We start from the raw sequence: 72,089 nt of genomic DNA on the forward strand, positions 1-72,089 counted from the left end.
AGTTCAGGAAAAAAAGCTTGATTTGTGATTTGTGATGATGCATTTTGCAGCTAATCCAAGAGGGTATTTAAAATAGTTTATTTAGCAAAAAAAAAAGTAATAGAATGTTCTCAGCCCATAAAGGAACACTTCATTCTTTAGTGTATTAAAAAAAATAATCATTTGTTTTCCCACTGGGCAGGAAAGGAATGAAACAATGTAATCCAAAATGAGACCAAAGCTGTCAGGTGAAGTAAAATGAACAATATTTTCCTCAGAAAAGTAGTGGAGTAGGAGTATAAAGCTGCATAAAAGAGATATACTCACTTTAGTACAAACTTGAGGTCTACTACTTTACTTAGGAATTCTTACATGCTGACAGAAGCAAGATCCAACACATCACTCGAGAATCTCCTATAGGTGACCAAATGTGTTGAATTCAGATTATTAACACCATGTTACAGATCATTATCATACTAATCATACCCTGCAATGACCCTCCATACCCAGAATGGAAGCATCTGTGTTGTTTGTTTCATATTTACCCCGATTCTTCCCATCAACCCTCTGTAGATAATCACTTAGGTCCTCCCGCAGTTCTTATTTGATTTTTTCTTTGTGTGTGTGCAATCAAAATAACATGTAATACAATCCCAGTGTATCTGATTTATATTCATCCCTGTTCTCTCCCTGTGTCTTTCTCAATCTCATAAAGCAGCCCGGCCTTGGTGACCAGGAGCCTCTCTGTCACGCAGCCGGCTTGTGGTCCATTATGTCGTCTAATGAGACACGTTGTTCATCTCTGATGAAATGAATGCACCCTCACTAGTCTGTGTGGAGGTCTGCGAGCCACTAAACCTCCTTACCTATAAGTGTTGCCAGTGAATGAAACCGTCCCTTCCCTTGACCATCCAGTAAATCTGTAAAACGGGCTTTAGCATGGGTTGCCTTGGTTACTTTTGTGTGCTTCTGACAGCATGGGTAAAAAAATGAATGCACATGTGAATGTAAACATGCTCATTAAAACAGCAGGTGGCAAAATAAAGTAATTTTCTAAGAAGATCAAAGCAATTTTCATGATTTTCTTTTATGGCTATTTTTTAACATGCACATATTCTTCCAGTGGTGTAAATGTGGAGATAAGCTTGGTACATGTTGAATGTGGATTTATTTGTGGATGCAGACTGTGGAAATGGTCCGTTTTGGATGACTGGATAGAGACTAACGCCTGTAGGTGGCAACCATACCTCATCAACAATTGAATCATACGTGCACGCGCATGCATGCACGCACACACTCAGAGACATCAGATCTGGGCTTTATGCGTTAATGCGATTGATCCCTGATAATTAACGACCGCTGGGTGATTTAAATGGGCAGATGGACACGCAGGCAAAGTGGTCAAAGTTAAAGTGGTCCCTGGGCAATACGGGAACACGCTCACGCCTACACACACGCGCGCGCACCTACCTTCACTGAGCCACACACACACACACACACGTGACTCGCATACACGCGCGCGCGGCAGATCTGTGCCTGGAGACCGTGATTTCAACGTGCTCGCTATTCAAGTCATGGACTGCAGCGAGCAGGGGAACCATTAGGAGCCGGTGGCACACACACACACACACACACACACACACACACAAAAACCCCGCTTTATTTGCAACACACGGATGATGCTGCTGTTGCTGCCACGCCACCCGGATCGGACACCCTCACAAGCGGAATTATTACTAATAGCTGCGCTTATGTAATCAATACACCGGATTGCTTTGGGGAAAGAAAACAGCATCCCGTGGATCCTTCCCTTTCTACTTGATAGAAAATACTGTATGCCATATGCTCTGCGATTTTTTTAGAGCAGCCTATGGCAACCCATTTGTCCTGATGCGACGCGTGTGATGGTTGCAGTGGGACGGATATCCTTAATTTTATCCAATAGGCGTTCTCAGGGTTTTTTGTAGGACGCTTCTGCACCCCTTTCTGTACTGACCTTAACAATGCTTTAAATAGGTAATGAATTGTCATGTCTGTCCACTGCTCTTTTTAATTTGTTTGGAGTAAATTATCCGCGTAAAAACAGCTTGGCTGCTACATCCATCAGACTAAATCTACTTTGGGGGTATTTTTTATGTTTTTGTTTTTTTGGATTTTTTGAAACCACCGGTGGGAGTGATTTTGGACTGGTTTTGGGGGGAAAAGAAGGGCCTATACAGACTTGATCCCCCCCATCAAAAACTCTGCAGGATTTTCTCCTCCTCAGTCCAGAGGAATATCTTCAAGTCTAGGGGTTACTGCTGCTCCTCTGAGGGCTTTCATCGGCGCTCATTACATCCGAGGGAATGGTGGCCGCACCGCAGATCCACGCAACTCTTTCTGAATGTTTGGCATTTTTCGCAGGCGAGCATCTTGACTTGTGATCGAGAGAGACGCGGACTGCAGCAGCCTCCGATCCCTTTCACATGGAGATTTGTGCCTCGCTCGTACTGCAAATCTTGAAAACGGGCACCGGGGCCCTGCTGGTTTTTCCTCCACTGCTCTCATCCTCGATTTCATTTATTCGAGAAAATGCGTAAGTATTTTATTGAATCCAGTCCAAATGAGCCTGTTCACTGTGCCGTGCTGCTTTATATTCACATGTAGAACGATTCGTCGCCATTTAACCGGCGATTTGCGGCTGGCTCACGGACTTTAATGTAAAGAAAGATACTTTTTTCATTTTTAATATGTCCTTTTTTCATCTCTATAGGTGGGTTGTGATAGCTGTCGCATCCTCGTGCGCGATTGTGTGCGTCTCTGAATGTGAGGTATATATAGAGGGATATAGATAGAGATGAAGATGGATAGGGACAGAAAGGGGGTTGAGGAGGTGTGGGGGGTAGCTGGTGCAACAAATTGTGTGTTTGAGCGCTTGGTAGAGACTGTATAGGTCTGTGGTAGTCCCTGTTGCCAGCAGGACATTACTGCTAGAAAAAGGCCTACGTCATATGGTAATTCAAATTCAGTTCAGGTATTCTCAGCATACACGTTTGCAGCAAAAAGAGCGCCGGATTGGCCAGGTGGGCAGGCTGGCCCTCAGGAAGGGGCTTTAAAGTGGGAATATGGCAAAGCGAAAGCTTCAGGTCAGGCTTTATTTTACAGAATCTGCTCATGAACACACCTCATGCACATTTCCCCTCTCTTTGTGGTTCTGCCTGATGACCCAGTATGTCTGCACAACCCCAAAGCAAAGCCACCCATGGGTGATGCTCAGAAATGAGGTTGTCATTTGTCCCTACCACAGTCTGAGCAGGTTAACCAGAAGTACAGGATGCATTTTAAAATGTAAACTGTCAGAGTTGTTGCTTCGGCTATAGAGCCTTTTTTTCTTTTTGTTGAAAATGTGAATAGGAGCTGTCCATCAGTGGGAGGTGCTGAAATGCCTTGATGCTGAAAATACTTGTGTGTTGGCTGAAATGGGTAGAGGGAGCTGCATTTGGAGCAGACATCTCATCTGAAACTGCTAGAGCTGCTGCAGCCAAAAGCATTCGACTTAAACCTGAACCGGTTTGTCCTCAAGTGCACACTTTCATCTGCACATCTGGCGGTTTAACAACCTGCCAGTAAAATGAAGGACAAAGTCAGAGCGTTTAAGAATGGAGCTGTCATTGAGGGGTTAGTTGTTGTTAGTTGTTAGTTACATCATGTGACCTATAACCTGCTTGGTTGGGGTGGGTGATGATTAAAGAGTGTATTGGATCACCTTGAATACTGCAGAGGCATTTCAGCAAAGTGTGCTGTTAATAGTAGGAAGATTAGTGCCTGTCACACGCAGGGGGCTCTTTAAATATCTGAAAACTCAAAGAAAAACTGGGACTTTTAGGTATAAAACTGCCTTAAATCAAGCTATTATTGGTGTTCTCACCATTATATGATATCCATTATCCAGAAAAAATGCTGTTCCTTAACTATTAACTACTATGTACAGTTTAAATTACACTTGGGATTATTTAAGTGCATTGTCATATGCTGGTAACTGCTTAAATTAAGGCCACACACACCAATAAGTGTCTCAATAGGGCATTGGGTCAACATGAGCCACCTGAGCTGCTACACTCAGCTTTAAGATTCTGACAAAACCTGAAGCTCAACTGGAGAAATGCAGGATTTTTTCCACAATAAGTTCCACCATTTGTATTCCAAAGGTTGTCAGGAAGATTGTTTGCACAATAAGGCTAGTGTTCTGCTTGGTTGAGAACAGGTGACCATTACTGCTCGGGTGGTAAACATGATTTCCATGCTTATCAAACAACTCAGCGAGCCGTCATGGCCTGTGGCTTTGTCACCTTGTAATATTCCTCAGAAACAGCAAAGCATAAAAAAATGCGATGACCCTGACAGGCGTTGCAGTTTTGGCGTTCACCTGCCTGCTCAGGGACCAAATAGATACAAACCATTCCAGGATCGCTCACTAGACCAGCTCTGATAGAAGCCTTCACTGTGGGAAATAAGCACTTGGGCGAAAAGATTCCTTTTCATGCGTGACACACATGTAGTCAACCACTGGTTCAGAACAGGGTGAACGGTGACTCATCTAACCATCCAAGATTTTTTTCCTCCTCAGTAAACCATTGCTTTTGTTGTTGCTCAACCTTCTGCCTAAAAGAGGTAATTTACGTATAATAAGGGCTTTACGCGATGCAGTTCCACCATAATATTACTCCTTAAATTTTGTGTGACAGGCTGCCTTCTTACACCTCAGACAGACATTTGTAGAGTGTTGATTCACAGCGCCTTCTCAGTTTTTTCCTTGCATCTGGAAATAATGCACAAACATCACAGTCGAGGACTATCTCTGCCTCTGCTTCCCAGGTGGTTATGTCGTTTCAACACATTTCCATGCCATCATCACCTTAGCTGCGTTTTCCAATTGTGAAACATCATTAAGTCAAACAATGTACATCACAGAAGCTCCAGCAAGAATATACTTCAACAATCAGCCCCTCTATAAAAGTCACATTTTTTTCTTCTTTGAGCCACAGGAGCCAAAATAATGAGCCACTGGGTCTGCTGTGGGATTTTACACACAACACTAAGCATGGTGGGATGTTAATCACTCAGTAATTTTAAGGGCCAATCACACACCTGCGTGGCATGAACCACATGTTTAACATGCCAAATGACCTGTCAGTCAAACAAGGATTCATAATTAATTTTCAAAACTCATTACAATTCATTACAATTACAATTAGTTGATAAATGATTAATGGACAAAAATAAAGCATAAGTCATTTATCAGGGAAATCTTATCTCGTTTCTCAGATGGGAGGATGAAAATATTTGTGTAGCTTCTCCCTTTTATTTAGTGACTGACAAACCAGCCTAAACTCCTCTTTGTATCATGAGGGCGTACGTTAATATATAATAGACCTTTCTTTGCTGAAACAATGAACGGGGGTAGATTAATGCCCTTATTTGAAAGCCTTGGGTTTCGATCTGTCAACAGCTAAAAAAAAAATGCTGATTCATTTTCAAATTACTATCTTCTCCGTTGCACTTATACTTTTGGCGATTGATGGGGGCAGTCAGGGTTTTTGAGGGATATGCTTTACTATACGGGGGCACTGTTTTGTTGTTTCATCAATTTATATTGTCGTCTTGGCCTTCTGCATACTTCTCTGTGTGATATGAGGATTGGTGTTGGGAGTGGCGATAAATTACGGCTGAGGTTCTGTCTGGATAAAGTGAAAAACAGCACAGTCCCTCTAGGCCTGTGCTTTTTTATAGTGGCTAATACAGAAGGATTGTGTGCATTTCTGTATGTATATATGTACAGTATGTCTCCGTGTGACATAAATAAACGAGTGGGATGCAGCTCGAGATTAGACCCACTTCCAGCCAGCTCCATTTTGATAGATAGCACTCTGTATCTTTCCAGTGGTTCCTCTACAAAACATGTGTTTGTGTCGAGTCGAGAGACAGGCTGATCTGAACGAGTTGAACTGCTCGGGTGTGAAAGAGTCCAATGCATGCCAGGCTGGAGAGACTTAGTATTCACTGTAGCAGCTTAAGTTATGCCTTTGTGCACCAGAAAGGGGATTATTCAGCGAATCCTGCTCTGTGTCATTCACGAGTCTGCATTTCTAAATCAACAAATATTAATGTGGTGATGTATGAAGAGGCTGTATCTGCTTGCCTGTGGAGCCACTACGGTTTATTACCACTAAGTCAACACTGTCACTCTTATGTAGAGTGACAGTGTTGATGCCTGCAAAAAATCACAACTTATGGCGCAAATGTCATTATGACACATTTACTGTTTTGAGTGCAGCCGTTGGTGCCTTATTTCACCATCTGTGTTGTGTACTATGTGTCTGTTGTGGCCTGCAGCAGCAACCAGCCATCAACTCCAGCGAGAGCCTCTGATAGAGAGAGTCTGCTCGGGCTACGGGTACCATGTTTCTGCCTCTTCAGCAACCAGCCACTTTTTGCAAATGCCATAATGCCCTTTATAGATCCCTCTACAGATTTCCAACAACCTACACATAGAGTTTAGCAATAATGCTCGAGTAAACATTATTTTCTGTGATTATAGGTATGGTGGTGCTGTGATGTGAGGCACAGCTGAGTACCGCCCACTGCTCTGAAGAATGCATAATCACAGTAAACAATGTCCTAAAGGCAATTATGGCTTTTATAGAACAGTTTCACAGCTTTTTTTTGTAACGTTTCAAAAAAGTTAGCTTGCAAGTGTAATAATATGAATAAGCTCATAATATAAAAGACATATCACAACGGTTGAGGCAGCTTAGAGGAAAGCACAGAAAGCTGTGCATCATGGGAATTATTGCTGGAAATGATAGCTATGTTTTGATCAGTGGTTTTATTTTGGATCTGATCCCAGGTTGATAAAACACCCTCAGTAGTCAAGTTCAGAGAAACACATTCAGGAAATGTAATAATCATTTCAGGTTATTATATAGCCAAATGGAGAAATATCCCAGTAAGCATGGTATTGATTTGCAGGTCAAAATGTAACTAGACATCCAGGTTAAAGGTAGGCTAAATCCGTCTCGACAATGGAAAAAAACAGTCTGAGTCACACACAGTTATTGTTTGGCCGTGTGTGACCCAGACATCTAAGAAAGCTCAACCAAATGTGGCCCAGTTTAATGTCTAGACATTTTTTGACCTGCAGAATACAGAAGCAACACTTACACTTACTTTGTAATTATTATAATGGGGTTTTATAGGATGTTAGTAAAGCTTTCTGACTGATAAAACTAAAAAAGGGTTAAAATTCTGAAATCTTTTCAATTCCAAGTTCAGGAATGTACAATTGACTGAGCCTGAGGTGACCATTTGCATGGCATGCAGTGGTCACAAAAAATGTTAATTAGGCTGACAAGTCTATTTTTGGCTCTTCTCAGGCCATTTACTAACTAATACAAACAAAAAATGGACAGAACATGTGCCTGAATCTAATCTATTTTTAATGAAATTGTAAACCTATGTTTTGAATGTAATGCTCTCCCAGTGTAGGTTTGAAGGTGGCTCTCTTGTTCGGTAATTGAGGATAGAAGCTCAGATTCACAGCTGTTACAATGCATTTAAATTACCAGAATCACAGAGAGGCGTAAAAAAGAGTAACAAACTGTCTATGGAAACTTCAAAACTCCTGCAGCACAAATTGTTTCTCCTCTATCCATCTGCATGGCCAGTATGTTCCAAACAGGCAATTTTATGGCAAAATATGAAGCTAGCGAGAGACTGGAACACACTGAGAATATGGATGGACAGTGAAAAGAAGAAAATTATGCCTCTGAATGGAAAGTTTATGAGTACGATTTGATACTTTGTTTTAAGCATCAACTGGGTTAGCTGTTGGGATCCATGTTGGGACGGCCACAAATCAAAGCTATCATTCTGTGCAAAGCTTCTTAAAAAGAAGCTTACTTTACCCTACAGGGAGAGAGTGTAGGGTAGTAAAAATATATTTTTTACTATTGGAGAAGTATTTCTTCACTTCCTTTGGCCTGCGGTGAACAAAAACTGGTTTTCACATAAGAGATACATACATTAAGATAAGATCATGGATATTTTGTCATTTTGTGCATTTAAAAACACGAGGAAGATTTAGGGTCTATGGCAGTATTTGCAGTTCTTTCAGGCTGTATTTGTGCTCAGTGGTAATCGCTAATATGTTCACCAGAAAATGCACATGCTCATGTTCAGCAGGCTTATCATGCTCTACATCTTAGTTTAGCATGCTAACTCATGTTTTTGTGGTTTGACATAGTGCTAGTTAGAGATGCACAATGGCTTGAGGGAACACAATGAGAGCTGTTCCATGCAGCAGCTTACATGTGCAGTTCGATTGATATGTTGCGTTTTTTTAGATGTGGTTGAAATGAGGAGGTGGTCGAAGAAGTGGAGTTCAATGCACCTGATTTAATGCACACAACGTCGGATTCGTCTCTCGTGCAGCAGAATGAACACAAGTGTTAGGACATTGAGGCAATTTATACATACATAGTGGCACTGAGCCAGAAATTTTGGGTACATTGAAAGTTGCTTCACATTGTGCATGGTAAAGCTGTCAACGTACATGGCAGATGGTCAGCTTATGTGTCATAGCTGACATCCCACTCCAATGGTCAGTGGCGACACAAGTCTTGTTCCTCAAATACATATTCATAAGTATCAAGTTTACGATGAGAGTATAAATACATGCTGAGCAGGAGCATAGAAACACAGAATAACAATGATGAATCTATATTGCAAACCACCCACCAACAAGTGAGACACCTCCTTGCTTGCTTATGCTCAAAACTGCACAGCAAGCAGCCGCAGAGTCCAAACCACCACCAAAGAGAGCCATATCTGCCATTTGATGTGTCAAGTTCAAACCTAGTGTAGGTGAAAGCAAGCCCTTGGAAGGGCTTTGCCTCAAAGCCCAGGCAAATCTCATTGTCTGCTTATCAGCCTCAAATTTACTCCGCCTTACTGAGATATTCCCTCAGAGAATTAGGGATAATAGCTCAAGTGATGACTGTCATGATGAGTCTCTATCTCGCTCATGTTCAATGCCCCCCTCCTCTTTCTGTCTGCCTCTCTCTAACTTTCCCCTATTTATCTAATTCCCTACATATTAATATACATTTTATCTGCTGCCAGTTCATTTAGCTCAGATGTCTTTGATGAGAATATCTTACTTAAAGGCATGCATGCATGGACTTTCATGTCGTAATGTACGAGGAGCAGAGCCGGATTCATGATACAATGACGGAGGTTACCAAATCAGTGTAAGAGTAAAATGAATATCTAGTTCATTAATGCTCTGGCAAACAGCACAGATTGTAGTTGCTGGAATACATTAGATTGGCTTAATTGGCAAAGATGAAACCACAGCAACTGGCGCCAAGTCAAACATTACTAAACCGAGAAGGGAATCTTGTAAGTCTTTAGTGTGTGGCTCAGAGTCGCCTCGGCTACATTTTTCCCCTTTTATGACAACACTTTCATTCAGCCACAGTGTTTTCTAGGCTTGTACAAGGCTGTTCGAACATCTTGTTCCCTTGTTGTCATGTACTAATACATTATTGGTGAACCTCATTGTTTGCCACGAGAGTATTTTGTACTTCAAATTCAAAGGGAAAGAAAGAGAAAAGCTCTTACGATGTTAGTCTTTGTGCGTTGTATCCAACACAAAGTCCCTTTCATTTTTTGTGAAACCTAAGCCTCAGCTACTATCCAGTGCAGCTGGAGTACTTCAAGGACAGTTGCAGACAGTTGCAACACGATTTCAGCTTTTACTAATTTCCTGCATCTTATAACTGGTTTACATCAGCAAAGTTGGGCGTGTTACAATCATATTATTTACAGAGTCCACCAAGAGAGTCTGAGTTCTTACTAGGTTTTCTAATCACATTTACTGAACCTTTAAAAAAACGTCAGGATTATAAAAGACCCAGACACAATCATGTAATTCAATATATTTTACAGTAGAACATTTTTTTCTAACAAATGATGTCTCAATACTGACAAAAGAAATAGAAATGTGACACATTTGTAGGTTATCCAGACTAAGTGAAAAATGTTTCTGGAAAGACATTCAGCCACTCAGGGGGTTTTACCAATATGAATATATATTTCTAAGGCTTCTATAAAAGGAAAGTACAAAGGAAAATTCCATTAATTTCAATTTAACTGGCTGGATGCAGACATTTCAGACAAAGAGATCTCCAAACTTCAGCACATAATGTATTTCTAAAATGAAATGCATGGCTTTAAAACGCCTGGGTTAGTTCTAAACTTCCAAAAAATGTCTATATTAATATAAATATGTTTCTAGGTTTACCATTTTCACGATTTTCTGTCATTAGGCAGAAATATAAGTGAATTAACTAAGATATCAATGATCAGACAAACTATTAATAATAATATTAATTGATAGTTATTCAGCTCTTTAATGAACAAAAGTGTTAAAAGCACTTCGCTTGATTATTTGTCACACCTGAAGCTCAGTAATGTGTCATGTGTTTCCCTGTAATGTCTTTAACAACACACAGCTGAAGCTATATTTTGCAAGCTTGTCTAACTAGCACCTGCTGCTTGGACTTTAATTATCCAGGCAGGGAATACGGACACAAACTGAGGGGGAGTCCCGAGTCTTTATCTCATTCACACCTTGGTAATGAAAATCACTAACGATAAGGGCCGGTTAATAATATTAGAGACAATTGCACTGCTTGACTAACCTACCTACCACTTGTGGTGCGGTGTTTATAATTAGTAGGTCCTGTCATCTGATTGGATAAGGACACATCAGTGTTCTGAATACACACATTGTTTCTGAGTCCAGTCAGGCTACAGAATCACTCTTTATTCACTTTTCTTCCCTCGCTGACAGAGAATGAACAAGAGTGCTCTGCGGGTCAGACAAAGCATGGTGCCATTATACCTGATACTAAGAATAAAATCTGACCTTGCTTTTCGGTGAAAACTTTGTATCTCTTAAATGTCAAACTTTCCAGGCGCTGAAAAGAAAATAGCCTTGTTTTAAGCTTGACAGCCATGTATTGTTGTTTTAATATAATGGGTTGAAAGAGTTTATCCCAAGCCAAGGAGCCTCCACACATATAGTGTAGTCATTTCGAGCACTTAAACACTAACAAGACAAGAGTCTGTAGCCATGCTAGCAGCTCTGTGAAGCTGGACTTACAGGCACAGAGGTGCTTTGTGCTAAATTCAAGTGTCAGCGTTCTACCATGCACATAATGACAATGCAAATGCTGATGTTTAGCAGGCACAATGCTTAGTACGCTCAACATTTTAGCTTAGGGTTTAACATTTGCTAATTAGCACTCACAAAGTAGCCCAGGCTGATTGGTCCTAAACTACAGTATGTGATGGAATCTTAAAAATGATATCTGTGTTTAACGGCAATGGATCGAATTGTTTTCAAGACACTTCATTTAAAATCACAAAGTGTCAATCTCATGATGGCACAAAAAGGAAAAGTCAGAAGATCTCCCACGCTACTAGCCTGGCTCAAAGTTGTACACCTCCTTTCAGCTTTTTGCAGTTTGACTCATAGTGATAATTAGACAGCACCACAGAGGAAACAGAAGCACATCACTGCAAAGTCCTCAGGCAGCGTCTATATTCAACATGATGAATCTGTACTGTAAGCCACCCACCAACAAGTTGCAACGCTCCTGCTTATATTGCTTCAGAACACACTGCCAGTCCAACCTACACTAAAGATCCATACGAGTATTCTGCCATTTGATGAGTCAAGTTCAAGCCCAGTGTAGGTGCGAGCAAGCCCTTGAAGGGGCTTTGCGTCAAACTTTTTAGGCACTGAAAGGGAAACAGCTTTATTTTCAGCTTGACGTCAATGTATTGTTGCGGCAGTACAATGGGGTGGAAATTGCTTTTGTATTGGTAATAATGTTAACTTAAAAAGGAGCATCTCCAATGAATGAAAACATGGAAACCATCAATGTTTAAGTTGATGATGTTTTTATTATCCATTCACAATAGATAATATTACAGATTCATTGTTTGGTCTGATTTCCTAAAACCCAAAGTGACGTCTTCATATTACTTTTTTGGGAAACTAACAGTGCAAAAGACCCAAAAATATTCAGTTTACTATCAAATGAGCCAAAGAAAACAATAAAATGTGATCAAAAATTTCCTAGTAATGTTTTTAGCTGAAATCAAAACAATTATGTAAAAGGAGAAAGAAAATGCACAACTATTAATAAACTAAATACGATTTTAACTTGTGTTTCCAGCCAAAAAGAAAAAAAAAAATATAAATATATATATATATATATATATATATATATATATATATATATATTCTCTGGCTTCAACTTGATGTTAAATTTCAGTTTTTTAATAATATTATATATTTTTTATTATGTTATATATTATATTTCTAATTGAACTTTGGGCCAGAATTTTCTAATATTTTTTTAACAACAACTGATCAATTCAGCAATAATGCAGCCTGAAATTATAGTTTTTTATTTTTTTTAAATTACCATCTCATTTCTCTTCAACTGTGCCATGAGCCAGTCAAGAATTCATAAATATATCCACTTGTTCACCAGTGTCCTCCAGTCGTGTTTTGTCATTCCTGGGTAGCGATGATATGCAGACTCTGTATCATGAGTCATTTAATATAGCGTAGAGCAGCTAGGCTAAGGGGCATATGGCCACGCTGGAGCACAGCCATGCGGCTTAAGGCGGGGTAAACGGATGGGCAGAGACTGTTGGTGTATTAGCTGTTCGGCTCTGCATCATGTTTCAGTGTTGTTTCTACAGTCAGCGCACTGTTTATCCAACAGCAGTAAATAAAACATTACAATCATATTCTGCTCCATGTTAGAGAAAGTTGGTGTTCTGGGGAATTAGGGCTGTCAGACTGTAAATACTGTTTGTCTGCACATGGAGATGAGAGCGGGTGAAAAAAAGAGACAGAAGGAGAGGGAGAACGCTTGTGATGCACTAAAATATCCTTGGCGACTAAAGACGGTGTATTCACGCATTATTCACGGACAGTTTGTACCAACACTAACATTCTGCTAAGGCTATGATCGGCTGTGATTGGCTAAATGCACTAGAGGAAATGCTGCTGCAGAGCTAGAGAGCTGACGACGGACTCTGTGTGTCGACTGTTGATTATGGGGAGAGCCTGTGGTTCCATCTATTTCATATTCATGAGCCAAATGGTTCATGTTGTATTATTCATGAACAAATTAGACGTTCAAAACACCAGTGTGAGCAAGGCTGTATGCAGAATGCATGGAGACTCATAAACTTTCACTTGAAATTCTTCCACCTTTTCCTGCCCTGATGAACAAATTTAAATGTTGTTTCTTCCCATCACTGATCCTGATGCTGGTGTTTCTTGTTCAAATGAGCTGCTGCTGAGGCTTAATAAACCGACCTTTATTTTTGGTACACAATTCTGGGCTGCTGTCCTCGCAGCAGTTTCCACCATCTACAAGCAGCGGAAGACAGCAGTTTTTAAAAAAATATATCCTGTTTACTGTACGAGAGGTTGGGAGCCAACCGGCTTGTAGGAGACCCGCTTTGTTCTGCTTCTCTGATCAGCTGGCTTGCTAGCAGTCGGGACAGAGCAACAGAAGTGTGTCCAATCAAGCTGAGCCCTGTTTTAAAAGGCCCTGCAGTCCTTGGGCAGAGGCCGTGTTTATGACCCAAAATCGAGGAGACGAGCCTGGCCCTCATCCAAGCCCTCAAGCTCGTATATTCTGTTTGAGCATATCCAGAGGAAAGTGCAGCACTGCAAGAAGGCCCCATGAGACACCTGTACATGTGTAACTGACTGTGTGTGTGTGTGTGTGAGTGTGTGCATGTGTGAGAGAGAGAGTGTGTGTGTGTAAACAGTGAGTAGGATGAAAGAAAACCTTGTTAACCTTCAAACCTTCTGTTTTTTTTTTTTAAGTGTAGACATGGGTGGAAAAATAGCAATAACAATGAACTCATAAGATGCATAGTGTGAATAGTATCACAGCTAAAGAAATATTCTTTGAGGTCACAGATAGAAAAAGAAAATCTTAAAATGACCAACAGATTAGTGTCACTGTCAGCGATAATAAATACAGTCTGCTAGTAATTATTCAGTTAATTTACATCAGCCAAATGGGAAAGTACAGTATTTTTTCGTGATTACAATGTGGTTGGTCAATTATGTTAATGGCATGGATTTATAGCACATTAGGTGATCAGAGTGTTTTACACCACAGTGGGTCTTATCTATTCCAGAGCTGATCCTTAAAGTGAAGGTCACAATCACAATTTAATGACTTTGTGAGGCTGGAATCCATTTGAACAGAGCCTTTGTCTAAAATTGACTGCAAATTAAATAGATTAGGTATGGTTACTGATCAAAATATGAAATATCTGGTGAGTGTCATAATTTATTATTTGGTAATGGCCTGTAGAAATGATATTGTGAAGTATAATGTACTTCAGAAAGGCTTCTGCCTCACAAAATCCATTAAAGTTTCTTCTTTCTTTTTTTAACATGATACAATGCTTGCAGGAAGTCACCCTGATCTCCTGAAACTCATTTTCCCTGCAACTAAACTGAGCTGTCAATTTCATTTTTTGGTGAGGAAATGTATTTTCTCTTGTCTGCGGGTGTGCGAGACAGAGGGGGGTTGAGGCAGATGGACGGGTCAGACACAGGACTTTCACCCTGGAGGCTGTTTTTTGCATCTTGTGTGATACCAAATGTCTGAGTTACTTCCATAACTTAAACATATATTTTTTAACCCAAACTGAGACTGTTCTCCCCCCAAATAATGAACAAAAAATTAATTTCTCATTGGTCATTGTTGTAGGCCTAAAGTGATTCTTACATTCTCTAATTGTAAAAATGATGTAACCTATAGATAGAAAGAAATCATGGAATTGCATCTGGCCCTTCGCCCTGTTTTTGCCAAACCTAACTATGGCTATAGGTTTCAAATAAAAACTTTTTTTTTGTTTGTTGAGGAAAATAGACAAATTTGTTTTCCTTCTTCACCAGTGCTTCTGGCTTAGCGGTATGCTTGATCTGCAACTAGAAAGTGCAAATTGCTAACATTGTAAGGCTCAAAAATGAGAAAAAAAAGGCTCTTTTAATGGAAGAGGTTGCTGGGCCTTGGGTTAACCAAAACGATGACTCTCACCCAGGGGACCTCACTTCCACTTTACATCCATTTTTTTCAAGTTTTCATTTTTGCTACATTTTACCAATAACTTTTTTATCCTAACTTTCAGGGAGCAATTTTGTTTCCTAAACCTAATGAATCTGTGACCGTTTCAGAACATTAACAACGTGCTTAAAGCAGGGACCATTACATTTGGGTATGAGGACGTGTTAATTTCCTGCCACAGGTGAGGGCAATAACCAAAAACCTCCTGAGGGTCATATTTCAGGGTCGACCTAAACATATCTATGTGCTCCTATAGTCTGGAGGACTTGTTGTACGAACCATGATCTTTTACTCAACATAACAAAATAGTTTTTGCTGCCTGAACCTCATTATACTGACAGTTTCCCAACCTAAACCACATGTTTGATCTGTAGTTTTGTTTCAATCACAACATGCACCAAAAATTTTAAACTGCAACTGTAATTCAGGAGAAAAACATGTTCCCCTAATTAAGAAAGCTGTTTCACTGTATGGGAACATAACTTTTAGGAAAGAAATTGCGTCAGTGTTGCAACAGGAATAACAGCTGGATGCAGACTTGGAGTCAGCCACCTCAACTTTTCTGTGTGTGTATGTGTGTTGAACCGTAATGGTTTGTTTTCCTCAGAGTGGATCCATGCCAGCATGCCCACAATTTTGCCTCGCTCATGGTGATCAATAGGCATTAGCTTGAGACAAGTGTTTTGTCAAGTAGGCTGTTCAGTGAATGATTGGCATCTCTCTGCTTCACTCAGACATGAACATGAAACCTTCCTACACCTGACTGAGCGAACGCACTTCTCAACATGAATGAATGAACACGCCACTCACCGGGCGCTCGTTGCTGCTTCGTGCTTATCGTTTTCAAAATAGAAATATTTGCAGCTGTTGTGAAGTTCTGAAAATATCCATCAGAATCTGTTTCTGGGTACGTCTGAGTCCCTGCTGTCACCTCACAGCAACAACATCCTGGGATTAAGTCTTGGTCCTGACTGTTTATAGTTTGCATGATGTCATAGTGATGTCAGTTTTTCCTCCCAAACCAAACGTTTTATTAAGAACACTCCTGCCTTTGCCCTTCGCTAAGGCTCTAAATCTGAGCTGCAAGTTTCCTCAAAGCACTGGCTCTTAAATAGTTAAATCCAAGGATGCTGAGATTTGTGAAGTTTAACTTTACTTTATATACTTTAAAATAGAGTTTGGGACTTTCAAAGTAAGGGGTTGGGCTTCAATCAATTTTTATTGAATCTGATTTCACAACCTGTTCCTACAACCTGAAAATGAGATAGGAGCAGCAGGAGACAAGAAATGTTGATTAATTATGTATTTGACATGTTGATTTAACAAGTGTAGCCCACTTAAGTACAGCTTATTTTCCACTTTATCACACAAGTTGTGATTCATAATTAATAGTTGGTAAACTTAACATGCCAATGTAACATTCTGAAAAGTGTAAATTGGAAAATGACATGCCAGATTATTTCTATAGACAGAAAAAAAGAGTCACAATGTGTTGTTCTTGAACTCCAAAAACACTAAATCCACTTGTGTCCATACAGTGGTGCCACAAAGCGATTTTTCCCCTCTGAAACGCTCATTGCCTTTGTCTGATAGAAAGACGTCTATAACTGTGTGCTCCAGTCTTCTCTCTCCTCTGTCTGTTTTGTATCTGATTCAGTCTCAGGAGCTGTTTTTCCAATTTTCTATAGCTAGATCCAAACACTGCCTCTATTGTATTCAATAACAAGGGAGTATTTTTGTATTTCATATACATTGCAAATGCTACTGTTGCTAAATTGATTTTTGCTTCATACCTCTACTGCAGTTATTTCACCATTCACAGTGGCATTTGTGGTGAAGAAAAAGTTTTATCTCAATTATTTAACAAGCAAGACTTGGTAAAATATCTATAAACTGTTGGTACCGCAGCACCGCACACACATTTCCTCAGGCTCGAAGTATATACAGAGCTTAACAAATGTATAAGACCACCAGTTTATGTCACAGCTGTCCTAAATTAATTAGTAATTACCAAAATATTTTTTTATGTTCCTATAATGATTAATACACTAGTATGTAGAAGCTCTTTAACCCAAATGATATTTTTAATGCTAATGTTATCCATGAATTTTCAAAATAAAACAAAAATAGTAAAGCACATTATTATTTTTTCAAGTAAGGTGTCAAATTATAGTTATTTATAGCATTTCCGAACAAAAAACATAGTTTTAGTGGTTGAATGTTGCTGCTTGATTCAATTCTGACTTCAACTTAAATTTGGGTATAAAAGGTGAATTGAGTTTTTTTTTATTTGCCAAATAAATAACAATAACATATTTAGTTTAAAACAAGCTTTTGAAAGATTTTCTAAAATATTTACATTTTTTTCGTTTTCATGACAGGTGGTAAAATAAATGTGTTACACTGTCTTTATTTGTTTTATATTTGAATTATTTTATATATTTATATATTTTCAACTGTTAAAGTAATGTTCTACACCATTTACTCTGCCACCTGCTGGTGTGTAAAACACAAGTGTGATTCTGAATATAAGGAATCTAATGCTAAAGTATGTTATTTCTGGAAAAAATAATAGGTGTCACAGTGTCTATCTTTCTTTGCAACATCAAAACCAAAGTGCACTTGATTTTACATGTCATGTTACACTGATGTGATCATAGAAACATTATCTGTGCAGTTGTCTTCGCCTACGTGGCAGAACAAAAGATAGCACCTCGCTTAGCATGTCTAATGTGTTAAATTATAGAGCAGTTACATACTTGTGTGGCTGTCTGTAGAGTAACTGTCTGAGTGGCGAGGTAAGGTTCAGTGAATAGGAATTTGCACAACAAAGACCTGATCTATCAGTGACTGGGGAGGCAGGGAATGTGGCCTTGGACTTCAAGATGTGCAACAGGAGGGATAATTTAATTATTGAGAATCTTGCGGGCTCCTTCCTTCACCTTCCCCCACGGCATGCAAGGTTAATTGTCATAGGTTCAGGCCAATCTACCACCAACGCACGAGGGAGGGGACCGGAGGAGAGACACCAAACCAAAATTCAATTTTATTAAGATGATTGTGCATTCAAGCAATATTTTCCATTACGCATTGATTCTTCAGTGGAGACTACCGTCAGGCAGCTTCAAAGAGTTGCTCCAATTTTCTACATAAGTTGCTGCTTGTCCCCTCTCTTCACCGACACCACAGAAACCAATGTGAGACATTAACGGGAGAACTAAGTGTAAGTAAAAGGTAATGTGAAATGTCTTCTGAACCGTATCCTAAACTGAGGCTCTTGGCTGCGAGATTAACAAAGGTGTTTGGCTTTGCAAAAGGCGCTGGAGATAGAGACAGGCCATTCCAGACAGCAGCATGTTAGCGTGTCTCAGCCGTTTAGAGGATTGCTTGTGTAATGCCATCTGTATTCAGGGGATGAACACCCACTTTTACACCAGGGCAGAGAGAGAGGAGCAACAGCGACTTCAGCCAACATCTGTCGCTTTCCCTCTATCTTCCATTCACTCATCCGCCAGTCGCTTTCATCCACTTAAAATCGTGACACAAGACCGGATATGTTAATTGAAGAAACAATTCACTGTGAATAAAATGAATATGAAGGATAAAAGCGTGCGTGAATATGTAACATGAGCTGCGACAAAACAAAACGATGATCGGCTTTTGATATAAAACGCTCAGTAAATAATTTGTTCCTCCTCGTTTATGGAGTGAGCTCTGTCGCATGCAGCAAGAAATCCAGCATACACAATCTGTAAAGGAAAGGTTTCATATATAAATAGAGGTCTATAATTATTTACTATAAAGCTGGAACCATTTATTCAGAGGCTCCAATAGAAGTGACAAACTAGAGCTGAGATGATAAATCTACAGAAAAACAATATGCAATATGCTGTTGGATAATTAGCTATATACAGAGCTTGATAAATCATAAGACCTCTTGTCATAAAAACGAGAAATTAATATTTTAGAAATCTTTCAAAAACTTGTTTAAAACGTAAAATGTTATTGTTATTTATTTAGCAAATAACAAACTCAATTCACCTTTTTATACCCAAATTTGAAATGAATCAAGCATAACATTTAACTACTAAAACACATTTTTCCGTACTATAATTTGATATCTTAATCAAGAAATAATAATGTGCTTTACTCATTTTTACAGTTTTAAAACTGTTAAAAAGTAAATTTGAGAATTCATAGATAACAATAACAATAATAATTATATTTTAAAATAAAAAATATCACTTTGGTTTAAGAGCTTCTACATACTGGTGTATTAACCATTACAGAAACAAAAAAAATGATTTTGGTAATTACTAATGCTGTTAATTTAGGACAGCTGTGACATAAACCAGTGGTCTAATATATTTCTTAAGCCCTGTATGCTGCTCAAATGTGAGAAATGTTTTTTTATTGTCTTGTAATCTTGCGAAACGGAAGATTTTTTAAGTTAGTCAGACAACAAAAGAACAATTGTGTCATTTTTTTTTACATTAAAAAAAAAAAGTAATAACCTGCAGATTAACTGACAATTAAAAAAAGGTTAGTTGTAAGACCCCCCAATGGCTACCACTTTCAAAACCACACAGGATTCTGTCCACTTGTTAACATCCAGTTCCATACATGACACAAAATAAAAGGGTTAAAATTAAAATTAAGCAACATCCTTCTGAGCAGCAGTGACTCAAGCATGTCAGCTTTCCAGCAATTTCCATAAATGTGTGCATTTTATTAAACTATAGGTCTATAGCCACCCACACAAGCATATGTAGGTCCAAATGTGCTTGTAAAGAAGGCAGCGGATTCACCATGTCCTCTAACAAAGGGCATAGATCGGTTCCAAAAATCACACGAAAGGCTGATAAACGGAAACAAGTCTGTGGATATGCATTATTTCTTTGCATTAAATAATCTGTTTGAAGGTGCCAAAGTGGTTGTTGCCATGCTCACATATACAATCATGGAAAAAAATATTAGACCATTGTTTTTTCATTTTCTTGTTCATTTTAATGCCTGGTACAACTAAATTGTTTGTACAAATATAATGCTAACATCAAAAATAGCTCATAAGAGTTTAATTTAAGAGCTGATATCTATCATTCTCTATGGTTTTCTAGATAATAACCAAAATCCTTATACCGAAAACCATGGAAAACAGCTAGATATCAGCTCTTAAATTAAACTCTTACTTTTTTTAATCATTATATTTGTCCAAACAAATGTACCTTTAGTTGTACTAGGCGTTAAAATTAACAAGATAATGAAGAAAACAAGGGTGGTCTAATAATTTTTTCCATGACTGTATATATAGATAAGGATAATATATATTTATGTTGTCAGCAGGGATGGCTATTATATTACCACATAACATGCAGATTTTTTTTCTTATCCAAGAGATTTAAACAAGGATAACATGTAAAGCAACAGAAGAGAGTTTTTACTGACTGCTCATTGGAAATGCTCTATCATGTGACTTCAAGGCTCTGATCATTAGATTTGCCACAACCTCGCCAACAGAGATCCACTCTGGTTTGATTTTGTCTTGACCTTCTCTATTATCACGTCCTCAGACAAGAGATAAAGATGCTCTGTCTGACAGTCAGATCTTCACTCCACAACTATTTGTAAAGAACACAATTGCCCATTTTGGTGCGCACACACCCAGACCTCCAGAACAAGCAAATAAAACTGTTTCTCTGCTGGTCTTCGGGTCGATAAATTGTCGCGATAAGGTCGGAAACCGTTCAGGGGTTGGGAAAGATGTGTTACTTGACATCAGCGTGATAGTAAAAATGCAGATCTGCACGATGCTGCCATACACACCTGCTGGTGCTTGTTCTAATATGAAGGAACTGATTGTTGGATTTGTTTGTTGTCAGTGCTAAATGTACAGAAGAGGCAGACAATGCTGTGAAATACAGCTTTCTGTTGACACAGCAGTCACTCGCTGCTGTTTAGGAGACATCTTCTGTGTCTAAATGTGATGAGATTTTTTCTTCCATTTTATTTTGGCGGCAGCTTTCCTGATAAATTATTATTGCTTTGTCCAAAAAAGGGGCACGTCTGTTTTGTTCATCATTATCCCCTTTATCCTTAAGTGCTTTTCATCTTTGGAAAGCAGTACCAATCTTCATTCTACTTTTGGCTTGTGGAAAGTTATTTCAATTTGTGCGTCCTTTTCTTACCTCTTGTGTACTTTGTTTCTCAGTAGGTGGCATCATTTTATTCATTTTTTTCGTATATTCAGTCACATGTTTGTTGCTGCTCATGCTAACTGTCCAGGTCTACCTCTGTTTATTCCAAAGAAGCTGCTGTTGCTGCGCCAAAAAAAGCAGAAGCATCATTTTCTGTGCTGAGTTTTCGTTCCTACAAGACCTACGAGACACTGAGTGCTTGCACTGCAAATGTTAAAGTTTTCATGACCTGGATATATGTTGAAGCGCTCCTCTATGGTATGAATCGTCAATAGGGAGAAATAGACGTTTATAATTATAGGTGTTTTGATGTGTTCTAAATTGTTAATGAGAGGCTGTAATTGACTTTATTGCAGATTGCTTTTGTGTTAAAATGCAATTAATTTATAGATTAACATACATGTGCAGATGCTTCAAAAGGATTTTAGTATCTTTATTGGGCTTGTTGCAAATCTGTATTCTGGTAGGATTCTGGATTGATTCTCATAGGCCATTAGTCTTGTTTCATAAATGAGAAGCCGAAGTAATATCTGCCACACACACACACACACACACACACACACACACACACACACACACACCCAGAGGAAGAGTTTTGACTGTAGTCAACAGATAATAATTAAAAAAGAAGCTGGAGGTTATATCCATTGATCTGAACCACCTGCCAGAGAGACAATTAGTCCGTCGGTTGGAGTAAACAGGCACATCACACACACTCACATACTGTAGGATTATTTCCACTCCAACCTTAACCACTGCTGTCAGAACAAGGCCAAAACAAGCAACTTTGTTGTTCAAATATAGCTCAAACAAGCTTCTCTTTATTCTCCCCACAGACCGAACAGAGGGATGATCAGCACGCCCTATTTTAGTTTGCTATTAATTGACATGACATTATTTTGGTCTCGGAGTGTTTTCAGGACTATTAGATTTTTTTTAATGGGGCGTGACGTATACTGTACTTTCTGAATTTATAAATCAAATGCAACAAAACAAATATCTTCAAAAATATGTAAATAGGCAATAGCTTTGATTATTAAATGTGCATCTTGACATTTTTATTTCTAAGTTGCAGGTTAGCAGGTTTCTCTTCACATATACTGTAAGATAAAAGGTCTGTTTGTTATTTATAGGTCAGGCTGCACATTTGCATATTTCTATTTTGGATTTATTCCTGTGTCAGAAAAATGTCACCTTATGTACTTAGTGCACCAGAAGTGTCCTGACAGCAAGTTGCACCCTTTAAACAGGTAAACATGATTTATAAAAACCCTGGAGCACAAGTACTGAATAATAGCCCTCTTAAATATTGTACATAGAAAAGCAGTCTATCATAGCTCTTTCCATTTTGGAGCAGGCCCTGATTTTAATTACTATACATGGTGAATTAGCTAATGAATAATGAATGGATTCCTCACACTAAGTGCTCTGACTGCTAATGCACTTGCAATTCTCTCACTCTACTACCCCCTCACACACTGCCAATGTTGCTTTTCTGATTCTGTCTTTTTTTAGCCCCCCTCTCCAAGCCTGATTCACACACACAATTTCTTCCCACCTCTGCTTTTCTGACTCTCACTCAGATTTGATTAGATTTTCCTCTGTAAGGAATTATTTAGTGATGAGAGTAGAGAATGAGACGGCGTTAGAGAAAGGCTCCGGGATAGAGGGAGACAGATAGTGGTTCTCAGGGGAGAGAGGGAGAAGGAGATAGGTGCTTCGAGGAAAAGAGAGTGAAAAAGCTGGAGGATTAAGGTGCAGTGGAGCTGCAGACATGCAGAGAGGGAGAGAGAGAGAGAGACAATGTACTCTATGTGCTCAGTCAGTGTGCACAACTTTAAATTCCATAGAGCTGAGACAAATCCACAAATATACATCTAGAAATATGTGTGATGCATGCAGAGGCTTTTGTGTTTCATCCCGGGGGAAAACATATAAACTCCAGGCACATAGGTACTGTGTGATATTTTTACATATTGTCCTTCTGTGTCTGCATCAATTTGTGCTCCAGTTTCCTCCCACAGTCCAAAGACAGGCAGGTTAGGTGAAGTGGAGCCTCTAAGTGCCTGTAGGTGTGAATGTGTTTGTCTGTCTATATGTGTTAGCACTGTGATAGACTGGCGACCTGTCCAGCGTGGTTCTCACCCATTGCATGATGGGATAGGCTCCAACTCCCTAAGGCACTTAAGGCAACAAGTGCTCTATACAGTGGGTAGACGGGTTCAGCAGCAGTATATATAACTATAAATAATACATTTCCAAGTCATTTTAATGAATTAAAGCTGCTATGATGTTTATTTGCATATTAAAATGACTCTACAGTTCATCTCAGCTCTACAGGGCATTTGTTTCCGCATCTTTCAGCTATTTTCCACTTTTCCAGCCCACAACTTTACAGTCTTAGTTAATTTGAACTATTTTATTTAATGTTGGTTTTGACTACAGGATGATTTCAGAAAAAACAGCTCCAAAAACCCACAGCACACCACCGGCCCAGCACCAAAAAAAAACAGCAGACTGTTAGCAACTAGCTGGTGAACAACAACAGTGGAACATTTAACAGCTAAAGAGCCAGATATTTTTCTCAGGTGTTATAAAAAAAAGCTCAAGGAAGAGTGGATATTGGACAGAAACAGACAAATGAATGCTAACATTGCTCCATATCCGCTGGAGGCATAAATAACATAATCACCACATAATAAACAGCAAGCTTATTTCTGCTGAATTATGTTTTAGGTATTTATCACAAAAACAAAATGTGGTGATCTCCAGATGAATTGAAAGATTACACATCCCTTTACATAGCATGCTATCAGTTTGAAATGGCATAATCATTCATAAAACAAACAGGGAATTTACATAATGTCTCATACATCATCATATATATCCACTTCATCATCAATGCTGACTGACAGGAAATAAATGTATACTTTTGTAAAATATTAAATAGCTGACGGAAATTGCACCTTTGTGGACAAATGTAAGTTGCATGCTTGACCCAACCCGACATGAAAGGGGAGAAAAACAAGCTCCCTCAGCGGCCCTGAACAATAATTAGCACCACAGAGGCTGGACAGCTTTGCCTCGGGCTAACCAGGATTAAATATAAACAGTGTCAAATGTGTAAAGATAACCCAAGGTATTGTTAAGTCGGGATTAAAGCCCATGTTAACAGGTCAAAAGACTTATGTAGTGCAACATTTTGTCTCTGGATTTGTGCTGATGAACAACTGCAGCCTGCGGAGGGAATTAAAGAGTTAATCAAAATACGATACTATCACGATACATTCCCCATGATAACGATGGTATCACGATGAAGTGATTCTGTCATATTTGATACAGTGCAAGACAATAATCTATGGAGACTGGTCTCTAACCTGTTTTAGAGCTCTCGTGTTTGGCACCAGTGTATCAAAAATACATCATAAGAAGAAAATATTCTCATATCAACATTTTGTCTCACCCCTAATTAACAGAGGCAAAGTTACGGTCAAAGACTCTTTAGTTCATAAATGACAATCATCATTATCTACATCACCACACTGAGCACTTACAGTGATGTATGTTAACTTCATAGTATGCTTGCCTTTTAGAGACTCTCAAAGGGTTGGAGCAGGGAATTGTGGTAAATGTTGTATCCCCCAAAATGGCAGTATATTGTGCAATAATTACATCAGCATTTTGTGGATTAAAACCATATGAATCTTTTCAAATTGAATAAATAAAAAGGGTTTTTTCAATAATGAACAGAGATCATACTATTTTGTGATTCACTGTGGTATACAACACATTATAATGTGCTTGTGAAATGTAAAAAAAAACAAAACAGAAACAATACACAGAATAGAAACAACAAACACCAAGGACAAACAAGGACAACCCAACTGGGAAACACATTTTTTGGGGGGATACACATTTTGGCACAACACCAATCCTTAACAGCTTATTAGCATGCCAGCTGAGTTCTCACCACGAACAAATAATGGAGGAGAAAACAAGATGGACTACCTACTGTATGCTGTCAACACTGGCTACACACAATCAATCAGCCATCAGCGGTGAGAAAACTAACACAGTCCCTTGCCTAGCACAATCACAGCTAGTCTGTTCAGCAGCTGCTTTGCTAGATAATAAAACATAATAATGCGGGGGTAATGATGATCATCATCAGTGTACAATCCAAAGTTAAAAAGGCACATAATGTTTGTGTTGCAACAATACAACAAATCCCAGGCCTACAAAATGACCTTGCACAAGCAGAACAATAACGTGACTCGTGGTGATGATTTGTGATTCTCTTGGTATATATCTGAGCCTTTCTGAGAGACTGTTTGCACAGTGTACATCCATCTTTTACAAAAATTGTTGACTGCCACTTGAATAATTGCATTCTCCCTGCTTTGATATCTGACTGACTTTAAGACTGTCTCCCACCGAGCGTCATGCATTTGCAGCCGAATTATCAAAGCAGATTAACAGAGAGAAAAGAAAAGAGGAGGGGGGGGGGGGGGGGGGGGGTTAAATCAAAATCACACCACTGAGAAAATGTCTGCTCTACAGCTTTCATTTATTGAGTCCAAATATATTTGATGGTGGTTATTTTTAAACAGACCTTAATCCTCTGCTCACCCTTCACCGTGAGGTAGATAATTATAGTAATCTGGTCGAAGGGAATTTAATTTCCAAGCTGTGAATCGTTGCAGGGGGATGGACTAGTTGCTTTATAAAAAGGAATTTGTAGTGTCCTACAATTCTGATGACAACCCATATGGAGCATTGCACAGGATCAACATGTGCAACTTTGTGATACATAATTAGCACCAGAGGCAGCTACATAACGCAGCATGGCACAGGGCAGGGATACACATTAAGAAGAATAGCTGAGAAGCGCCCATTGTTCTTTTTGTTCCATATAGAGGACTAGGTGGATAGATTGCCTTCGAAGTAGGACAACCTAATGGGTGCTCTCCTAATATTCACTTCAAAAAAAAAATCTATCCCCTACTTCTAGAAGCTTTGTGTCTTATGCTGGGAATTTCCTTTGAAGATATTCTAAGTAGGAGAGATTTAAGGATCCTCCCATTGTCGCCAACACAGGAAAGAGGTTGTAATGCACCCGCCATTCTTGTCCTGCCCTTGAGCAAGTCAGTGATTCCCCGCTGACTTGCTGCCAGCTCCAGGGGCGCTCTATGTGAAGATGACCCAACACCCTGACCTCCCTTGAGGGAGCGAAGTGAAAAGAGTGTTTCACTGCGGGGATCAATAGAAGTATCACACCCTTATCGCTTTATTCAGGCAATTTGGGAGAGAAGGGTTTAGCTTGCATTAAATCCTTGACCAAGATATGTGGGGTTTTACTGCACTGTATATATGTGTAAGTCTTACTGTGTTTTTGTAGCTTTTAGAGAGAAAAGTGCAGCAATTATTAAATTTTATGTTAAATTTTTGTTGTAATGCTGCACAGTAAAGAGCAATTTGTGCTTTTGGAGATGCAGAGTATTAACGAATCCACCTCCTTAAGCTTTATGACAAAGCATAATGGCATATTAATTTTTTCTCGCTGCATTTTAGTTTTTCAGAGCGATATTTAATGTTTTTTGTTGATGTTTGCATAAAGGTAATTATGCGTAAACAGCCTACTTACTGTTTATTCTCACAGGTGCACACTGTCTTCTCTTTATGGAGGCTGGATGATTAGATGCTTTGTGCTTTTATATAGGCCAATTCATATGTTAAAGATCATTACCCTATACAAAAGCTATGTTTTTTCCACAGCTTTTATCTTCTCCAAACTCCAAACATAATTATGGGAGTCTAGCTTCAGAGTGGATACAGATCTGAACCCAACTAGACATCTCAGCCCCAGTAACCCATCACTGTTGCATCAGAACAGTAACTTCCACTTTTAAATTGAAAAAAAGCTTTCACTCACCATAACATATTAATGTGTACAGTCAGTCTCAGCTAAAGTCAGGAGGAACATTTTCTTTTTCTGTGATTTCTACAATTTTCTCTCCAACATGAAGATATAATTACTTGATCCTGCTTTCTGTGGCATTTGGTCAAGTCAAGTAACACCGCAGCCAAGCCAACAGACAAAGCAAAGCAAGTTGTGTCTCCCAACTAGAGCCGAGTTTCTAAAAAAAGGCACAGGGCAAGCATGGCTTAAAATTGGCATTTGCAGCTTTCACAAGTCATTTTTTTCATTTTGGATCCGGACAAAAGCAGGCTCAATATACTTTATGGCCTCAACCTTCATCTTTTTGGTTTTGCTATGCCTGTTTGGATGTATTGATTTGATGTCTGTGGGTGTTTGAGTCTATACCTCTGTTTTTATTTTATCGACCTTCAAGACTGAAATAAAATCTTCTTTTTTAGTCTGGGTGACTGGTAACACTCCATGGTAAAGGTGCTTGAGTTATTATGGAGTCATGCACCACTAAATAAGGGGAACTAAAGTATCTCAATAATCATGATTTCTGAGTTATAAATGATGTCTGCAGTTAAAGGGACAGACCAAAAATTGACCATTTACATCAGTGCACGTACATATTTTTTTGAATTCCAAATACTGTAATCATGACTAAGTATTACATTTTCATGACTTCATCATGTTTGACTATCACCTGGTTTAGCTTTAACACTGATGAATAACATGGTTATTGGTGGTGTATTAACTTATAATTGTTTCTTGTTAATCAATACTCTTTGTCACCCATCTAATAAATGATACAACAATATAAACATGGTATTATTAACTATTCCACGGGACATGAATTTGTAAAAATTGACCTTGCTGGTTATGAATTATCAATAAACGTTGGTTAATAAAATGAATTAGTTATTTTAAAAGGGTTCTGAGCTTCAGGCTATGTGATGCATCAAAGATTTATTTTCCTAACTAGTATTGTTAATTGAAATGCAGTACAAAATATTATGATCTGCTTTGCATTTATAATGTTTCCAAATGCACGCTTGAATACACTGAAGGGCTGACTTTACTTGAGGGGGGTCACAAAGATGACTGATTCATAAGGAGCAACAACTTCATCCACCACTATTCATTTGTTTATTTATCAGTGTTAAAGACATACCAGGTCAATACTTCATATAAAGGGCCACGAACATTAAGTCATGAAAAACTAATACTTGTTCATCTTGACGAGGACAAAGAATACATGTGCACTGATTTGCCTGCTCAGTTGTTTGGCCTGTCCCTTTAACTGCAGACTTACCCATGATGAAGACATAAACATTATTATTAACACAGACATTGTAATGATTTAGTTACCTTAGTTGTTGCATTTATTAACAGGTTGTTCTTACAGAAACTCAGTCCTGAGGCACTATGAATCCTTGTACATTCATACTTCATACATGCATTAATTCACACTTATTCATGCATTAAGTCATGCATGAATTCATAATAATTCATGCACCCTTACATTACAATAAAGTGTTACAAAGACTGCAGTAATTCTATTTCAGTACCTTAATGCTACAGTACAAATACACTAAAACAGTTTTAACAGCCTCTACCTTTTTACAAGCCACAGAATATATGTTACTATAATTATTCATTTTACAAATATTAATCAGATCACACATCTAATCTGTGATTCAGAAATTGTGTGAGACACCAATCTACATTCCGACGGTGTGTCAGCACGGGGATATGCGACTGGATGCATAGTCTCAGCATTGCACTTATTAGAGACGTGTGAATGACTTCTCACATAATGATAGCTATAGGGCAGAATCCAGTGAAAGGATTTCCAATGAGAGACCGCGGCACATTGGTGGGCAGCAATCTTCAACAAAAGAACAAAAGACTGCACCACGTATGGTGCCATCTGTTGTCAGTATCCTGTCACCCCAATGTGAACACAAAAGCTCCAGAGAGAACTGCCTCCAACTTCTTCTATTCAGTCAATTTGCAAACTAGAATGGCCGGAATTCATTGGCAAATAGCTGTGACTGAACAGGGGACACTCCAGTGAACTAATCCCTTCGAGCACTCTGCATTTTGCAGGGAGCGGCAACCTGCCAAGATGGCCATTGAAGCTACATTGCTATTGTGTCATTTTTAATGCAACACTGTCGTCTTTCTCAGCACTAACAATGACTGACAGTATTTTGGCCTTTTGGAGGTATTTCCACTGCAGCAGTGATAGGCCACAGGAAGGGAGGAATCTAAACGGTTCCAACAAATTGTGAACTAAAATGGTCTTTTTTTATCGTTGGCCATGAAAATGTGCAATATACGTGTTATATCATAAAATCACAACACCTTGGCCCACATTCTACAGCTTCTGAACCTGAGAGAAATCGCATTCAATATGTTATTAACACATTTGAAGGAGCTAAGTTCCACTTATGAGGCATAAAATGTAACAAGGGCATCACTGTGATGTGGAACCTTCTAATTAAATATTTAATAATTCATCTTTCAAGCACAAGTTCATTGAGAATTCTTTTGCTGGCGGTACAGAGTTGGTCCTCTGCTGCATGTTCACCTACTTTGCCAATCACACAAACCCTGCTAAAGCAGTGATTTGTTTAACTACTGTAAGAAGGCAGCTTATGGGGTCTGTGCAGCTCATTATTCTGCCACCGATGCTGGCTGTGTGTACTCACCTACCTAAACCCAGCCTGCCACCTGCCTTTCCGCACTGCATGTGTTTCCACAGTTCTCTGATCATCCAAGCCAAAATGTTTTGCAGTGGGAGCATTAGTTTATATCTGTGTAACCAATTACAGAGATTGTCCCCACTGCCATGAGTCATGCAAACATACTTTACTGTGCCATGTTTTCATTTAGTCCAATCAGCCTTGACTCTGCCACGACGCCCTTCCACTTACCATTGGCCGATCTTGCAGATCTCTTTTTAGGAACGCAGTCATGGGAGCAGATTGGTGGGCTAGACAAGTGACACGAATACTAAGAGCGCCCTCGCATTCAGTCAGTCTGCCACCCAGGGCATCCTGTCTTAATCCCTTTGCAGGGACCAGACAGAGCCTTGGCAGAGTGCATTTGAACATGGAGGTCCCTGCAGATTATTTAGCCCATGCAATTATCATAATGGAGGCAGCATACGGTAATACGTGAATAGGAATTGAATTATCACTTGAAAGGTGTCTCTTTACCCTCCCGCTATCCCTCTCTCCTGTATTGGAACAAGATAGCAACCTTCCTCTACTTACCTGAAATTAAAGCACATGAAAAAACATACAGGAACTCAGACAATTTTATAATGTAATTCTGTTAACACATTAACACAAGAGGTAATACAAGTGCAATTCCCTTAAAAACAGCTGCACCTAGGTATGCGGGTTTAACTCTTGTTGTACCGACCCAAACATGGTTTAATAAAACTCCAATGTCTAGTATTTTAACCTGTTGTATTAAAATGGCATATTATGCTTATTTTCAGTACTTATTTTTGGTTTCTACTAGAACACTTTTTTCTCTGACCCTTTGTCTAAAACATTCCATTTTAGCAGCTGTCTCTTCAAGAATAAAACTGGTCTACTCTCATTGGCTTGCAAGAAAAAAATGTGCAAAGGTAGTTCTCAAGCTCTGGATGGAGACACTCAAATGGAGGGCGTTATATTCGAAAGAACCTGTATGTGACATAGGAAGAAGGCCAAATCTGAATGGCTTGTTGAATTTATGATGTCCTGCATAAAACTAACTGGGTGTCTTTACAGTTTGTGGGTTGGTTATTAGCCATTTTCTAATTTTGTCAGTCGGGTTCCATGTACAAGCAAACTAGTGTACTGTTATGCAAACTGGCATTTGTCAGTGACGTCACAGTGCTAAATCCACATGACTTTACTTGGGCGAGGTGCCCAGGTATATTAACAGCCAAAGTATATCTATCAACCCATTTTTAGCCTTTTTCATTTTCTACCCTCGCTCTATTGCACATGATGTTCAGCCAAACAGAGAGAGAGAGAGAGAGAGATGTTCTCTTATATAACGTTAGAGGACGCAGACAAAGTGCAATATGCTCCATTTTCTGCTGGCAACATGATGGAGATCAGTATAGAGGGGGGATGATGCACACAGCGCTTTGTGTTTGTTTACTAAAAAGTTCAGGTGCTTTTTGAGGTGCCATGGTGAGAGCAGGCGGCAACCTCCGGGTCTGAGCAGGGAGGCAAACCAGGAAGTGCCTTAAGCTGCATTCTACCAAAAATTCCAGCAGGGGGTGCTAAGTTTGGCTGCAAAAACATTTCTGGCCATCCATTTCAATGCAAAATGAGAAATCTTCTCACTTGACTTATTACCTCAGAATTTTTTTTTAGGACAACACTGTAGTCTCAATCGCTAGCAAAAAATCTTCTTGAAGATAATTGGATGTTAATAGTTCAAATAATGGCATTTAGAAGAAAATAGGAGATAAAGAATCTTATTATTTTACGGTGTGGCTACCTTTGATTGACAAGTGGCTAAGAAGGCGTCATCAGGAGAGAAGCAGAACAATGCGTATCCACGGCAACATGTCAATAAAGGTTATATACATATAATGGTCTCATAACATGAGAGTTTATTTGAACGTTTTGTTGTTGTTTTTTGCTAGCCAAAATTAACATAATGCTCCAGTTAATGCTAACATGAATTAGCAGCTACTTCTCTCAGTCAGGTTGAGGTGTAGAGAGACGTGTAGTCAGTGTCGTCAGATGCCTCTCGCTCCTCTACAGTTCAAATATGGTCTGCTCCCCGTATCAGGAACAAGATGGCGACACAACATGGCGACGACAATGCTTCCAACGGGCAGTCCACGAACCAATGGGTGACGTCACAGTCACTATATCCATTATTTATGTACAGTCTATGGGTGAGAGTTAGTCTCAAAGAAAACTAAAAGTGTTACATTATAGCAATATTTTGAATTTAAAGCTGACGAATGAGGTGAGCCTCCCTCTCTGCTTCTCAGCTTAGATGTGCATTACTGCCACCCAGTGGGTTGGAGTTGCTAAGCTCTCATTCATGGGCTTTATCAGTCTCACTTTGTACCACTCGAGGCGGTTGGTAAGTGATGGGCGACACCTGGGGGGAAAATTCAATATACTTGTGTGGTTGTTGGTGTTTGGCTTGACATCAAAGTGGTTTAAAAATGTTCACACCAGCTGGAATAGTTGGTCATCTTCTGATCGGAAGGTTGGTGGTTCGATCCCCGACTGATGCTGTGTTCATCGGTGTGTGAATGAATTCCCAATGGTGGCAGGTGGCACCAGTGTGCCCTGGTAGCCTCGGCCACCAGTATGAATGTGTGTGTGAATGGGTGAATGAGCGCAGTGTGTAGTGTAAAACGCTAAATAAGTGCAGTCCATTTACCAACTTTACTCCTGACACCCAAATGCAGAAGTACAAGTACTGAAAACGTGATATGTTTCATATGTTTTAATAAAAGCAAATGGATTGCATTGTTTTTAAGTTAGTGATCTCTTCCATTCATATCCTTTAACTTTATACTTTGTAGGCTTCTCTTACATTAGACCAGAACTTGTTTAATAATTCTCTAAAATTGCTGCTGAGTAGTGTGGTCACTACATGGCTTTTATCACTCTTCTCCAAGGTTTGGGGTATGTGTCACGACTGCCTCAAAGCAATCTAATAAACAAAAGCAAACAAAAATCAGAATTCAATAGCCAAGGCTGAAATCAGAAGTCTATGGGGCAGAGTGGCTGAATGACCAATAATAACATTCACATCAAAAACAAGAGATTGGTTAAAACTAATGTACTTTGCAGCATTTTCAGACGTAATACCATAGCTTATTGCCTGATAGCAGATGAAAACGTGTCTATAGGTTTTTGTGCTCACAGCGATTGTCTGTCTGACTATAATTCCAGATGGCAGTTTGATTGCACTCAATTCTGCCTTTCTTTTAATTTAATCTCGTTCCATCACAGACGGGAGAAAACGAGCCTGGTCATCTAAAATTGTGATGATTTTCAATAATACGATCATGCCATCTGGAAGCGCTGCTGCCCCGAGGGGTCGGTGGAGGTTAAGCTGAGGTCAGAGGGTCAGCTGCACTGACTTTCTCCTCATAGTTCATGATGAAAAGACACAGATTACAGGCTGCTCGCCCTTGCTGGTCAGAAAAAATCCATGCTTTTCTGGCTAGTTAGAGACCCTTCCTACGTCACATTCAGCTGAACAACAAGAACAATGTTGGTTATAAACTATTAGGAATATTTTTGCAGGATGGATGAGTAGGCATTACAAATTGATGGATGGATTCGTTTTCTATACACACTATATTTATTATCCATATAACTTTATTGAGCATAAACCATTATGCTTAATCAATATATATATATATATATATATATATATATATATATATATATATATATATATATATATATTAGGGCCGGGACTTGATTAAAAAAATGAAACTAATTAATTAGAGGCTTTGTAATTAATTAATCGAAATTAATCACATTTTAATTGCATATAAATATTTGACCTGAGAACAGTGAGAAGTATTTTTTTTTAGTATACCACTGAATAATGACTGAATACATAAGCTTAAGCAACAAAAATATTGTTTATTTTTGTTCAACTCCAACAGACCAGTGCAATTTTTGCCATTAAGTGTAGCAATAGCATATTTAGAAATGTAGTACATTTCAGTAATTCAGGTAGCCTATAGGTAGGTAGACCTTCTGTAAACTAGAATACTTTGGTTTTTTAAGTAAAACTCAATCCACGCTAGCTGCCACACTAGCCGCTAGCTGCTATATGTTTTGCATTGAGGTGATACTTGAGGCTCGATGTGCTGCGGTGATATGCGAATTCCTTGTTGCATAACTTGCACACAACCATGCTCTTATCGACGCTTCCGTCCGTTCGTTTTTGTAACAAAATGTCCCATCATCCACGGGGCCAACCAAAGCGGTCTCATCAGCTCCTTCCTTCATGTTCACTGTGGTTTGTTGTTGTCTGAACTCATGAACGCTAATCGGTGCTCCAGTATTATCGGTCCGCCTGAAACTCATCCAGTGAGAAACGTTCCGCGGTGTAAAAATAAGTGCGATTAAAATGCCTAAATTTTTTTAACGCGTTCATTTTTGTGTAATTAATTAATCTAAATTAACGTGTTAAAGTCCCGGCCCTAATATATATATATATATATATGTTTTTGAAAGTAACTTACATTTTTTTACGTAATTTGGTCTAAGGTCAGTGGTTTTACAACAGTCTTTTTTACAACTATGGATCGTACGTGTGCCGTGAAAAACCAACCGCGATACACGCTGTAATTTGTGGTACTGACACACGACCTCTTCTGCCGTTCATGTTGGAGAACTTCATCTTTTGTTCTCCCTAGTGTAAAAAAATCAACTAATACGGTTTTGAAATAAAAGGAGCCAATGGAGCTTTTATGTGAAAAATTTCAGAAAATCCTTGTGTTTTTTGTCTATTACAATGTTCTATTGAACTGTCCAGAATGACTAACTGACCAACTGAGTTAACACCTTTGGTTTGGTCAGCTTTTTTCTTTCTTTTTTAAACCTACAGTCTCTGCAGTCATTATAGCAAACTGCACCCTATAGCTATAGTGTGGCATTTAACCTTTTACTGACTCCCTTTGGCAGCCATCCATTCATGAAGCACTTTATCTCCACACAGATGAGAAAAACACTTCAGCATAACCTACATGTATGACCTTGCTTATGTTTTCTTTTTTTCCACATCATGTCTGCAGCAGTTTTTCAACAGGACGTTATAGAATCCATCTTCCCATGTAATCAGGATGATGTTATCCTGAATCCAGGGAAGATGAAATACTGTGTCTCCAGACAGTTGTTCTTCAGTAATTCTGCCAGGATGCCCATGTTACTTTCATTACCTTGAAAATGAAATACTGTGGCTGCCGTCAGTTGTACTTTGAATGATCAGATTGAAGGCACAGAAATTGTTTAAATTTGGTTCCATTCAGCGACAGAAAAATGATTTTCCATTCCTCTTTCTTCCGGCTCACTAAGTAAAGTCATATTGTACAGAGGATGTAGCTAAAAAAAAACAAACATGGTTTCCATCATTCATTTCTGTGAGTTTGACTACAGTGCACTGGAAAAGTGGCCTGTAATTATTTCCACAAAGGAGACCAGAATAAATAGAGGCTGTACTTCCAACACACTCCTTATGTGACCTGTGTCTGAAAATATTTACTTTCAAAGCATCACTTCTACAACAACTGGGCCAACCAAATCAGATTAAAAAAGACAAGGCAAATAAAAAGTTGCTTTAAAAGGCCAGAGAAAAGACAGATATGATGATATTATGACATTAAACCGAACATTATGGTGTAGCTGCAGTAAGGCCTGTAGTCTCTAGCCTAGTTACAGTCACCGTTTAAATTTGGCTGCAGCAAGCGAGCCAGTGACAATTTAAAAAAAATATATAAAAATATTTGTTGGATAACACCATCCCGAGAGAATGAAAAATGTTTGTGAAAATACACTATGTTTGCTGTTCTGAGACTCGTCCAGTCAACGAAAGGGCCATCATTTCTGTTCCTGTTAAAAGAATAGAGTTTGGCTGATAAGTCAGCAGCACCCAACAGCCTGCTAGATTTATTTCCCCAACACCAGCACTCTGTGTACTGAGGCCAAGATGGGGGAGGGGAACTGGCTTTTTTTTTTCAGGTGGAGCAGAGTCGGAGAGCAAAGCACTCTTAGTCTGCATGTCAGAATGAGACAGCAGCAGTGGTGGCCGCTCGTGTCGACGAGCCCCAGTGCCACAATTTAAAACCTCCACCACCACCACCACCCCCCCACCCCTCCTCCAATGTTCAGAGAAAAAGCTGCACACAGACAGCACACATTGTATTATAAGCTCATAGCAATGCTGCTGTTGTGTTTAATCAAACTGATTATTACTGGATTTAGCTTAATCTTAATAATTATACTGTTTGAAATCTGTCATGGCAAGAAAAACATGGAAGTCCAGCCATTATACTGAGCCAGACTGAGCGATTCTCTAAATGTAAGACAGTTGTTCTCTTCAATGAAAATTAAACAAAATTTACTTGTTAGTTTAATCTTTTGCATTTTATCTGCACAAAAACGTTTTTGTATTAACAGCAACACTTGGGAAAGCAACTATGCTAACATTGTTTTTCATTAATGTTGCCTTTAGAAATGTTGCTCTCTCTCAGAAACAAGTTCTTTGTTTGTTTGTTTTTTTCTTCTTCAACTTTAGTTGAAGTCGAGTTTAGTTTTGGATTACTTGTATCATTTTATTAAGTTCATGCATATTTTTTAAAGATAACTTTGTGGTCTTTTTTGCCCTTATTTGATAGTAGAGCTGAAGTAGCCAAGGGCAACTCAGCCTCAGTTAACCATCACATGTGACAATAGAAAGAAAAACTATTTTGCTTGAAAAATTACTCAACTGGAAAATAGAAACGGAAAATGTTTTCTATTTATCAGCTAATTAATTTCATGATTAATTGTTTATTAATTTCCTCCAAACCATTTTAGATGATAATACCTGCACTATTCTATATTTTTGTTTAAGATAATCCCCTGAAAAGACCAAACAATGCATTGATCCTACTAACAAGTATTTTCTGTGTTGCCATTATGTGATATATTAAGCTTCTGTGCCATAGAAAGTACAGAAAACACAAGTGAGTCAGTGTTGCACAGTGTGACGTATTCCTTCAATACAGCAATCATGAATAGTTTACCTTGAGTCATTCGTACATACCACCTATATAGTGCACCTAATGTGTATTAATCTGCAACTGGAAATAGTCCCGAACAATGCACCATTTACTCCTTGTTGAGGAAACTACAGCTCCCAGCTGTTTTATGATTGCACTGAGCCTTTAGGTAATGGAACTATATATTTGTGACTTGTACTTAAAGATTTACGTGTACTATAGGCTGAGTGCCACAGACACAGTAGGAAAGTCAGAGAGTATTGACAAACCCAGCGTAGGTCTTGGTTTCTACCTAGGTTACTGAATAAGAAAATAGTAGAATAACATCAGCCTTATCCTTTAACAACCCCCCTTGTGTTGTGTTTTTGGGTAGCTAAAATACTCAGTCATAAAAAGGACTGTGTATGCTAATATATCCAGCACTCAGGGTGTCCATAATTTAAAACTGACATAACAAACCTGTTTTTCCTCTGTACCTCCTATAGGCACATTGTCTAAGCACAGGTCTTGTAAAAACCCAGATGGCCTTTGAGGTTACAACATCAGCATCAATGAGGTTAAAACAAGACATGCAACAAACTTATGCAAATGCAATGAATGATTAATGCGTGGAATAAATTAGCAGGATGACATTCAGTTCAACAGACAGCCCTTTAAGTGGCCACGGGCTTCTTTTCTCCATCATGATGAGATACTTGCCTCATTTCATATCCTTTTGTATTTTACCCCACTCTCTCAATTTCAATCTGGATTCACTGCCAATGTCATTTAAATTGTTTATATATTATTCAGTATTATGTAATATAAATGAATATGGAGGAATATATTAAAAAAGGTGAGAAGGATTTGTGATTCTTGATGGAATCAATCCTGCCAGGGTATTAAACACAATTCTGCCTGGATGCAAGCTGTCAATGGCACTAACTGTGATAATATCAGTATTAGAATCTTGTGCAACACATGCGATTACCGAAATGTGACTTTTTCTGTCAGCTAGTAAAAGTGCAAATTGAAACGGAGTAATTGCATTGTACATAAAACAGTCCAAATCCCCTCTCACAACTCTAAGGGGAAATGTTTAATATGCCAACAAGCTAAGACAAACATCAAAATCAAAATGTGACTGCAAGCAAGTTGTTCAATAATGCAACATTTCTTGTTCTGTTTCATCCTCATAGACGTATTATCTCCCTCGATTTGACTCGTGTGGAGAAGTGTTAACATATTTCTTGAAATTGAACAGTAAGGCCTTTTTTCGGAGGTGTTACCTTATTTCTTAAGTGGTAGACCCGTGGATATTTGACTGCCAAGCTCGCTCCCCTGGTGTGTGGGAATGTCCGAGCTAACTCACTTGGCTAGTTAAAGTGGAATGTCGTTGCTTGCGGTGCACAACACTGACAGTACTCTAATCATCTTACATCGCAGTGTAAGTGCTCTGGAATGCTCTGCCTTATATTACGGTCTCCCTGCCATGCAAACCCTGATTGAGGCATATGTTAACCTAGCACTTATCCAACAAACTCATTAGAACAAACAAATCTGGCAAATGACAGTAGTGTCAGACATAATGCCAGTGGCTGCTGGTGCAGCAGCAGAAAAGTAAGGGTGGGTGTCTTTTTATGTTGCTGGCAGGATTTTAGATGTAAGCAGCTACTGCTTTCAGTGGCTATGAATACATGTTGAGTGTGCCTAGATGGAATTAATCCATGCAGTGTTGCACCAACAAAGCGAGGAAGTATGTTTGAAGCAAATTTTTTCTTCGACTGCAATCCCTTTATTTAATGAGACATTATGTTCTGATCAAATGTATTGAGATAAAATGTTTTTATGAAGAAGGCATGTGGCCAAAGCTATTATTACCCCATTAGTGGTAGATGCTCATTGCTGTTTTTTTTCTCCAGTGGAAATGAAACCGGAGACGTCTTATTGACAGCTAATATTCTCCATCAGTGTTTGCCATGTCTGACATTTTCTTCTCTGAGGTGGTTGTTTTAAGTCCGGCCAGACAAAATGAGCTCCTGCCAGTGGGAGGCCTCATTCGATCTGATTCCCCGGCAGAGGCTCGGCTCTTTGCAGCCTCGCTACACCGAGGCTGGCTCGGCAGCCCGGCGGCCCGGCTGGTGTGAAACCAAGCCACATGTAGGCTCATTTCTACTGATTAGGCCAGGCAGTCATCCTCACCGGAGAACATTTCCACCTCAGTTAACAATTTTTACACTTTAGAAAACACCTGTCACAATATACTGGTTTCTTCTTGTTCATGGGTTGATGGAAAGAAATGATTAACAGATAGCTTGAGTTGGAGAGAGACAAGGAGAACACCTCAGGACCCAGTAGGCAAGGTTAATGTTTCTTGCATGAAGCAAGAGTGCTGTGCTCTTGACAAAGGCATTAACTACACTGGAGAATGGTGTGTGCATCACTTAATAGCTCAGCTTGACACAATGCCTTGTCACATTTCTATAATTTCACAGCATATGTTTTGAAAAACAGTAGGTATTGATTTATCTGTAGGTTACCATGTTGTGGGCAGGAGATAATGAGAGGTGATAGCGCTACATCAACACTCAAAGTGGGAGGTACAAGCTGTATGTGCATGAATGTCTCGGCCTATTTTTATCTTGAGCACACTCGGTCATATTCGTAGACACTTTGGCTGAATGAACTAATCTAATCTCGTGTAATCTAATCTGAGATCAGACAGTAACGAGTTTCTTGTTAGTCATTTGATTTGGGAGATAATAAATTCTGCTATAGTTATACGAGGGCAATATCAAGCCGCTTCACACTTTTGAATCACGCCATTTGTGAGGGATTTCAGTGTGACAATTGGATCGTAATGAAAAGTAAACAATGCTGCAATACAAAAACAAAACAAAAAAAAAACTATAATAAAAAAATTATTCATGAATCAATGGAAATTGCAGTTTTTGAAACCACCGGTAATGAATCACAGATTAAATTAATTCAAAAGGCAATAAATGCTCTAGAATAGAATGGTAAAAAGTCGAGATAGAAAAATAATAATCCTTGTCGATTTTTTTCGCCGGTTAACATTTTTCTATGATTTTATTTAAGGCCCTATATATGACATTCAGAGCATTATTATAGTAGTAAAATACTGTAGTGCCGTACATTCATGGTGTCCTGATTAGAGAATGAAGTCACACTCCCTCTGTGTGGACTGTAATCTAAACTTCCACTGATCTCTGCTTATATACTTTCTTTATGGTCATGGCCCACTGGATGGCTAATTGCTGCCATTATGCATATGGTGCGCCATCCCAACCCATGTTGGAAGCATGGTCAGCACCGTTTCGGCTCACCCACATTCATGTTTGCCTGAGTTGAGAGCTGTGTGCAGGCAATCCTGGCCCAGACTTAATATATTGTGTTTTACATCAAGATATAAGCCATGACCAGTGGTGAAATGTAACTAAGAAAATTAGTCAAGTACAGTACAATTTTGAGGTGCTTGTACTTTACTAGAGTATCTCCATTTTATGCAACTTTATACTTCGACTACACTACATTTTGAAGGAAATTCTTTTTGGTGATGCATTTAGCTGCCAGCTTTAGTTACTTTTCAGATCGAGGTTTAACACAAAAAAAAAAAATTTAAAGTGATTTTTGTTATAATTAAACCTCATAACAGTGTATTAAGTAGTTACAATAAGCCTTATCTTGACAACATTTAAATGCTGCTCACAAAGACACATTAAAAATAATAATCCAATAATATTTGGAATATATAAAACAGTCTGTGTGGCCATTCTGCATAAGGAGTACTTTTACTTTTGATACTTTAATGCAGGACTTTTACTTGTAGTGGATTAATTAGGGCCTCGGGGCAATCGCACCGAGCACTGGTCCCATACAGCAATAGCTGTAGGGACCAGTGCTCAGGGCAAATCCACAGTATACTGTGGATTTCTTCTTATTCCTCTTCCGGACGCTTTTTGTCCCGCTACTAGTCCTACAACTTGAATAGTTGCAGGACAAATTATATATCAAAACGTGCGGTTTGATCGGGATCGGTGTGCTATTACTTTTCTCTATAGAATACGTTTTTTTCACGACGTAAGTCGCGAAAAACTGCCCAAAATTTTGCATTGAAATGAATGGTGAAATGAGTGAAAAAGAACAATAATTGGAGATTTTTAAACGTCTACTTCTCTGGCATAATTTCACCTAGAGACTCCATTTAAACTTTAAACAGTAGACACAAGTCTTGTGTATCGGTGTATTAATCCACGTTTCGATAGGTCATATAGTTTTTTATCAATCCCTGTTCAATGACCATGATAATTTTGGGAGAAATTCTGAGATTATAATGGGTGTGTATTGCACGGAATGTAGAGTGTAGAGGGAGAGGTAAAACTGTCAAAAAATAAATTTGAAAACTGCACTCCAGGCCGCAAATTCCAATCTACAGAAATAATTTATACATAGAAACGGAAAATTTGTCTTCTCACTCACAATCCTCTGGTAAAGCTGTCAGAGTTATAGTTTGGGCGTACGACGCAGAGATGATCCACCAACACGCACCAACAGCCTCATTGGCTCCCATATTAAAAACGCAGGGAGATTTGGAAAAAAGGAAGATGGAACAGGTTTTTAGATCGCTCTAACAAAGCTATTTTTTTTATTTTTCTTAAAAAAAATCATATGTAGACGTTCAGGAAGAACTCGGGACGCTCAAAGTGAAGTCGGATCAATGATAGGTATTATGGTTTTGCCAAAAATGCTTTCTGTTCGAGGCCAGAAATTCGAGTCTGTCCACCTCTGGCTGCTGTCACTCTTTCGGAACATTAACAGCTGCAGTTAATTCTGTTGATTGCTTTGATCTGATTGCCTTTGATCTTTGATGTGATTACAGTTACAGATACACACACACACACGCACTAAAGTGCGCACACTCCTCACACATGCATAAACATGCTTCATACACGCACACACAGGTAACTTTATGTGATTTTAATTACACCTACACACACACACACACACACACACACACACACACACACACACACACATACACACACACACACACACACACACACACATAGTCTCATCATAGTGTACACACACCGGCAGTAGCCCCCGTGGCCCTTTCAAAATTTCCCCAGAGGAAATTTTCTAGTTTTACACTGTCGTATTAGTACTTTTACTGAAGTAAGGGATCTGAATACTTTTTCCACCACTGGTCATAACACAATTTCGGGCATGAACAGCTGGACTTCCTGTTTGTGTGCATTGCATTTCACAGTCTGCTTGGCTTTTTGCTTTGTCCTTATCATGGACACATATTCAGTAATCATGTCTTATTCACACTAAGACAGTATTTGCTTATGACAGTGTAATGCTAAAACTGAAATGTTAAAAATGTTCACAACTGAGGCTTTGTGTATCAAATAATTCCAGGCTTAGGATTCCAATGAGTAAGGGGCTTACAAGAAATTGATCAGATGCTAAGTTCTAATTTTTCATTTTCAGTCTCCAGTGTGGCTGCATCAGCCTCTGTGAAGTCTGGAAATCTGGGACAATCCAGGGTTAGAGCGCGAACAAAAAGCTTCTTATATTCCATGTATGTGTACTATATGACAATAATTGAAGCTGTTAATTCATGTTGCTCTTCTTCTTTCAAAATTCTATGCACATTGTGCTGTGTAAGTAGATTAGGCCTGCAAGTAAGATTATTTCCATTATCACTTAATCTGTTGTTTTTGAAGAATTGTTTTGGAATAATAATAAGTAAAGAAAATAACAGTTTTTCCAGAGCTCCAAGATGCATTTTCAAAATAGTGTCTTATCCAGCAAACTGTGTCAATCCCAAAGATATTTGGGGGTTTTTTGTCAGTTAATTTTCTGGTGACCAACTAAACAATTCAGCACTAAAACGATTTGATTATTGAGGCATTGATAGCTACAGAAATGTCACTACTTCATGTGGTAACTAAATATTATTCTCTCTTTTTCTTCTTGTTGCAGAGAACAAAAACAGCAGATGAACTATGAATGCTGAACACAATGATCTCCTCCCTCCAGCGCCAGACAATGAGAGGTCGTAGGCTGAAGGGGGCGCTGTCCAACCCCCTCTTTGTGGTGCTTTTGGCCCTCCAGATCCTGGTGGTGGCTGGGCTGGTTCGTGCTCAGACATGTCCCTCTGTCTGCTCATGCAGCAACCAGTTCAGCAAAGTCATATGCACCCGCCGCAGTCTACGGGACGTCCCAGATGGCATTTCCACCAACACTCGCTACCTGAACCTCCAGGACAACCTCATCCAGGTGATCAAGGTGGACAGTTTCAAACATCTGCGCCATCTGGAGATCCTGCAGCTGAGCAAGAATCACATCCGCAGCATTGAGATTGGCGCCTTCAATGGACTGGCCAGTCTCAACACCTTGGAGCTCTTTGATAATCGGCTCACGACAATCCCCAATGGAGCATTCGAGTACTTGTCCAAGCTTAAGGAATTGTGGCTACGTAACAACCCCATCGAAAGTATACCATCTTATGCCTTCAACCGGGTCCCCTCGCTTCGAAGGCTGGATCTAGGTGAGCTCAAACGTCTCTCCTACATTTCTGACGGAGCCTTCAAGGACTTGAGCAACCTGCGCTACCTGAACCTGGGAATGTGCAACCTCAAGGAGATCCCCAACATCTTACCGTTGGTCAGGCTTGAAGAGCTAGAAATGTCAGGAAACCAGCTCTCTATTGTGAAGCCCAGCTCGTTTTTAGGATTGGTGAACCTCCAGAAGCTGTGGATGATGCATGCCCAGATCCAAACCATTGAAAGGAATTCCTTTGATGACCTTCAGTCGTTGGTGGAGCTCAACCTGGCTCACAACAACCTTACCTTTCTACCACATGACCTCTTCACACCGTTACATCGCCTGGAGCGGGTCCACCTCCATCACAACCCTTGGAACTGCAACTGTGATATCTTGTGGCTCAGCTGGTGGCTGAAGGAGACCGTACCTGCCAATACCAGCTGCTGTGCCCGTTGCCATTCTCCTGCAGTCTTTAAAGGTCGCTACATTGGGGAACTGGACCACAGCTACTTCCAGTGTGATGTCCCTGTCATTGTTGAGCCACCCAGTGACTTGAATGTGACTGAAGGCATGGGTGCAGAGCTTAAATGTCGTACAAGCTCGCTGACATCCATCAGCTGGCTGACGCCGAATGGCTCGTTGGTGACACATGGGGCGTATAAGGTGCGTTTGTCTGTACTCAATGACGGGACACTGAACTTTACAAGCGTCACAATGCAGGACACTGGGACTTATACCTGTATGGTGAGCAACACAGCGGGCAACATTTCTGCCTCTGCTGTGCTTAATGTCACTTCAGTGGAAAACAGCGGGGTGACCTATTTTACCACAGTCACTGTGGAGACCATTGAGACCCCGGGGGATGATAGTCAAACGCCACTTCCCCCATTTGGCTGGGTGTCATCCTCGACAACAAAAGGTACTCCAATTTCAACAAGGACCACAGAGCGGACTTACACAATTCCAGTTCTTGATCTGGATGGAGAGGGAGCCCTCAATGGCCTGGATGAGGTGATGAAAACCACCAAGATTATCATTGGCTGCTTCGTGGCCATCACGCTTATGGCTGCTGTTCTGCTGGTTATTTTCTACAAGATGAGGAAGCAGCATAACCAGCAGGATCCTGACGGCCCTGCCTCCTCCATGGAGGTCATTACAGTTGAAGAAGAGCTGGCAGGTGTTGCGGCCATGGAGAGACACCTATCGCTGCCCCCTCTGGAGCACTACAACCACTACAACACCTACAAGAGCACTTACCACCATGCTCCAATGCTCAGTACCATACACAGCTCAGCCACACAGGAACCTTTACTGATTCAAGCCTGCTCAAAAGACAATGTACAAGAGACCCAAATCTGATCTTGAATTTGACTAAACATCCAGTATCAACAGTTTCATACTTGGAGTACAATGGACCAAAACATCAAGATAAAAGAGGTCAAAGTGACATTGACATGACAGAGTCGATGTTCATAATGGCGATAAATCAGCATTTGGCAAAGGGACGACATATGATACTTTAACAAGTGTCTTTACAAAAACAAAGATTATTTATTAAAAGTATGTCTAGTGGCTAAATGAAGAAAAACAATTTGTGATAGCTTTTTAGCTCCTTTTATTTCTCTCTCTATCTCTCTCTCTCTGTAATACTGCACAAGGGAAAGAATGGTTTACAAGAAGTGAACATGGAATGTATCTAATGCAGCTCGTGAAAACCGCTGTAGAAACAAAAATGAATGCAATGCCATTAATTTAATATGTTGATTTTAAGAGCATTGCTTTAGTATTTAGAAGCATTTAAAAAAGCATTTATTTGCTCGTTTTTCCAACATATCACATCTAGTTCGGCGGAGGTTTATAAGAGACGGGACATAAAATGGGTTTATGTCATTGCCATCAAATTCTAACTGTCACTCAAGACAAAAATGAGATCTTTTAATGACAGAGCTCTGGATGATATCACAGTGAAGCCAGTGTGCCTGAGGAGCAGAGCAGCCGAATGAGTAACCTTGCATTCCCCCTGTGGCTCCTAAACAACAGCCATACATCCTTCACTTTAATTAAGATTAAGTTCTCGCTCCTACTCCTCCACCTACCTTTTCTTTACACTTCAACCTTTACTACTGCTCTCCTTCTCCTCCTCCTCTTTTCTTCTTCTATCTCCTGACTTCTCCATCTTCCCTGCTCTCTCCCCCACTCCGTCGTGTCCTCTCACTTCTTTGATTGTCTCTCTGTCACAAAGCTCCGGCACGTTCCTCACCCCTCGCCATGTCTCATTTGTCTCGCTTTATCCGCCGGCATGTGCTGCACGACGGCGGAATATTGCTTGAGAAAATGAAGGGGAGCATACGGCTGCAGTCTGTAGCTTCCCTGTTAACCCAGTAATGATCTACGTCCACTCAGTGTCGCGTTACCTTGCCATCACCCCAGGGTCACACGAGCTCAGGCGCTGATAGTCCATCTGTTATACAGATAAAGAGGCAAATGAGGCTGCTTTGTAATGTAGTGTGACCCTGTCAGACTAACGCAGACGGGGCTAACATAGTCAGTGAAGCAGCTAGGAACCTGCAACAAAATAAGAGGAGATGGGTTATAGCTCATTAATCTGTATCAGCAGTTCATTTGCGGACTAACAGAGGAAAGCTGATAACAAAACAGCATGGGACTTTTCCACTCTCCCTGTGCCCAACATCTAACAAGGGGTAGAGGCCTTTGATATTGAAGCGACCCCTGCTCAGTCTCATTTTTGTCAGAGGAGAACACACACACTTTGATGTTGCATCATTTATAGACCATCAAAACATTGTCTCTCCTGTAGTCTGTTTACACTTTGCCTTTTTCATTTAGTCTTTCAAAGAGGAGGGCTTAAGGAAGAGGGAGGGAGGGGATGAAGAATGAAGAACAGGAGGAAGAGGAGTGCAGCGGGGGCAGACCGACAACGGTCATGAGGGGTCTTCAAACAGATATATTGCAGATATGAAGGGAGAGAAGAGGAAAAAAAAAGATAAGGAATAAGGAGGCAAAACTAGCCATCAGGCTGTCGCCATGGAAACAGTGACCTTGTGCAGAAAGTAAGAAGAGGTAGATATGCCTTTTCGCTTTGGTCTCTGTGCAACAAGCATATTTTAATTTCCCACTGGCGGGTAGCCAAACGCAACAGATTATTGACAAAACTGACATAATGGAATGTGTATTTACAAACGATTTTGATGGGATTCGACCTGCGCGTGACGTGACGTCAGAGCAGCAGCGTTTCAGTTATTTCAGATGTGAAAATTTAACATAATGTCAGCTCTTACTCGCCTTATTGATTTCCACCTCACTGCTACCACAGCTTATAGTATGAGACATAATAAAAAGCACTTTTGCTCACAAAAGAGCTTACACTTCTCATTAAATGCATGCTTTCATTTTTATAAAACAACAGCAGGGTGATAAATAAAGATGCAACATTTAAAGACTGGCCATATCAGAAACAGAAAACTATTTATCATCAGCCCTTCATTGAGTGTTATGAATGGAGAGAAAAAGTGCCGTCAGCGGTGATATCACTGAGTGAACCATTCTTTCCCTTTCCACTGTTTTCTTTTTCAATGCTCAATTCCTTTTCAATGCTTTTGGTGGCTTAATGATTCAATGTTGATGCTGGCTACAGTGAAAAAAAAAAGGTTGAGATTTATATATATTTAAATATATATATATATTTGGGGATTAGGGTTGTGAGTAATTCAGAATGAATGAAATGTCTCTGTATTGGTATTCCGGAGTAAGATGGCTTTATTTGGAAGATGTATTTGAATGCCAGAGTGAAATTAAGACTGACCTGCAGAATGTTGGACTTGAAATACCAGCAGAGTGAGCTCGATTTTTGTGCAAAACCCCAAGCCAAGGTGATCAAATTCTTGTGTGTTATTCTGCCAACTGTCTATGTATGGGGGAGGGTTACTGTATGTGGGGATGTTCTCTCTCATTTTTGGAGAGAATAATCATCAAATGGTTAAATTTCTACAAAAAAAAAATATTTTCAAAAACATAATGCAAAAAAAAAAAAGATCTTCAGATCATAATTTTACATGTGCTTCAATTGTTAAAAAAAAGACAAAAAAGCAAAACAAAAAAAACAACAAAAAAAAAAACAAGAGACTGTGCTTGTAAGTCCAACTAATTTCTCTGAGGATGATGTTCAATTATTGATACCTGAGATTGTAGTTCATACTGTACATGAATACAAATAAAAATTGCAATTCTTTTTTTTCCAATAGATTTCACAGGATGTATTATTCACAGAGACGTTGTCACCATTTTGCCGCCTTTGTCCCATTTGCACACGAACACATAGAAATATTCAAACAAAAAGGATTACGAAGCAGCTCCCAGAATGCTGAACGGAGAAGAACACGCTGTGAGGAAATGTACTGTAGCTTATTTTATGAGGTCAGAGGAGGGAAGTGGATCTCTCTAAGAGGAAAAGGAAGTGATCTCTTTCTGTATTATACATGGGAAGTCAAATTCTTTTATCTTATTTGAATCACTACATCTGTCTGACAGAATCATTTGATTCATGCAGGCAAAAATCTGAGAATTTCATAACCCAATAGCACAATGGGCTATTCCTGCTCTCTCCGTTGACTCAATGTGACGAACAAAGAACCACACAGAACCTTGGAGAACATTGTCACAGTCAGAAATGTGAAAGCCCACGCTATCCTCACTCAAAAATGCATTTAATATTCACTCAATGAAACTGGATATCTGCTGGAAACAATCACGATTTGTGTAAAGAATTACAACACTTCAGTGAGGAGAGTGCTTTCTATTAAGACATCTTCACTATCCAAATAGAACCAAATGGCTCACAGTCACAATTGCCTTTGGGATTGCTTCATTTCATTTGGTGGACTTGATGGCAAGCGAAATGTTGTGAGGCAATCGGTGCAGGCTTCATTCGGACACTAACTGGTACAATATGTACGGACAGTCTCCAAGGACAGAATCTCTATACCAATAAAAGGACCGATAATTCACTCGCTAACGGTAAAAAAAAAAATGTGGTGCTGTTATGCTTGCCTTAGCAGCTAGATCTATTTCCAAGATTTCAATTTTTCACATAGAAATCATGCAAAGGAGTGTCAATTAATCTTCAACATAGTTTGCTATGAAAAATGCTGAAAAGCTAAAACAATGTTTCATTTCTCATTCTGCTGCACACTTACATTTTTAATAGGTTTATTTAATTGAATAATTGAATAATAAATTCAATTCTATTACAGATTTATGGCCAGAACAACTTGACACACAGTACTGAGCTGCAACTCATATTAATCTTCAGTAGGGTTGCAACAGGGTGGAAAATTTCAAGTAAATTTCCAGAAACTTTCCAAGGGAAGTTAAGCTGGGGAATTGTGAAAATATTCAAAATTAAAAAACATGACATGTCAACAGATTTATTAGTAAGTAGAGCTTTATCAAGTTTTAAATATTTTATCGAACAATCAATTATTTCATTGAACAACAAAAACATGAATGTTGAGTTAAATGTTACTCTGCCCCTGACCCCACCCATTCAAAAATACCCAAAAAATCCCATTCAACATGTACAGGTGCATCTCAATAAATTAGAATATCATAGAAAACTTTATAATTAATATACATTGATGTCAATAATTCAATTCAAAGTGGAAATAACACATTATATAGATCCATTATACAGAGAATGAAACATTTCATGTGTTAATTTATTTCATTTCTTCTAATTATAATGATTATGGCTTACATTTAATGAAGACCTAAAATTCAGTGTCTCAAAAAAAAATTTGAATATTACAAAAGAACAATTTTAAAAAGTATGTTTAATATGGAAATGTTAGCCTCTGAAAAGTTTGTCCATCTATATATCTCAATATTTGGTTGGGGCTATTTGACCTGAACCACTGGAAATGGACTTTTCCATCATATTCTAATTTAGTGAGATGCACCTGTACATATTGAATTGAACATGTGATGGAGGAATGCACGGTACATGTAGGGGGCTTAGTCTCAACGGCCCTGCAGTAAGCAGTGTGCTATATGCATGTGATTGAGGAAAAGCAAATTCAAGTGTACTTGCATGAAATCTGGTTGTTTTAGTCAAGATTATGCTAAAATATATTTTTGCCAACTCTATTTAAGTTCCCTGTTAAGGACCAACCTTCATTTTTGTAAATTCCATGTTTATTCCCATAAACTCCCATTAATTCCCATGGAAAGTTTCAAAGTTTTAAAATTCCCAGAATATTGCAACCCTAATCCTCCGATCCCCAGCTTTCAGATGATGTAGACCACTATGTGGCATTTGTTGTTCACCTGCTATCTCCCCCTAAAAATCCTCTCCCCATAACCTGCAGTTCTCAATAAAAGGGGGCAGAATGATAAGATGTTAAACAGCTTGTTCTAAAACTTTTGTGCAGGCTGAACCTAATGTAAAGAAAGGTGGTTTAAGACAGTTGATGAATGTAATGAAAATTGTTTTGAAGTTAATATGCAAACACAAAATGTGCAAAAACTGAAAACTTAACTGTACAACTAACAGTAATGTACATACTGAGTGTAACATTTTTTCAGCTCCAACTGCCAACACCTGTCTGCTCCGAGCAAATCCAACACCAGCCGCTCTCTCGCTCCACCAGACATTCACACTACACATGGAGCTACTCCTTAAATTACTCATGCTACACTTACAACACCATGTTTCTATCCAAAACATTTTTATGTGCAAGCTGAAAGGCCGGAATCTCCTGCATAACTTTCCCCAGAGCTGTCGAACACACTGCTGCACCTGTAGGGGGACTCAGCGATAAATAGAGAGGCCTTATCGGCATCTACCCTTCATCATCTCGTTCAGAAAGCAATAAATATGGCCTCATGTGAGCTGAAACAGAACAACCTGTCCTGCAGCTGTAACCTCAAGATAGCCAAGCTCTCTCTCCGTATTGTTTTCAGCTACATGCTTTATTTAAGACGGTAATGCACCTTATTCACTTTCTATTTGTTGCCACTTTGTAACATTGGCTTTAAATTCCCTTGAGTGTGGAATCCAGGGATTATGTAAAATGATTGCGGTCAGCTGAAATAATTGCTATAAGGCAATTATGTAATAATTGAGACAAGCCTTTTCCTAACTGATAACAATTTCTCCAAGAGAAGGCAGCCTCAATGAAATGATGCCAGAAACTAAACAGTCTTTTCTTTCATTTCCAGGCAGTTATAGTTATAGTATAGATGCTGCATGTGGGAGATGAAAGTATTTCACACACTGTGAATGAGATGATTATTTATTTTCTGTGAGTTTAGAATTAGATGTGAATGTTCTTTTTACAATTTTATTTTTTAGCTCTTATTCCTGTGTTTGAACGTCATATTGGATCCAGCTCTATATCCAGAAAAAGGCAAGTCCCAGTACTTTGTAAGGATAATCTGACAAGGAAAGAGGAAAGGGGGGAAAAGGAGGAGCGGGATGCTGATCTGTGGCTCTGAGGCTGAATGGGAGGCATGGTATGAAACACTGGTCATCTAAAACTACAGAATCAGCCACAGAACTACACTGCATGCACAGACTATACTGAGGCAGAAAAACTGCAATGTTTGCCCATTTGCTTCAAGGATATTTTGAGTTTTGTTGTTTTATTTGTTTTTTCCATTAAAAAGAGTGGGGATGGCCAGAGTTGTTTATCAGTTGATAGTCAAGTCTAAGGTTTGAGGTTCCTGTGGCACATTAATGTAAAACAACAACAACACAGCAAGTGTCAGAAAGACACAAAGCAGCCTGCTGAGGACTTTGTTCAACCAGATAAAAGAAAAACGGGGGCATTTAGACAGAGACTAGCACAAAGCTAAACACCACAAGAGGCTGCGTTAGTGTGACCGGGTTTCTACAGGGAACAGGTAAACAACACAATTTAAAATACGAGACAGCAAGTACACTTAGGCTCATTAAATACCAAGACACTGCATGGTGGTTTATACAAAGCCTGAAAAGAAATGAGCCATCAACAACATTACCAGCAGTTCTTATTGAAAGGGAACCTGCCTTTTCTGCTGCAGAGTCAGTGTGAAAGCTGCCATACAGTGTGTGCACATCGTCGCCCATTAACCAATAACAGTTCTTAACAGAGGAGAAAAGGAAGGAGGGAGCAGTTTTAAAACAGAACATTTCCAGTATCTTTAGATAGGGGCATTAATACATTTTTTTTTCAAAGGAAAGTATTCTGGTACACTTGTGCTTGCAGTACTGTCGGAGGTTGGCAAGACCCTTAAAGCTGCAAATACCATTATGTTGATTGAACTTTAAAAGGTTCCATAAAGAAGAAATAGAGATATAAAATATGGCATTTACACAATATGTAAAGCAAATAGACATCACAAGGAAAGCTCTATTCAGAAAACTAGCATTTTGAAAGTTGTTTGCTTGTCATTTTGCGGACAGACCAAGCGGAGACCTGTCTTAATCTGCATTCTTTGTAATGGCCAGCAGGGGGCGACTTCACTGGTTGGAAGAGAAGTGCATTGGTATGCAAGACAATAGGAAAATGACATGATTTATTATCTCAAATAACACTCTCATAATGAGTTTATGGTCTCAATCGCTCGTCTCAAGTTTTGATATTTATTTTGGTAAATTATGTACCCTTTCAGAATAAAACAGACAATAAAACTGGGTTGGGGACTGATTTAGGGTGAGGATAAGTTACAATTGAAAGGTCACCAACTGTTTCCCCTTTCCCAAAGCATTTTCAACCCAACAAACTTAACTGTTACATTTTGGTCACATAAAAATGTCTTGTTTAGTGTTCAGTTTTTCTAATAGACAGACTTTTATTTTGAATAACAATTGCTCTTTGCTAACAAAGATGGTTAGCTAGTGCTAGCATTTGCTGATGATACAATGTCCTTCTGGCTGGATGCTGAGCTTGAGTCTTCAAAACCAGAGTTCACAGACCAATGGGTGACGTCAGGGTGACTATGTCTATTATTTGTAGTGTACAGTGTACTGGACAAACCTGACAAAGCATGAATCGAGACTTTTTACAAATCAGCCTCATGATGAACTTGTTTTGCCATGATTTTATTCCTTTATTGCAATCAAATCCCAGCAAAATTGGTTTATTTTGGGTTCATGCTTCAGCAACATTCAACCAGAAGCAGTTTTCTGGGGAAGGCTGTACAATTCACAGAGCTCTTATGCATCTCTGAATGATGCTATGAATCCAGACATGACAGCGTTTGGTTTTCCGACGTATCAACTTCCACAACAGGTACATAGCAGACATAGCAGTTATGTCAGCCACTGTTGATTAATGAAAGAAATGGTTTACACCAGTGTGTCCTGCACGTGTAATGTGAATAACCACAAACTTGCATGAATAACAATGTTTTATTGTAGTTACAATTCATTCTACTGTGATTAAAACAGACATGACACCCAAACCAGATTTTCCGGCCTGTTTAATGCAAATGCCCCTTTAAGAAAAGCTCTTCTCAGGGAGTCTAGTCCTCAGAGGAGACAACCAGGTTAAATGGACCACAAGCAAGCAGTGAAACAGATGGTATCCCACTTGACTGCTGTTGTGTATAATCAAGCATCTAATAACACCTGTTACACACAAGACAGGAAGACAGAGAGAGAGAAAGAGACTAAAAAGGTATGGGGGTGGAAAGACCCTATAGAAAAGCTAACCTCTGGACTGTGGTTGCTCATGTCTGCATTATGTTGGTTGTAATCAGCCTTTAAAGCTTGGTTGATTGTTGCATCTCATTTTCTGTTTTCACAAAATGCCCAATGGAAAAGAAATGTCAGCTTCAAAGAAATAAAATAGAATCTGGGGGCATGAGGCTTGGCCATTAACATTTTTCACTGCATGCTTTAAAACGCAGTCTTTGGGGCTGTTTTTATTTTGCATTTTATTTTTTTACAATGGCTTGTGCATCCTTTTTTATGGGAGAAATATAAGATACATGACCTTTCACTGGGATTAATATATAATCCTATAAAAGGAAAACGAAACGATGCAAGAGAATATGCAATAAGAAGTTGATAAACTGCAAAATCTAGTTTTGTATTCAGTAACTGAAGTTGCCATCATTCTATTGGTAAGAGTCAACCTGAAACAGATGTAGGCCAAGGCCTTAATCTGTGTTTCCAGGCGCTGATAGTTGCCTCTCAATATAGTTTGGCATCTCTCACAGTTTTGGCAGCTTTTATGCCCAAAGTAGCTACAGACATTTGTCTGCACAGACTGGATAAGAGAGGGAGCCAAGTGTATTATGATTTTATGGAGAAGAGAAGAGGAAAACATTCATGTGGCCTCAATGCTCACTTTGTACGCGTATGTGTAGCTTGTGTGTGTAGTGTGTGTGTCTGTGTGTGTATGTAAGGTACCAGATGCCTTTTTATTTGGTTTGATTAATATGCTAGTTAATGGATAATTCATTACAATATCCGACAGAAGCAAACAGCTGACAACTGTGTGCAAAAAATAGATTAAAAGGTAACATCATTCCAACATTAAAGGTTTATGTGGCAGGAGGGATTTCAAGTTTTTATCCTACGTTTAAAGGTTTTGTTCAGTTAGAGCTGAAGAACAGCTATTTTTCTTCTTTTATCACACACTGCAACCTCAGGATTGTAACATAAGTGGTCTATATGGCAGATGGTCCTATGGAACTGCAATTAGGATGGAAAGAAATCGCTGCTTGTGGCCTTGACAGCAGCAGATCCCAGTTCCACCTACTACAAAACATCCAGTGCTGCAAGAAATGACCCGAAAGTAGATTTGGGTAAACTGGCAGCAGCAGCAGAGGCATGTGGTTGCTGTCTGAAAGTGATACACACTCAACATGCCTATTCGCCTCATGTGGGATGAAAAATCTAAAATATGTGTTGCAGCTCCAGAAATTAGCTCCCCTTGAAAGTGAGAGAGCTTAAAAACGACGAGCTGGTGTCAGCCAATGTTGCCCTTTGGGGTGGAAGAAGACATCTGCTTTTCTTAATCTGTAGTAGTCTGTGTGGTTGTTACTACAAAAACCACTAGCAGGCAAAATCTGACAAGCTGAGTATCATCTGTTAAAAAAATAATTATTTTATTTATTTAGGACAAGCATAAAGTGCATTCCAAAGGAAGGGGAAGATAGATAGCGGTACTTGCACACTTGCATTACAATTTTTTTTATGTTAGAGATATTGTGCTGCACTTGTTTTCTCCCTATCCAAGCAGCTCCTCAGCTTTATTTATATGCAAACCAACAAAACAAACAATGAATAATGTTTAATGGCCTATAGAGCACACGATGGCAATTATTTCCCGGGCTTGCATCGAAATCAGAATTGCTTTATTTGACGGAGCGCTGGGAGGGAGCAGAAGGAATGTGACCTGGCTAATTAGTGCTGACAAATTGGAAGCGAGAAACAAGAGACAGCATTGACACATTTGGTGGAGGACAAACTGTGACAGGACCTCACATGTCGTGCAGACTAGTCGCACAATCAAGCAGCAGACTAAAGAAAGAGAATTATATAAAGTTAAGACTGAAATAAGTCTCGTTGTGCTGGTGATGCAGCACTGGCATAGATTCAAGCTGTGCTGACATGGTCATAAAGCTGCACTCAGGATCTAGGTTGACACACAGGGAAAACTGCAGAGGAGGAGAACACTATGAGCAAATATAACAATTGTGTATGTAGGTGTAGAGCTGATTAACTGTTACCTTTACCAGCCAAAAACATAAAGCCAAAATATCCTCTGGCTGCAGCTTTTTTAATGTGGCTTTGCAGCTTTTCTTGTATAAATATTTTAGAGTTAAAGTGTTACTTTACTGGATATTAATCGATTAATAGAACGATAACAATGATGGTTATTTGCAGCCTAAGACTTGTTTTTGTACAAATGCTTGCAGGTTGTGTTTTTAAGAGTCTTACACAGTCATTACAGGAGTGTGAACGTTGCTTTAGTGGTGGCTGCTGTGAGCTCAGATGCACCAGAAGTGTCTTATGCTAAGCATGTGGTTACCTGCGTTGGCAGACACGGTTGGCAGCGACAGCGTTATTCTCTGCCCTTTTCCGTGCTTTGATGAGCTGGCAGCCGACTACCCGACTGTTCATCCATTCAAATGAAGGGCTGCCGCCATGCTCTGGCACCTCTAATGTAAGAGCTCTAATCTAACAGCAGCGACCACCAGATCCACGAGATTGTTTATGTCATTACAATGGCGAAGCCAAAATGAATTATTGATCAGCACTCACTGCTCTTACAAACTTGATAAATGCCAGAGTACTGGTTCAGTAAACTGTACACCAATAGGTCGCAGGCTGGGTTAGCAACAGAACGATAGAAACACTGACTTACAGTCCTCCCTGACAAAGGACACGGGCTGCAGTAGCTTCAGTGTCAAGACAAAGAAAATGAAATTCTAAGGTATTTTTCCAGCTCATGCCAGAGTCGTTTGACCCGGAAGACAAAGGCCCGATCACCTGTACTGTACACAGACTTACGCCTGGAAATATTTCCAGCAGGACCCTGTTTGAGAATCTCAGAACAAAGGGAAAAAAATCAATTCAAAACCTGACTGGCGGCGAGTGTTCATAGTGGTAATGCGGTGCTGTGATGTGCATGCTGCACAGTCTACTGCCTTGCTACAGCAGGTGGGATGGAGAACGGAGGATTACACAAGTTAAGACAAGATGACATAAAGCCACATTGGATGTCAAACATTGCAGAGATAAAAATAATATCTCTGCAGTATTCCTGGGTTGTTAAAAAGAAACATGGCTGAATCAGCTTTTTAGCAGGTTAATCTGGCTTCACATATCACAGCCTGATGTGAAACACAGGCTCTGGGTGCTGCATTACAAGGCCTAGACACAACTTTCTTTAGTTTCTTTCTATTTTAAGAGAAGAAAAAAATTGTGATTAAGAGGTATTCTGATCCTTAAACAGTGTGTAGTATTTCCATTCCAGGTAACTGAATTTCCAAAATGTAATGCTTTAATCCTGCACAGTAATCACTTTTACATAACAAGTTTTGAGAGTATCAGAGTGATGTATCATATATGTATCATATGTATTATAGGTATGTAATCGTAAACACACGCAATTCCCAGTAAAAGTAGAATCAGAATAGTTTTATTCCCAAGTAGGTTTTCACATACAAGGGATTTGCTGTGGTGTACTGGTGCAAATGAAGAAAGTACTTAATATAAATATATATATTAAGTTAAAAAAAACAGCAGCATGAATAGAAAATACTAGATTACTGTTTTAAGTTAATCACATTACAGTTACTGAAGCAGTGGAAATGTCCTTGACGGCATTCAATATTGATATTCATCTGAATTACTCCATGATGCAACTTATACCTAATGGCCCATTCACCGACTATTGAATATTGTTTTTATGTAAATATTAATATTCTAATGCTGCCATGAGCTGTTGCCTAGCAACAGCTGCTGTAAGTGAAAAAAGACAGACGAGTGGTGGGAGGACAGACGTTGGACAGAATTTTTTAAAAGTAGTGGAGGAATACATAGAATATTAAATCAAATGTGCAGTATTTGATTTTACCAAGGATGTTTCGAAGTTCAGGAAATGCCAGAAAACATTGTGTGACAAGTCTACATGGGAATGAACATGGGCCATTAAGACCTCCTTTACAAATATTTGAAGTACCGTAGTATGATGAATATGAGCATTGGAAAGAACACTCGAGACCAGTACCTAGAATTTAATATAATACAATGTTTTTCCTTGATTCTAATAATATATTTATGCAGACAGGGACAATCCTGCCAATTCATTTTAATATTTTGTTATATATTTGTTTTAATGTTTTGATTTCTTTTTTACTTTTTATATATATTTTTATTTTTAAATATTTTTTATTTTTTTTTATTTTTTATTTATAATATTTCTATTTGGTAAGCCTGAGTGTATAGGCTGAGTGATGAGTGTCAAAAGAAAAAAATATATATCTTACAAGAAAAGAAGACATTTACTAACAGTAAAGGTTCCAAGAATTGATGTTAATATATGTCAATAAAGATTTGTGTGTTTCTGTGAGCTGTTGGGGCTAAGTAGGGGGGGGGGGGGCTACAAGGAAACCACTGACTTAGAGCAAATAATAACTATAATTAATCAGGTTTTCAGTATCACACCTACTGTATACTGTACAAACAGTGTCTCAGACGACGCTGCAAACACTAAACTGGGTTATCTACCCTGATGCGTCTTTCACTGACAGCTCTGTGCTTTTGAAAATGTTTTGACACTGTCGACGTGAACGATGCGGCTCTTATCAAGGAGGAAATGCATCATTGGGAAAATTGGGAGAGGATTTGTCGTGATGCGACTTTAAGCAAGTGCTTTAATAACATACTAGTTTTACATGCGCCGCCTCAGCCCACATACATCCTTGGAAAACACGCTTTAAAGTACGCTGGTATTAAATAAAACGGAACATGCCACTCAGGATATACTGTACACTGCTACTGTAAATGTACTGATACCAAAATAATCCCTTCAAAGCCAGAGAGAAGGGAGAGTTGGTACACAGGAGGGGGAGAGTGAGAGGAGAGGAGAGTAGGATCAGAACTTCACCTCCAGAACTTGGAGTAAGCACTTTTCTTGTGTTAAAGTCTGGAGTGGCGCCAAGCTCTAACCAAAGACCTCATCACCTCTTGAAAGGATTACATGACTTGACATTTTGACATTTGTATACATACAAATTACATCTCCCTTTCTTTCTTTCTTAGTGTTTTTTTTTTCCTGCCAAGTCTACATGCAGAGCTGAGCTTCGGTGTGATCACCTTGAGAAAAGTACTGTAATGCATTCATGGCCCTGGAAACAAAGGATCAGCTGCTTCTTTGCCGGCTCTTATCTGGTGTGTGAAGGTAACATCCAATTTGTGTTGGATCTTTTTATTGCCACTGGTGAGTAAAAGCATCTTCAGTTCTATTTGTTTGTCTGTTTGCAGTAGCTCTTTGTTAGACCTGACATAGAAATGAGTCCAGGGATGCTCCAAGTACAGGTGTGAACGCACACCGGATGCATTAAGGACACATTTGATCTGTCACTACGACGACATCCTGAGGTGTACTGGGTCACGAAGGGCCACATTCTTTTGTAAACAAATGTGTCCTTGGCATAGACTGTGTATGAATTATGGATGTAAATACCATGATGCCACCAATTGATTTGTGGACAGCCCATTTGAAGCGTCGAGTTCATCGTTACAGCAGTCACCATCAGGAGGGATCATATTCAAACTGGAGAGGCACGAGGGATGGACTTATGGGAGGAAAAAAAACTGTATCTAACTTACCAGAGAAGTTGAACAGCTTGGGAGTGTCTTTTTGTACAACCGAGACTGACCATGACATTTTAAAATTACCAAAATGATCAATTAAACGTTCATGAACTGAGAACTCACTGTGAAAGGGTCAAAGTTCGGAGACAAAGAAACTAGTTTATGGATATTTAGATGTACACAGTGCCATGGATACGCATTGTTTTGCTTCTATCCTGATTGACAGCTCATCATGTTAGTGACCTGTCAATCAAAGGTAGCCACGCTCCAAATCATATCCTGCTTTATCATCCATTTTCTTCTAAATGGGACCATTATTTACACAACTGACATCATATTTTATTGGAGAAGACTTCAGACTAGCAATTGAGACCATAATCTTGCCACAAGTCCCATTTTATATTGAGATAGATAGGACCGGGGTTCTTTAGCAGTCCATTTTCATTATTTTGGCCCTTTGCATTATGTTAAAACTCCTGAACTATCAATAAATGTTCTATTTCTAATTTCCTCTGATTTTATACAATTTGAATATTGATTTTCACAATTCTCCTGACATATTTTGTTTCATTTTCACAAAATTTGGCACTAGAGGCTTTGTATATAGCATCCCAGTTTCCTAATTTTCTGCAATGTATCACAAGGAATGCAATCTGCCAATAGGTAGAGCTATTTTAATGATATGTATTGTAAGCAGATTGAAGCAAATCCTCCAAACCATAAGACCACATAGGTTGATTGTTCCTATCCTCTGGGTTCTCAAACCGAAACAACGGACGTTTTTTTTTAAAACATGTGGTTAACACTGTAAACTAACCTAATATTTTGGTTAGATTCTTTGGGAAAAAAACACGGTTCCGGTTATAATAAGTATATTTGTGATGTAACGTAAGTTATGTGCATAAGTTAACCTACAGTATGTTACACATGTAACATAAGTTCATTGCACAGGTTAAGTTAGTTTATAATTCAAAATAAGGAAACGTTGTATATAACGTCTCCTGACTTCCTCCTTTGATCCCGTCATAATAACTACAGCCACTAGAGGTCGCTGCTTAACAATGAACGTGAATATGGGCTGTAATAACCTGCTTGAACAAACAACCTATAGGGTTGTTTCTGGGTGGACAAGAGTCTCACAGATAAAATGGCCATCTTTGACTCAGAAAGAAAAAAAAGAACAAGAGATTCAACTTATTTCTGACACATCAAATTGATGTACGTGTCTTGAAATAAGGAGACATTAACACCACCATATGAGCCTGCTGAGATCATCTCCTGTGTGGCTCCTTCATATTCATATTCCCTCATATTGGATCCTTCTTGTTGAGTCATGAGAAGAGCATCTGAGCCGGGCGGGGGAGGAGGAGGAGGAGGAGGAGGAATAATTGAAAGGCGTACCTTGTTCATCTCCACTGGTCCAAATACACACGAGCATTGAAATTTATGGCCCGTCTGCTATGCGCCTGTGTGTGTGTATGTGCATATTCATGTGTGCACTTATGTGTATGCGTGTTCCTTGTTATCGTTTTGATGGATAGAGCTGGATCATGATGGATAGTTGGTGGTCCATCAGTTAATTATTTTGGAACAATGTCCCACCATTAATGAAAGCTGCGACTGGGTCCATGTGGCACATGGGCCTGTGATTGCAGATGTGATTACACACATCAGGTCAGGATCAAGTGTTTATAAGAGACTGATTTCCCCTTAAAAAACGTAAATATAAGGCGTGGATGCATGGTCTTTCACACCATTTGTCTCACGTGACTCCGATATAAAGAAAATCTTACAAACCTACATCATGCAGTTTTAAGGGCACGGGACAAAAACCTAGACAGAGAACGTGCAATCACTTTTTTAGAGACTGGTTACCAATCAAAAATAACAATATAGGGCGTTTGTACAGTCAGCAAAATACGACTCATATTTAAGTTAAAATGGCGGATGTGACACTCCAGGAGAACGGGGTTCATGTCCCAAGTGAAAACAAAAGTAAACTGCTTTTTACATAAATTCTGTTATTACATAACTTCAAGTCACCCTCGTAACTACTTCACTTCCAGCATTTAAACTTTTCAAATGCTGGTCTTTTAAAACACCCAACCAGGAAGTTTTTTGCCCTAAACCTAGGTCAGTGGTTTTGTAGCCTAAATTCACAGAAACTGCAGCTTTTTTTTTTTACAACCGTGAACCATACGTGTATGTATCACAACATGTGTACTATATTTAGAACTGTGAGCCGTGAAACACTCATATGTGTCATTATGAGTTGGAGAGATTGTTGGTTTATAATGGGTGAGTCAGTTGTTCAAGTGATTTCAGACATTTGGAATTGAAACAAGAAAAACATTGTGTAATAAAAAGCAATTGGTCATTTGTTTCTGAGGGGTGTACTGTGAGAGTTATGTGGTGGTAATGAAGATATTATATATTGTCTGAGTAGATAATTATTTATATAAAACCCTTTGAAAATCTCAATAAACAAGCAGAATGGAGGATTATTCCTATCACATGTATTGCAGCATATACAATGGGGAGAAATGCTCAATCACACTCTGAAACTGCTAGTTTGATTTCTGAGTTCCCCCCAACTGCTGCAGATCTTTGTGAAAACCAATTTTCATCATCTGTGGGACGCGCACAGGGTGAGAAGCCAGTATGGTCAGCATGAAGGTTTCTGAAGTAAGAATTGGCAGCATATTTAATTCCTCAATAGCTGGAAAGGTTAGTTGCTTCTGTTCTTATCCATATCTGCATCAGAGACAGAGTAGACAGTTGAGTTATCCCCCAAGGCTTTTTTTTCTCGAGTGTTTTGTCTGTTTCCTCATTTTCCTAAAGAGATGGTGGATATCATGGGGTTGAGAGGCATTGTCAGTGAGATAATTATCTTTCACCAGTTGTTGACTGTTTGTCATCGCATGGTGAACACATCAGGGGGCACACAGTTAGTGTAACTAAAACAACCTGACATGCTGCTTTTACTGCTGATGTGCTAAGCAATGAGATGATTAACTGCAGACAATAATTATTATGCTTTCCGTTTAGCATTTTCGATTGTTGGCAGCCAGACCGGCTAAGTGGTTTGTAATCATGCATTGCTTTTATATTTTTATTTTGTTTGTTTAGTGTTGTGTAATAAAAACCATCATAAACTAACAATGTTTTCAGTCATGACAGTTCTTACAGCTTTCTTTTTTTTTTTTTTACTGTATGTGACCAGAATTATATTGCTCTTTTAACATTTGACTCACTGTGGCCTTGTATTTCACTGCAATATATGAAATATATGAAATATATAATAGTCCTGTAGCTCTCAGTACAACCATGGCTAGAAATTGGAATAAAATGTAATATATATATATATAACCTCTACCTGCAACCTCTCTTGTCCTCTCTCTCAGCTTTGTGTAAACAGTGTGCCGTTATGTCCGACTTTTAGTAAATATTTGTCACATGACTGTTTGTCTCAGCAGAAATAATTGTGGCTTCCTACTTGGGCCGGAAAGGACTGAGTGATTTAAACCATTTATATTTGGCTACATTTTAAATTAAACATGTAGAAAAAGTGATTTTGACAGAAATATCGCAATTTCAAGCTTCCTTTTGGATACTTTTTCCATCCACTCCTCTCAGCTCTGTGTAAACCTGCAGCTTTGTCTGACTTTCAGTGAATATCTGTCATGTGACCTCAGCAAAGTCAATCATGGCTTCACAGTGTTGCTGACGAGCAGAATTTTATTTTTTAACAGGATCTGGTTAATCCAAACAGTATGTTTTTGGCAAAATTTTAAATGAAACATGTAAGTTATTTTGACAGACGATTACTTTTTTTAACAGAATCTCAAAACTATGATCTATTCAAGGACTGTTAGAAAGTTCAAATTCAGAGATTAATGACTGTTTTTACATTTTATTTCTATGTTAAGCGGAGTATTTTTGGCAATCTTTTAAAGAAAACATACAATACCAGTCAAAAGATTGGACAAACCTTCTCATTCAATGTTTTTTATTTTTTCTATTTTCAACATTGTAGATTAATACTGAAGACATCAAAACTATGAAAGGACACATACCTGAATTATGCAGTAAAAAAAGAAAAAGTGTTAAACAAACCAGAATATGTTTTATAATTCTAATAAATTAATGGTTTTCAGTGAACAAGAGTGCCTTTCATTTGTGGAATTTCTTGCCTTCTTAATGTGTTTGAGACCATCAAAGCAAAAGGTGAACACTTTGAAGATTCTAAAATATAAAACATTCTGGTTTGTTTGACACATTTTTGTCTACCACATAATCCCATATGTGTTTCATCATAGTCCTGATTGTTTCAAAATATTAACCTACAATGTTGGTAGTGTACGTTTGGACTTCAGAGGGTTATACCATAACTGAATATTCTCTTTTTTCCTGTCTTGCGTACTGGTACATAAAAGTTGGAGGCTTGAAGTGTAGAAAAATTTCTTCACAGAATTAATAAATGTCATGTTGCAGTTTCCAAACAGTCCATATGCAAATACCACAGCCAGTTGGAACCAGTGAACAAGCACTTCACCTGACTTGACTCGCTGCAGAACACGCAGCCTGCTCTCAGTGGTCATAAAAGTCTTCATCACCTCCTGTCGTCCAGGCCCCTCATTTTCACTTGGAAGTGCTACAACTGGCAATGCATGCCTAAAGCAAGAACATAATTAACACCTGAAGAGGAACGCAACAACGACCAGCATACCAGTTGTGATAAAAAGGTTTTGAAAAACACTTGTTTGAATGCAGAGCACTGCAATTAAAACACAAGACCATTTAAGTGTTAAACAAAGGTGCTGACACTGTATAGTTTGGATACTCGTGTTTTATAAGAGGCTGGATTACTCAAGTGGAAACACCTGCATGTGACTAACAAGTATACTTGAAGCATTTGAGCAGGAACTACTTGAGCATATCATTAGTACACTGTCATGCAGACTTCTAAGAGGTAAAAAAATGTTTTTTTTTAAATATAACAAAAAGATTAAAGCTCCTCCGATGAGGACTTTCAGAACAGAGACAATACTTTCTCCTTCCCAAAGGTTGTGGAATATTACAGTTAATACTGCAGACTTTTAGAAAGGTCAAATATGATTGTGCAAAGTTTCGATCTCCTTTGATAAGACATCAATAGCCATTTGCCACTATTTACTGTATATTATAGCAAAGCTGGAAGAACTGCACCATCTCTCCTGACGCAGTGAGGTAATGTCAGAGCTGAATGTCTGGAGTTTGTGAGTTTCAGCTCAACGTATCACATCAAAACAGGTGGTGGCCACTTTTAAGTATGCTGACAGTATTACTTTGACATTTATCACTTTAAAATCAAAGTTATGAACATATCATATCATCCACACGTAACTGCAACATCAGCAGTTTGATTTAAGCCTGGGAACTTTGCTGCATGTCATACTGCACAATCTGTTTATATACCGCCACTTTGAAGTCCAATGAAGGCAAAGATGCCTCTAAAATATTCTTTAAAATGCATTATCTTTATTGTATTTCCTTGACTGTTCTCTTGAGTTCTGTTTTTGTTTTGTTCGTCTGTGTATGAATGTGGTGCACTAATAAAGTCGCCTTACCTTGACATACAATACTGGTGTCGCACTATAAGTGGGACAGTGCAGTAAAGGTCATTAGAGGCAGCACAAGAAAGTTAGGTTAATGGATGCCTTGCTGAATATGTGACCTGCTCTCCCGGTAATTGCAGTTGTCGGTTCTATATGGAAAGAGTTTTAAAAGAGGACACGGTGAAATCAAATAAACAAACTGTGTTCTGCACTAGATCCATTGAATCTCATATATTCATGATTTTTCATTTAAACTTTCCTCTTGTTCTGTTAGGATCATGTAATAGCCAGAAATACACAGTTTATCTTAGAAAGAAATTGTAAAAACAGGCATTATTGTCAGAATTTCAACTTTCTGACAGCCTCTGAATGGATCATAGATTGTGAAATTTTCCATTAGAAAAAGATACCAAAAAAGGAGCTTAAAATTGTGATATTTCCATCAAAATCACTTTATTCTACAAGTCTCATTTAAAACCGTTTCGATCCTAAAAACCTTAAAAACATCAATTCAACAACAATTCTGCGCTCCTCAGTGACACTGTGAAGCTATGACAGATTTTGCCTATAGGTCACAGGACAATTCACTGAAAATCAGACAAACCTGCAGGTTTACACAGAGCGGAGAGGAGAGGACAGGAGAGGTTGCAAGTAAAGGTAGTAAAAATGCAAATAATTCAATATGTATAGCATGTGGAAACCCATTTTTCTTTCCAATATTAATTCCACTTGTTGGCACATCGACAGTGTTGTATAAACATATACCATTTAAGTACATTAAACAATGATGTATCGGAGAAATTCAACAGATTTATGTCATTATTACTGTTTGATTCTGCGCAAAATAAATTCTGTATACAAGGCTACAGTGAGTAAAATGTTAAAAAAAAAAAAAAAAAAAGGAAACACCCTGAAGGGGCTTAAGGGTAACTCTGTAAGGTTGGGTTTGCATAATGTGCTGGTTGGGGGTCACCTAGACAAGCAGTCTTATTAAGGGTGTGAGCTTTGATGTAAGCATAAAGAGTGAATGACTTGTGTAACATGACGAAAGGAGAGGTCAATCCTCCTGACTTCTCTCTCCCCGGAACGTGATGCGAATGCTATTTATTTTGTATTGTTTTATTGTATCATTATATTTCTTAAATATATTATTGCTCCAGGCTCATCAGATGCTGCATGTGTTTTATTCGTGAGTGCTAAATCAGAGTCCTGACAGTTTTATGATGCAACGTTCAGAAAAGCAGAGCTTTTCACAGCTTTATCTCCATCATTCAACAGCCCGACATACACTCAAAATATAATTAATCAAGGGAGAGAAACAGGCTGTGCGGTCCCACAGCATGGGCGTCTAACTCATCTTAAGCTGGAGTTTTATCAGCATTCAATACGATCCTCGCACTGAGTTTCTAAGAATCCTTCGGTTACACACATTAAATTTGACAAATGATGCAGTTTAGATAAGGTGAATTGCGAAAAAAAAAAAGGGTCACCAATAGGGAGAGGACGGCTTAGATGGGAGAAACCTAGAATTGAACTTATCCAAAGTGTAGATTATAACACACAAAGCACATCCAGGACCTCTGCTACACCCTCCGTGAGCAGAGAGATCTTGCAGTGGATGCACTGTACGTTCCTCCTACAGAAGCTGAGCTTCACCCTCCTCAGGGATATTATAGCGGTGTAATTCTACACAGCCAATATAATACAATCAATCACCACCTCCTTCATAACTGCCTGGTTCCCCCACTGCCTCTGCCAAACCCGAGAGCAAACTGCAGTGCATCATAATGCGAGTGGAAAGCTGTGACTTCTCCCTCCACTGAAAATGTACAATACTTCAGAGCATGCGGGGGAGATCTTCACTGATCTCTTCCACTTGTTCTGGAAACTTCAAACAAGAAAACAAAGAAAGAATGAATATTTTTTTCAAGCATATTTCTATTATCAAAGATGCTTTTGTTAGCATTATTGTAACTACAATACCGAATGTTCTGCAGCCTGCAAATCAATCACAATTAAAATATCCGTAACAATATGCACATCATTTACAGATGGCAAATGATGCACATAGATTTTTTTTTATAGTTTTGCACCTTTGCTCTGTTCATTCCCTGAGCAGAAGTGCAGGCTGTGGATGTTGACATTTACGTAGGAGGATGGGAACATTGAGTGTGGATGAGAATAACTTTTTTTGGAATGATTAACAAGCTGTTTGCTCGGAAAAAACACCCCGTGTTTGCACAAAGATAAGTCAAAAATGGGGAGAATTTGGAAGCAGATTGTTCATTAAAGATGCAAAAGTGAGCAGCGTGCCAACAGTATGTTTAATGGGCACCTTGAAGAGAGGATGAAAAATTATACATTAGTAATTAGAGGTGAACAATGTCCTCCCGAGCGGCTAGACGCAGGCTGAAGGTGAAAACTAAATTGAGGACATTGCTATAGCAGCGCCACACACACACACACACACACACACACACACACACTCCCATACATACTCACATGTTGCTTTAAACGGAAACCCCTGTAATGTTCAAATCTTCAAGGTAAAACCAGGAGAGTAGTTATCTCTGTGAAAGATAGAAAGATAGATCTGCAATATTTTTTTTGCGACTCAGCATAGTAGAAGAGTTTGAAGCTGGTGAGCAGATGACCATGCACCGAACACGGTGACCCCTCCTGCCTTTGAACAAGTCTCAAAAGGGTTTTTTAAATTCTGTTTTATGTGCCGTATTGTTGCGGCTCTGCTTTCCCCGTGACCCACAAGTCTGTGCACATATTGACAATAATGGGGGAGAAAAAATCTGACACTTTGTGTTCAGCCATTTCACATTGCTGTACAGCATAAGAAATATTTTTAAGATACACGTTTCTATGGAAATAAAAAAAATAAAAAAAACAGCATGCATTGTTAGGAAAGAAAACATCTAACCCAGATCTGAGTATAAAAAAGCACTTGATTAAAACTTTAAAAAATTGTTTTGCAAAAGGTCAAAATGTGGCATCAAATCAAATATATGAAACTAATTATGGGTTTGATTTGACTGTTGTAATAAAGGCATATTTCTCTTTGACTTTGGGGACAAGGAAAAACAGACTTTATGAAAAACTTTTTGTCTGAGTCTTAGATTGACTTTGACAAAATCCTGCACTAACAAGCTTCATTTTATTGCGCCTACAACTACTGGAGATACATAATTATGATTAGAGCCAGACCAATTACTAGGGAAAATGGATCAAATCGGCCATTATTGGCCTGTCACAGACGTATTGGTATCAGCTTTGTTATAAAATTTGTTTACAGGACATATAATGCAGAAAACAAGGGTTGTGGTGATGTAGAGAAAGTCACATTTTATATTTTATTTTTTTATTTACTTAAATAACACTTAAATTGACAGATAGTGGTGCTTATCTTTAACTTTTTCTTTTCTTTTTATGAATTCTTTATTTCCCCAGTTTTCATTTTTTTAAATTGTAATGTTGTATATGCAAAACATCATATGTATTTTGTAGAATAAAAACAATAATAAAGTCTTATCTGTGCAAAATTTACATAAAAATTCATATCAACCCCAATCAACCCCACTCCATTCTAAAGTCTTGAAAATCCCACATTGGTCAGGCTCTAATTATAATCATGATGTTTCATAATGAGACCATGTAAGCAGGTCCTCACAAAGCAACAAAAAGAGAGCTACATACCATCATTTTTAAGTTCTTCTGGTGATGCCTGATTTTACTACATCTCCTCTATTTAAAGAATAAACCTGGGGATATTTTAGAGTTTTATCTTCGTCAACAAAAGGAATTAAAAAGTCCAGAACCAACTATGTGTTATTCCGTCTCATTCCCAAGACCATTCCTTCCTACTTAAGATGTAAATAACAGCTGGGCACTTTAGCTTTTAGCAAATGTTACCCATATAGGAGTAAATACTGCATTTGTTGTGGACTATTTTTAGCCTCGGATTAACACACATTTGGTGCACTACCGGGTATTTAGAGCAACAGCATGGCCCATGTAGCATTCACTCAAAACAAACGAGAGGAAAAATGTCATCCAGTTCAACACAGCGGCTCATTTATGTGGTTTTAAGAAATGGAGGTCTATAGCACAAAGAAACAGGCTTCAGGCAATAGGAAAAATACAGAACATTGTCAGCCTTTTAAAGCTACTTACCAGACTAGAGAGCGACATTAGTGGGCTTGAAATCGGTAAAAGTTCGTCTTTACTGATCAACTGTAATCAACACAGTAGTAGTAGTATCCTCTTATCCTTATCCTGTTGTCTTTTAGTCTTTTAGTTTTTACTCTGTTGTCTTTTAGTCTTTTAGTTTTTATTCTGTCCTGTTGTCTTTTAGTCTTTTAGTTTTTATTCTGTCCTGTTGTCTTTTAGTCTTTTAGTTTTTTAGTCTTTTAGTCTTTAGCTCCAGTGTTTCCTCATGGGGGCCTCCTCACTGGGGGGTGTGTTGGGTCTGCCCGTGGGGATGTGGTCTTGGGGACTCCCTGGGCCCGGGGGGCTGGGCGGCTCTCACCATGTGTGGAGTCCGCCTCGGTCTCCCCGGGTCCTGGTGGTCTCTGTGATGGCGTCCTCTATGGCCGTGGGCTCTGCCGCCTCTCAGTGTGGATGCTCCCACAGGTTGCTTTTTCCTCATCTGGATCCTCGGTGCCTTGCCATGTCTCTACACTGTCAATCAATATGTGCTGTGTGTGAGTCTGAGTGTGTTTGTGTGTGTGCATGACTAAATGCGTGTGTGCATGTTTGTGTATGTATACTTACAGATGTGTATGTGGGGGAGGGAGGGGTGGGTTTTGTCATTTTTATTATTTATTGTTTGTTCTTTCTTATTTTTTGTAAAGCACTTTGTGTTGCATTTTTATGTATGAAAAGCGCTATATAAATAAAGTTTGATTGATTGATTGATTGATTGATTGATAGTAGGGATGGGCTTTAAAAATGAATTATTTTATTCAAAATCAATATTAAAGTTAATTTTCCAATATAATAATAATAATAATAATAATAATAATAATAATAACAATAATAATACATTTTATTTGGAAGGTGCCTTTCTTTCTTGGCACTCAAGGACACCGTACAAAAGATAGAAAAAGAAACAACAATAAAATACACAGAATTAAGAACAATACAATACAATAGATAGACTGGACAGGGTAAAAGTCATCAGAGGGAATAAGCAGTTTTAAACAGATGTGTTTTGAGTTGTGATTTGAAATGGGGGAGTGAGTCAATGTTTCTGAGTTGGGGTGGTAGTGAGTTCCAGAGGCGGGGAGCAGAGCAGCTGAATGCTCTGCTCCCCATGGTGGTGAGACGGGCGGAGGGGACAGACAGGTGTAGGGAGGAAGAGGATCTGAGGGGGCGGGAGGGAGTGGGAATATGGAGGAGGTGGGACAGATATGGGGGGGGCGAGGTTGTGGATAGCCTTGAAAGTTACCAGGAGGATATCCATTCATAAATTCTGGAATTGATTTTTATATATATTTGTGTGTTCGTGTGAAGCTTTAACCTTCACATTTTTGGCCAACCTTTCTTCCCATAGGTGCATGATCTTTAACCCTGGTGGTCTTGCGTTGCTCCTTGTTAAAATAAACAATATATAGATATAGAATGAAAAGAAACATCTTACAAACCTCCATCAAGCAGTTTTAAGGGCACAGGGCAAATAGACAGAGACCTTGCAATCACTTTTTTAGAGACTTGTCCCCCCTCAAAAACGACAATATAGGCCAGTTTTACAGGCAGCAAAATATGACTCATATTTACATTTTAGACTGTCGTCCACCGGCCTCTTGCCGACGTAGTAGGAATGACTGACGGCAATGCGGATTTTAAATGGCTGATGTCACACTCAGGGTGGATGGGTCGAACCAACGGTGGACTTTCACCAAGGAGAACGGACTTCGTGTCCCATGTGAAAATAAAAGAAACCACTTCACTGCCAACATTTAGTGAATGTATTTATTATATAAACTGTCTTTTATAACGCCTAACATGGAGATTGACCTGACCTAGGTCAGTGGTTTAGTAGCCCTGTTGTTTAGGTTGGAGCTCTTGTTGCTTTTTTAATATAAACACCACATTTTTATTTCATCCATAGATTATGCGTCAAGATCTTTAATCTCTTCTTAAAGAGCAAGAGGGACTCTGCAGATTGGATATATGCGACCTGTTGAGCCATAATGTTGCATTAATGCCATTAATATAAATATAAAAAACATTTATATATAAATACCAATGAGGGAGGCCATGCAGTTACAGTACTGCTTACTGTATATATCCCATTTCCATGGAGACATACCGTATATAAATCTGAAATAGAATATTAATTGATTTGATTTGTAAGATTGTAGCCCTCACTGAACTACCGAATGTTTGTGATGGTCTTTGAACATTCACCCACAAAGTCTCTAAAGTTAGCTTCTCATTAAATCAGATAGCATACATTAAAAGTTCACTTTATTATTAATAAGTAAGCTATGACATTTACTTGCAAATGAAAGACATGTAAGAAGTATAATTCCTTCAACCATTCGTTTACTCTGATGGTATTAGAGCTATTAGGATACCGATTAGAAAAGTCTTTGGTATTTATAATTTCTTTCCTTAGTGACCAAAAACTGAAGAATTTTTCTTGTATTCTTTATTATGGGAGCGTCAGACCTTAATGCAGCTCTTGAGTATAATAAATCTTCTGCAAGTTTAAAGATGAAACGTTGCAGCTGTCTGTCACGTTAGAATAATAAATAAACAGTAAGAATTAGGAGCGCACAGAGTGATTAAATTAACTTGTGAATTCACACTTTTGGTCATTTTCTGCAAGCATTTCTCTCATGCCTTATCTGCAGGAACAATGTTGTTGTTTTTCTGTAAGTTTTTCATATTCTCCACAGAAGAAGGGAGAATTTGATCAGTTAGTCCGGTTGAAGACAGAAATGATGCCCCGTTTTATGGGAGCACAGAGCATTAAGAAGAGTCTGGGGTAACAGAGAAAGTTGAAAACCCCATTGAGTACCCATTATCCCAGATCAAGGCTCGGATGAACATGCTTCGTGATACAGCCCCGAGATGTCAAGACTGGTTAACTATAAATACACACTGGGTAAATACTGAACCGGACTTATCTTCTGATTTATTCATGGAAGGCTGTGTCTACGTGTCTATGTTTGTGTGTGAGTTTTCTCTCTGTACTCTACTGCATTCCTCTATTTTACTCTCTTACAAAAGAGACCTTGATTTCAATGAGAAAACTTGATTTAATTAAAGCAGCATATAAGAATAAATTATTTGCTGAAGCATCCATCTGTGTGTTAATTAAACCTGTGCAAGTTACCAAGTGTAGTTAAGAGTTATTTCGGGTTTAGAAAAAACACATTTATACGGTGTTAACAGCTCCAAACGCCCCACATGTAGATATTTCTTAACACTTTTCACTGTGCTGCTGAGACACAGCAGCAATGTGATGTAAGACACATTTACAGGCCGGCAGAAGGGAC

At 38.9% G+C, this 72,089-nt stretch overlaps 1 protein-coding gene across 1 annotated transcript; it reads left to right on the top strand.

Moving 5' to 3' along the window:
- The first annotated feature begins 1,627 nt into the window (after positions 1 to 1,627).
- Positions 1,628 to 47,900, top strand: lrrc4cb (leucine rich repeat containing 4C, genome duplicate b). The gene is made up of 2 exons (XM_059354977.1): positions 1,628 to 2,554; positions 43,078 to 47,900. The coding sequence occupies exon 2, from the start codon at positions 43,105 to 43,107 to the stop codon at positions 44,998 to 45,000; it is 1,896 nt and encodes a 631-aa protein (XP_059210960.1). The 5' UTR covers positions 1,628 to 2,554; positions 43,078 to 43,104; the 3' UTR covers positions 45,001 to 47,900.
- The last annotated feature ends 24,189 nt before the right edge of the window (positions 47,901 to 72,089 follow it).

Source organism: Centropristis striata, chromosome 2, assembly GCF_030273125.1.
Source record: "Centropristis striata isolate RG_2023a ecotype Rhode Island chromosome 2, C.striata_1.0, whole genome shotgun sequence".
Lineage (NCBI taxonomy): Eukaryota > Metazoa > Chordata > Actinopteri > Perciformes > Serranidae > Centropristis > Centropristis striata.

Coding starts and splice junctions, on each gene's coding strand:
- lrrc4cb (XM_059354977.1), top strand. CDS start 43,105: ATGCTGAACACAATGATCTCCTCCCTCCAGCGCCAGACAATGAGAGGT.